Raw genomic sequence first — 60,184 nt, 5'->3', positions numbered from 1 at the left:
CCTAGGTCAGCATTTCCAACAGGCAAGAGCTGCCCATTTAGAGGGAGTCTACAGGTAGCAGTCAGGACAACCCCATCATATTGGATTCACTCATTTTCTTTAATTGCCCGATTCTGTAGGCATATGAGTTTGCAACCTCTAGTCTAAATATCCCTTTTTTTTTTTTGTAAATTTTATTTATTTATTTTTGGCTGCGTTGGGTCGTCGTTGCTGCGCACGGGCTTTCTCTAGTTGCGGTGAGCGGGGGCTACTCTTCGTTGAGGTGTAGGCTTCTCATTGCGGTGGCTTCTCTTGTAGCGGAGCACGGGCTCTAGGTGCGCGGGCTTCAGTAGCTGTGGCACGTGGGCTCAGTAGTTGTGGCTCGCGGGCTCTAGAGCGCAGGCTCAGTAGTTGTGGCGCACGGGCTTAGTTGCTCCGCGGCATGTGGGATCTTCCTGGACCAGGGCTTGAACCGTGTCCCCTGCATTGGCAGGCGGATTCTCAACCACTGCGCCACGAGGGAAGTCCCAATATCCCTTTTTTAAAGGTGAGAAAACTGAGGCCCAGGGAGGTCAAGTGATTTGCTTAAGGTCACATAGCAAATTAGCCACAAAGCCAAGACTAGAACCCAAGACCAGAGCTCTTCCCACTTGGACCCTGTTCAACACCCCCGCCAGAGTCTATTCTGACTGTGCTGCACTGGTCATTAATTTTTTTTTTTAATTTACCCATGCATCTAGACACTGTGGATACCATGGTGAACAACTCTTGTGTCACTACTGAAGAATCAATGAAAGGGAATAAAGCAGGAGGAATTAAGGTAGAGATCAGGAGGAAATTCCTGGCTCTTCAAATGATGAGAACTGGCAATAGGCCACCCTGAAGTCTCCTTTGCTTGAGACATACCTCATCTGCTTGGTCTGAGGAATAAGAACATCTTGTGAGTCCCTGCAAGGGCTCTAGAGGAATCAGTTCTTCTATGTTCTCAAAAGAGCTCTCACGGGATTCGGACATCCCCAGTGTGGCTTGAGCCTGCAGTGTTCCCAGGCTTTTGCCCTCCGTCCCTGCTCAGGTGAGGCATTACTGAGTCACTTGTGAGTCTGAGTTTCAGGCAGTGGGATGTACGTTTGAGCCCAGAGGCCGTGATTCACAACTACAGGGAATCAGGGAATTTCCCTCTCTGGCTCCCAGGCAACTCTTACCTGGTGAGGAGGGGTCTTTTTCACCACCCTGTGGCTTTAGCCTCTGCAATATCAAACATATGATGATAAAGCCATGTGACCCAAATCCCACTCTTTTCTTGGCAGAGTAGAGGGCATGGCAACTGGAACCTTTTCCAATGGCTCGGTACAGTGGAGAGTGTTCTTGGAACCAGTGACAGCAAATAATCTCAGAGACTGGGCTGCACGTCAGTGGAGCTGCTGAAGAAGGGGTAAGGACTTCAAGCTAAACAATCCAATTCTGTGCTCTCTCAGAGGAACTCAGACCCCAGCCAGCCTCTGGAAGGCAATTCTGGAACCCATCAGGTCTACCCCAAGTCCTTTCTGCGCCCTGGTTTATCTCTGGCTCCATCAAGTGTTTCAAGGTACTGGGGCTACAGATGGGCCTAACACATTGCCTGAACAACAACCTAAATTGTAGTGCACATTGGTGTTGCCCCTTCCTCTGTCCCCTTACCCTCCATAGACTGCATCCCAGAATGCAATCCAAATCCTAGGCAGCTTTCTTTATTCCAAACTTGGATCTGTATAAGAGGAGGAGGGGGATAAAGAAGGCTCAGTAACTCCCTTGGAAGTACACTGCCCACCTGGGGCCCTCCCTCCAAATTTCTTCCTTTCAGTGCCAATCTAACAGTCCACTTCCATCTGCCCTGGCAAAGAAAGTTGTCACTGGACCTGCAGATAAAAGAGCCAAACAAGAAATTACAAGTACCATGACCGTGAGGGTTCATAGTCCTGATTTCAAATATGTTTCCCTGTTGGGACAGAGCAGTGTCCTGATTTTGACTTTGGTCAGCACCAAACTACCTATCCTGTGATTATCTATGGCTATGAAATTAGATCGTGGATATGAACGCTCTCTGAAATTGGACAAGTGCTGTGTGGATGGGAGGGCTTCTCACTGCTATTATCTGCTTTTTGTTTCCTCCTGTAAATCATTCTCTCCAGACCTCAGTCAAGTCCTTGAGGGCAGCAAGGCACAGGCCAGACAGGAACTCCTGTAAGTCAGGAGCTCCTGGCACAGGGCTAGGGGCAGGGTAATCTCCATGAGCAGCGGATAATGTGTTGACTTCAGAAAAATGAGTTATCTGGGCATACAGGATCATTGGGGGTCAGTGAGATGAAAAACTGGACTTCTTTTCAATAAGACTGATTGACCAATGTGTTTTATCTTGTCTCCCCCCCCAGGCCATTCCAGTAAAATGACAATGAAGGAATAAAAAAAATATATTAACCCATAGGGTTAAGAGAGGACAAAAGCACAGGCGGGGAGATAAGATGGATGAAAGGTTTCAACAAAAAATACTAGGAGATGAAATAGTACATTAACAAAAATAAGGAGTGGGGATGTCTGATATTTTGATTATAAAGCTTTCAGTACTATTTAATTTTTAAAACAGATATGTATAAAATTTAAGAAAAATATTATTATCAGTATTTTTTTTAAAGAAAGAAGAAAGAGCACCTGGGAATCAGGAGAAACCTGGGTGTCAGATCTTTCTTTGGTACTTGGTGACAGTAGAGCTTGTCACCGTCGCTGTCTGAGCCTGAGCCCCTTTATCTGAAGGAGCTGAACAAATCCCACAATCACCTTCTAGTTCTAACAATTCCTAGTTCTACAAGTAAATCATAGAGGCAGCGCTGACGTCCTCAGAAAAACAACCTGTGCTTTGGAATTAGTCAAAAGTTGTCTCAGAAAAAAAAAAAAAAAAGTTGTCTCAGATTTCCCCTCTTCCAGTTCCTAGCTGTGTGAGCTGGCTGGGCCTCAGTTTACTCAACTCATGCATGAGGATACTGCCTATTTCTCAGGACTGACAAAAGGATTAAATGAAATAAGTAAAGCAACAAATAAGTAAAGCAGCAAATGTATGTTTTCTCCACTGCTGAACCTCCCATATTTAGGCAAGGATCTGGCACAGTTCTGGGCACCAGGCATTGTTTAATTAACACCTGAAGAGTTCAGAAATGGGTTACTGTATATTTATTCTTGGGGCAGGGAGAACGTGAAGCACCTCATTTCGGTTGATTGTACTAGGGGCAAGGTCCAAGGGTGGATATCAGAGCCTAGTGAATAATTCCTTTGAGGAGAGGTAGCTAACTAAAGGGCAGACAAGGGAGGGCATGAATGAGAGGTTCTTTGACCAAGTGCCCTCCATCCCTCCACTGTGGGAACTTTCTCTTAACAGAGTCCACATACACAACCTCAACCTAGATTAGCCTCCTAGTCCATTACCTATCGTTCTGCAGAAAAGGTAAAGATGGTGTCCGCAGGGACTTCCTCTCTCTTGAGTGGCTCTGGACTGGCACACTGATTTTCCACACTATGGGCTGCCTTCCACACTAATTTCTCCATATTACTTAAAACTTTGGTTGTATAGCATTCAAACAGGTCATTTGATCTGGATGCTTCTCCTGGACACCTACAGCTCGACCCCCACTCCTCAGTTCCCACAGTCTGAATCCCAATTTGTCTGAGTTGAACTGAGGCCTACAAGGTGACTGAATGCCATGGAAGGTTAGCCCAATCCAGGAAGAAAGGGAAGATGTACATACAGATATAAGAGTGCAGTGTTGATCTCGTGTAACCCCTGACCACGAGAACATCCGAGTCAAGATCAAAAAGGATTTATATCTTTTCTAAGACAGACCCAAACCAGAGCCCTGGGTCCATCCCACATGAGACACAAGCATCATTCCTTCATTCATCCTTCAGTAAATATTTATTCAGCGCCCCTTATATGCCAGACAAAATCCCTGCCCTCATGAAACTTACTGCCTCCTATTCCTACAGAAGCCCTCTGTTTAAACCTTCACATGTGTATCCTTCTACTATTGTGGCCCCATCCTATCCCCTACCCTAATCTATCCTAAGCCCCTTTGTGAGCTCTGATGGGTTTACTCTTCTGGTCAAAAACATTCTGTGATTTCCCAATGTTTATTGAATCAAGAAACTTGATTCACTCATCCAACAAATGTTTATTGTGTATCTACTATGTGTCAGGCTCTGTTCTAGGTGCTGGGGATACAGCAGTGAGCAAGAGAAACAGATAAAAACTTCTGCTCTCATAGTGCTTATATTCTAGTGGGGGAGATAGACAATAACCAAGATAAACAAGTACGATAAGTAAAGCATGCTAGTTGGTGATGAGTTCTAAGAACAATAAGGCAACAGGTCAGGAAGTGGAGGGGGTGAGGGAGAAGTAAAATTTTAGATAGACTAACCAGCAAGAAGAAGACATCTAAATAAAGGTCTAAGAAAATGAAGGCGGGAACCCTGGGGATAGCAGAGGGAATATGGGTCCAGAAAGAGAGGCTGGCAAGTGCAAAGGCCCTGAGGTAATAGCACACTTTAAAGGATGAGCAGGGAGGTCAGAATGAGGCCCAGTGTCTAGCAGAGTGAGGAGAGAGGGGAGACGGCTGGGATGTGAGATCTGAGATCTAATAGCTGCAGCTTTTACTCTGATAGAGATAGGGGACCACTAGGGGTTTTGAGCAGAAAAGTGACATGGGGTGACTTGTTTTGCAGGATCACTCTGGCTGCTGTGTTTAAAATAAAGAGAAAGGAGAAAATGGCCAAGCAGGGAGATGAGTTGGAAGGCCCCTTGCTGGGCCTCTTCTGTTTGTCCAATCACATCTCTTACTATTCTGCTACCCTGCAGCCCTAACAGACTCTTCTTCCCTGAACACACTTTGCAGCTGCTGACCCATCATCCTTGATGAAGTGGTCTCCACTTCGAATAATAATAACAACTGGAATAATAGCTGCTACTTATCCAGTATCAATAATTCCATTCAATTTTTTAAAAAGTATCATCTAATTTCACTTACAGACATTATTTCATTTAATGTTTATATTTTGTCCCCACTTATTGGGAAAGCTAAGGCTTTTTACAAGTTGCCACCAATTGGAAGGTCCCTGGGCCCAACCATAAGATAAAGAACAATTGATTCCCCTTTGGTCTCAAGTGGACCATTTGCATCTTTGAGGGTCTCCAGACCATGTGACCCTCTGGGCATTTCCTCACAGGAAGCCTGCACAAAGGGAGAGGGAGATTTAAGATGACCCTTAAATGTCAATGTTAATTATCTGGATAGAAAAACAGAAGCAAAAGACATTTTAGGCAAAGAAAATAGCACTGCACAGGCTCAGAGGTACCACATGGGGTGGTCAGGAAACTGCAGTTTACTGGTGTGTAGCATTTATAGGGATGCATTAGGCAGGAAACAGATCCAGAAGGCCTTGAATGGAATGTCATATCAAAGAGCTAGACTTTCTCCTATTTACAGTGAGGGAACATTGAAGGGTTTTAGGTAAACAAACAAATAAACACAAATATTGTTTAAGTTTGAACAAGGTAAGAGGGTCTGGGAATGTTGGGGACTGTGTCTACCTGGAAAGCATGCATTTTCTTTTTAAAGGAAGCAGCCAGAGTTCTGGCTGATGGTTGCTGTACAGAAAGACAGGCCCAGTTTTGCCACTGGGAAATCTAGATTTTTATATAAAATCTTCCAATTTTTTATATGTTTGCAACAAGTTTTTTAAAAATTTTGATTATGTATACAATTTTAATTGTATATAAAACCCCCCATAGGAGCTGCCCTCTGGGGGCTTCTGCCTGGAGTATAATAAGTAAGTTCCAGGAGGACAGGGACTTTGTCTTATTTCCACTGTGTTCTCAGTGCTTGCCACAGAGCCTGGCACACAGTAGGTGTTCAAACATGTTTGCTAAATGTATATGTATGTGTTAGTTATTAGTATTTGTATTGTACGCTTGAGGAAACTGAGGCTCATGGAGGATAATAGACGACACGGGAGGTGGCCACACTCAGGTTCAAGTTCAAATCTCTGAACTTGGAAATAGACAAAATGTCTTGCAAGAGAGATGGATTAAGATAGACTTAGAGTAGGAGAGTAGAAACAGCTCTTCGTCAGACCCTTACACCACCCCCTATCCCCTATCCAGGATATGGGGACAGCTCAGATGTCCTGTGTGTGGCTCCACTTGATTTTAACCCCCCTGGGAAACTTCTGATCCCGTTCTCTGGGACTGTTTTCCCTCTCTTATCTTGTTCAGACCTAGGAATCAGAGATGAGGCAGCTCACTCACCACCTGTCCCTCCCCAGCACAGTGACATCTGTAAAACGTTGAGTTGCTAGCAGTAGCAGTTTCTTCTGGGTCTTTCAAATCCAAACAAGGACCCACCAGATCTTGCTGGCCAGGATCCTGGACGACTAAATCCCTAGGGGTACCGGGTAGCTACAAGGCTTTTTCTGATCTAGTTCACTCTTTTACAAACATTATTAGCAGAGCTGCTCATGGCTGCTGCATACATAGAAGTGAAAGGAGGTGGGCTGTACAGTAGAAACTAACACAACATTGTGAAGCAACTATACTCCAATAAAAATTAATTTTAAAAAAAGAAAGAAATGAAAGGAGGTGGGAAAACAATAGAGCCAGTGAAGCAGGATTTGGGGAAATAGAATATCAGTGTTTGAGGCTTCTAAAATCAGAGTCAGGATTTCTGCTAAGATCTACTCCTTCCTTCCTTCCCTTCTTTCTTCCTCTCTTCCTCCCTTCATCAAATCAGACAGTACTTGAGTCAGTCAAGAAACATTTGTTGTTCAGTGTTCAACAGACTCCCATAATTGGCAGGTAATGATTTGAATGATGCCCATGAACTGTGTCACATTTTATTCATATATTCATACACTTTCAATTTATTAAGAAAGGATATGGAGAGAAGGAAACACTAGCATGTTTTGCCAACTATTACAATTCGCAGGGGAAAGCTGTTGTTGTTCCTCTACACAATTCTGAGAGTAATTTACCAATTTCTGGACTCTTTCCAGAATCTTGTATTTGAAGGCACAGTCACGGCTCAGTGCTCTGCTTTCTGTACCTGAACCCCATGCACCGCATTGCTGGCCAGTCATTTCATCTTGCACACATTCATTTTCCTTAAATGGATTTATTTTCAAGTCCATCGGGGGATTTTTCTTAAATTTAATCTTTAAAAGAGTCTTATCCAAGGTAAATGGATGAATTACCAGCTGGTAAATGGTGAATAGGAAGCTGGCCAGGCCCGATCTGCCTGGCTCCATGTCCTTTGCATTAGGTCATGGAGGGGAACCCAAGCTTTGGAATGTTAATCTTGCCCACAGGCCTGAGTAATATCCCAGGATGTGAATGTGCATGACCCTCTATCTGTCCTGCGTGCGTGAGGAAGGCAAGATGCTCTGTCCTTGACCCTGACTGACTGAACCCAGGGGCTGGATCTGGAGGTTTAGGGGCCTGGGAACCTCTCTCTAAGTGCTTCAGTGTCTGGAGGCCCCAAGAGTTTCACTGTTTCAGAGAAGGCATGGCCACCTCCCAGTTGCTATTCTGCACTGTGGCAAGTGCCAGCTTGTCTTCCCTTCCCGCCCAGCCTGGGAAACCGGAGGCATTTCTAGCTCAGGCCCAGACCCGTCCTGGTGGCCTGGATTCCACCGCCTAGGCAGAAAGCTCATCTCAGCCCAGGGACCATTTCTCCCTGGGTTTTGTCACAGAGGAATTTCTGTTCCAGTGGTTCAGGGCAATGGGGGTGGGTGGGTGGCCACGGGCTTCTTCTCCCTTAAGCTCCAGAGTGGTGGGGTGGATATCAGTGTGTAGAGAAGGAAAGAGGGGAGGGAAGGGAAGCTTGAGATATTCCATCCCTGAGGTTGTTTCATCCCCAAATCCAAGGCAAATAAGGGAGTTCGGAAGGCTGGACTGTCTGCCCAGCAGCCCAGTCCTGAGTCCCTGAAAGGAGGACTTTCTCACATTCCTACAGGAGGGTGGGAAAGAGGCTGGGTCTGGGCAGGTCTGGAGAGTACCTGTTCCCTGTGGCTTTGGGGGAACACGCCCCGACTTGCTGAGCTCTCAGGTAGGAGTCTCTGGGTAGGAAGCCCAGCCTCCGATTGCGCAGGGGCTGTGTGTGTGTGTGTGTGTGTGTGTGTGTGTGTGTGTGTGTGTTGAGCGTCCTGTACTTATCTGGCAACCCCAATATAGGGGGCAGGACTCAGTTGAATTGGACTGAGGCTGACACTCCAACACCCTGCCTCTCCAATTTCAGGGAGGCAAGGGCCAGTTTCTGGACACGTAACCCTGCCTTGACCTGCTCCCCACCCTGAAGCAAGAGAATTCCTTGGGCATTGCCTGTCCCACACAGCTAGGGCCCCTCGGACTTCAGACTTCAGTTCTGAAACTCCAGAGACTTTCATGTCAACCGGTAATGCTCCACCCTGGAGTCCCTTTGAAGATGAAAAGCTCTCCTGAGAACTGAAGTGCTCTGTTATTGTAATTAACATAATTAACAGCACTTTTGCTCATAGCCCTGTAGGAAACTGGGGGACTTTGCTTTCTGTAAGAAATACCTACCTCACTCTCCCAGGAGAAGGCCAACCTCTTCTAATCCAATACGAGGGTAGATGTCCCCGCCAGCCCCAGTCCCTGCTCCCACCTACCCTGACTTAGCCTTGTCTTTTTACTTATTCAGATGGTTTTTCACTACAACAAGGCACCCGGCTCTCCAGGCACAGTAGCCACCCTCTCCTGGGAGATGTCTGTGCCTTCTTGATGAATGGTAAAGCCTGAAGTAAAGCCTTTTGGTAAATGGTAAAAAGCCTTCCGTCCGGCCTACCCTAGATCTGGAATGGACAGAAGGGGTGCCAGCTGCTGCCATCTCACTTCTCAACCCAAACGCCCTGACCACTAGGAGCAAACTCTTCCTTAACGCCAGGAATCAGGTTGTTGTTATGTAGAGTGGCCGTATGGGAGGTATATAAGCATTTCCTTCTGAAGGTAGCTGGTCACACAATGGTAACCAGGGCAGCTAGAGGTCATGCCCAGAGGCCTTGTCCAGAGTCTGTTGTCTTAATTATTTATTTCTAGGAGTGCATATCCTTCTGCTTTCCCCAAGGTGGTGATCAACTCTTGCACAGGAAGAGCCAGAGCATTCCATTCCCTAAAGATGTAGCATAGAGGAGATACTCAGCATTAGAATTGGGTTGTGAAAAATTGATGTTTGTGATAGACCAAAGAAGCATGTCTGCCTCTCTCTGGATTCCCAGGGCTCTTAGCAGCTCTCTCTGGGTTTCCCGGCATACCTACCATAGGATTTTTTTTTTTTTTTTTTTTTTTTTTGCGGGACGCGGGCCGCTCACGGGCCCAGCCGCTCCGCGGCATGTGGGATCCTCCCAGACCGGGGCGCGAACCCGTGTCCCCTGCATCGGCAGGCGGACTCCCAACCACTGCGCCACCAGGGCAGTCCTCCTACTATATGATTTTTATCTGGCCTGTTATGTGATTGTAAAAACTTACAGAAGTGTTCTATGTTGTTACTATTGGCAGTGCACGGCCCCTGCCCAAACTGGCTGAAGGTTCAAGAATTTTAGACAGTTGACTCTGATGACAGCAAATTAGCTAAAGGTTATAAAATTTCCCTGTCACCCCAAATCTGTCTTCAACACCTGGGTATTTGTCCTACCCTAGACTCTCTTAGGAAATCACAAGAAAGAAAATTAGAGTCCTGGACCTCAGTAGAATGTGCTCTCAGGTCTTTATAGCCTGTTCCTCTCCCCACACACACTCACTCACACACACACACACACACACACACACACACACACTCATCTGCAAGTGGCAGAGCCAACTCCTCCCCACCCTTCCTATTTCATTCAGTTTAATTTAATAGGAACTTATGCTTAGACAGCAAATTATGCTCAACAATAATGGCTCATATTGAGCTTTGTAGATCTAGTCTCTTTGAGATTCAGAGTCACCAGAACATGTCAGATGAACTAGAGGGGCCCTGACAAGGGTCAATGACAGACAGTTGTGACAAGGCCACTGAAATGACCCTCACCATAAGACAGTAGTGACCTAGGGCCTGGAGCCCATCGTAGGGGTGAGTTGGCTCTGGGAACGGCACGAGGCTGATGCTGAAGTCTCCTTCCAACCCACCTGCCTTGACACTATGGGTGTGCCAAGGGAAATGGCCATGTACTCATCAGGTGAAGAACCTGGACCCTAAAGAGCTATACCACTGAGAGCTAGTGGCATGCCTGAGACTGAGTACAACAGATTGGGGGGAGCTGGGCGAGGGCACAGGGAGGGCTGAGGAGAATGTCTGCTCTTGCCCCCTGGAGCACAGCCAGGCTTCAGCAGTGACTGCTGATGAATGTAACCAGGACTGACCCTTTGGACTGGGTCAGCATCATTGAGAGACTTGGCCAAACCAGAGGGAAGACTGAACTCCTTGCTAATATTCTCATGGAGAAACTTGGTGTGTTAGTCCATTTGGGCTGCTATAACAAAATACCATAGACTGGGTGGCTTATAAACAACAGATATTTATTTCTCACAGTTATGGAGGATGGGAAGTCCAAGATTTGGTGCCTGGTTAAGACCAACTTCTAAGTTCTTAGAAGGCCATCTTCTTGCTGTGTCCTCCCATGGTGGAAGAGACGAGGTTGCTCTCTGGAGTCCTTTTCACAAGGGCACTAATCCCATTCCTGAGGGCTCTACCCTCATGACCGAATCACTTTCCAGAGGCCCCAGCTCCTGCTACCATCACATTGGGGGTTAGGATTTCGACATATGAATTTGGCAATGGGGCGCAGGGACACAAATATTCAGTCCATTGTACTCAGTGTCGTTGGGATTCCTACTTTAAAAGAGACTTGGTCCCTTTAGTTAAAGGCTGAAGTACAGGGACAACTTTGAAGAGCAGTTATTCTTCAAATAATATATACCCTTCGTAGGAAATAAACCTTAACTATCTTTTCTAAGAGAAAAGGCTAGTGTTTTCTTCATTTTTGAATCAGGGCTACACAATTGTCTAATTTTATTTTCTTTTAATGATTCTTCATGGTCTTTTTGTTTTGGGAAGAACAAACACTGGTTCCTGGGTATATTCCTGGCTGGTTGAAGAGAGTGTCCTCCTTGGATCCCAGCTGACAATGCTCAACACTTACCCATGCTGCCCTCATCTCTTTTCCTGCCTTGTCCCAGATACATTCACTGTCATCCACCCCAGCCATCAAAGGGACTACAGTTACAGTTACTTTAGGATTGGAGGACACAATGATCCAAACATTCATCTGGCTCCAAAATCCCCTCTTCAGGCAGAGCTGGAGGAGCTCTAAGTCTGCAGAATGAAGGTAGTCCGCCTTCAACACTGACTTACAAGCAGCTTTGCAATCTGCCTTTGTGGAATTTTCAGTGCAAGAATTTATGGTAAACTCATGAAGGACATCTTTAGTTGCAAACTTTATTTCTAAAATTTTTAGTTCTAGCCAGAATAAATGCACAGAGAGGAAAACAAGGAGAAATAAAAACCACAAGAAGATGCTAGAACTCTTCTTCATGAGAAATGTATGGTTGTTCAATATGGGAAAGGCTGACATTCTTGGGGCTTCACTATCTGAACAAGAAAAGCTGCCCCCAAAATGGAAGGTAAATCAGCGCCCAAGGAAAAAGATTAAGATCACTGAAGCCTCCCACACCAGATGTAACAGGCTGGGCAGTTAAGCCTGTGATGGGAGAACCACAGTGGGGAGTGATTTGCTAACAGTCAAAAGTGGGAGAACATAGCAGCTGCTGTCGATTTGGGCTAAGAGGCAATTATAGATTCAATTTCATTCAAGGTGGTAATTCTTAACTTCATTTTTTTAAATGTAGGACCGTAGTCTATATCCCGAGGATTTTTTCCCCACTTCTTTTCTCCTGAAGAAAAGCATTCTCATAAACTGTCATGTAGGTTAACTGGTGGTGCTCAGAAGAGTCATGAATTTTATGGGCAAAATGGCTGTAAAAGGTGAATGAGAAAAAAAAAAAAAAGCATCACATTTAAGTCAGGCCATCGCAGGCTGGATTAATCACTCCTCCTCTGTTCTCTGGGTGCATGGCTCATACTTTCATTCAGGAATTTATCATGTTGTGATGTCATGGACAATCATCAGCTTCTAGGGCTGCTCCTTCCCTCAGGACTCTGAGCTCCCTGAGGCCAGGGCCTCTGTTTTATTCTTTCTCATAAACTCCCTTACCACTCAGTATATGCCCAGTGTACAGTAATGCACAATCAGTGATTACTGAACAAGTACCCTCCAGGTCCTATACTAGTTCCAGTGGCATATATGAAGTGTAAACTCATTTTGTACTTACTATGTGACGGAGATTTGAATCCAGATCCAACTGAGTCCAATACCCTCGGTCTTAACCCCTTTGTAAGCCTGCCTTTCCTGAGACGGAGTGATCAGTTAATGGGAGACGACATCAGCTTTCCTGCTCCCCAAATGGCTGCTCCTTCTCCATCACCTTGCTGGTTCTCCCTCACCCCCCCAGCCCCTGAAATTTACAAGGCCTCAGGGTTCAGTTCTCAGGCTCCTTCTCTGTATTTACAGGTCCTGATCTCATTCAGTCTCATTCATATGCTGACCACTCCCATTTGGGGCATCCTGGCATCCTGGACTCTCCCCTGAATCCCAGATGTGCATGCATCTTTGACTACCCCCTGGACCTCTTCACTTAGATGTCTAACAGAAACCTCAAATTTAATGTGTGATTTGAATAATATTCACATTCTTTTTTTTTTGATATACCAAAGTAATAAATGCTGTTTATGACTTCTTTAAGTTTACATAGTGCTCCAACATATTAATACCCTATGAGCTTCAAAAAACCAAATACGTTTACAGTAGTATTATCAGTCACCAAAATGACAGGGAAGGAAACTTTACCTTGTGAGAACGCACAAACGTTCTCATTAAGGCAATATTGACCCAGACGATCATTTAGTATCTGTCAAGATGGATATAAGGGTCTCTGAGCCACAGGAACAGAGGGACAACAGAAGCAGTTAAAAGCGATGGGGAGGAGGGCCCACTAGCTTGGCCCATATGATCCCCTCATGTTGTATCCATGCCCCCCACAGGAACTAGCATGGATGGCATGGATTTCACAAAGTGAATTCACTACAGTCTCAACTGAGAATAATTCTATCAGGAGAGACTTGAAATACTAGTTTCAAGAAATGTTGAGAAGTGGGAGGAAGCCTTTGGTAAAAACATGAAAAAGTCTCCAAGGTCTTTCGCAGGTGGGCAGCATCAACAGTGAATCGGCTGCTCCAGGAAGGCGTCAGAAAGGAAGATTTAATGTCCTTGTCACCCATACAGACATCACCATGATTTGGCTAAAGTCCAAATCAGTTCACATAACCCCCTTGCTTGAAATCCTTTAAGGGCTCCTCACCTTACATGGGATTGGGCCTCAATGCCCCGGCAAGGCATGCAAAGCCTTTAGTGGGCTGACTCCTCACCTGTCCGTCTCTCCAGCCTCTCTACTCCCACCCACGCACCTCAGCAACAGGGACCACAGACAGTTCTCCAAACACATCTTTCCACCTTGCTCATGCTATACCCTCTCCCTGGAACCTTCTTTCCCAGGAAACCCTGACTCAGTGCATCCTCTGTGCAACTTCCCATGACCTTTCCTCTCTCCTCCACAGCAAGAGGAGCTTCTTTACCTTCTAGGTTCCTAAAACCCTGTGTAGACACCCTTCTAATCTAGCCCATGACAACATAATTATTTGTTAATTGCTTTGTCTCCCCAACTAGACTATGAGGGCTTCAAGGGGAAAGCCTGAGGTCTGAGCTTTTAAAATCCTTAATGCCTAACATTATGACAGGAACACGGTAACTGTTTAGAAAATGTTTGATAAATGAATGAAGGTTTGCCTGCTAAGCCTCTGCCAGAAAAATGTGAAAAACAGAATGTAGTTACACCAACATTCCACTACTGGGAGGGATGTAAAACTTTATCCCCTCTAGTGTAGCATTTTAGCCTTGTTCTCAGTCAGATGAATATAATCTGATAAAATATTTCAGTTTTAGGCTAGGCCTAATATAAATCAACCTCTGATAAGCTTGAGGAAACATAATTATTACAGGTCACTCTATGCCAGGCTCTGGGTTTGACAATGGGTAGTTCTTCCGGGTACAGATGAATAGAAAGGGTAGGCACTATATATAATAGTGTTTTACATTTTCAAGTTATGTAGAGTGCATTGAAATGCATTACAAAGCTTTTCTCTTTTCAGACATCTCGTTATCTAAAATATGCTCCACCTAGAAAGCTCATTGCTCCTTACACAATAAACGCCGTGGAATCCGATGACTACCCAGCTTTCTAATTTCCTGTTGCCCTATATCCCTCATATCCTGTCTTGAACACACACACATGCTGTTCACGAAGTCAGCTGAAACAACTCATACAGCCTAAAATCTAGAATCTAGATTAATCTCAAGTTCAATACCGATGTTCAATGAACGTGACAGACTGACAAACGCTCAAAGGCAGCAGATGACCCTCCCCCCCGGCCCCCAACCCCCAGCAGCCCCCAAACCCCGACCGAGCTGCTTCCTTAGCACCCAGCATCTATCAGTTTAGCATTTATCACAGTGTATCGTAATAGTCCGCATACTTATCCATACCCGGATGAGGCTGAGAGCTCCTTGAAGAGGCTGGAATGGATCTTATTCTCTCCCCCAGCCTCAGCTGCTAGCACAGCACCTGGCACATGGTGTTTAGTACATTTTTTTTTAATGAATAAACAAGCTCATTTCATTATACGGGTAGCGAGAGACTGATTTCTGCCAGCACTCTCAGGAAGAGGCTGGATGGCTTTGGGGTGTATACAGACATGTATGCATACATGTGGTGGAGGAGACTGTCTGATTTGAGGCATCTAGGAGGAGACAGATGTGTGGGTGCACACACACCTTCCCCAGAATCTTCCCAAATCAGCAGCTGAGGTGTCGGAGCTTTCATCATTAGACAGTCATACTTTTGCATTATTTATAGCTCCCTGTCAACATATCTTGAACACATGTGCCCTTGTTATCACTTATATTATCACATAAATTTCAAAACTCAGACTTCCCCAGCATCTGATCTGTATCCTCAAATTGCGCTCCTTCCCCACCTTCCCATTCCTGCTCTCTTGAGAATCTCAGATAGACTCCTGTTTACTTCCTGTGGTTTGTGTTAGGGCGTAGTTTGTCTTTTCAAATACATCACCATATGTCAAATAAGCTCTTTCAAATCATGTACACCATAATATTTGCAAGGGATTAAAACACATCAATTTGTATAATTCCATGAGTTCATAATGATACTAAACAATTAAAAAAAAAACTTGATTGGTCAACATTAGAAGATCTAGTGAATTGACTCCTTGTGTTGAAAATTAGTAAATGAAGGGCGAGAATCAAGCATTTCTTCTGCTTTTCTTATACAAACAGTACCACTGGGTAAGCAAAATTTAGGAGAAGGAAAAGCTTTGCTTTCATAGAAATAGTCCAGCAAGTAAGTGAAGAAGAAATGATAGAATTAGAATATCACCTCATGATAGAATTAGAATGTGACCTCTAATGAATTAACAAATTTAGACATTGACTACCAATGACTGCTAACATCACAAAATGAAAGGCAACCAGATGGTATACGCCTCCTGATGGAAGTATAAAATATCAGCTATAATGAAATCTGATCAAAGTTCTAAATCCCACAATGTATTCACGAGAAACACAGAGAACAGCAGAACATGTTCAACTAACAGTGTAAAAAAAAAAAAAAGACGACATTTATGAGACAATCAGAAATCTGAATAATGACTGGTTATACGGTGATATTAAATAATTGTTATCACCTTTTTTTTTAGGTGAAATAGTGCCATTGTAGCTATGTTAAAGAAAGAACCCCTATCTTTTAGATATTTAAAAAAATATATTTACAGATAAAATAATACAATATCTGGGATTTGCTTCAAAAATAATATGGGGGTGGGAGTTAGGGGTAGTGGGTGGGCATATATATGAAATGCAAGATGGCCTTGCATTGAAGCCGAGGGATGGGAACATGGGAGTGTATTATACTGTTTTGTCTACTTTTGTATATACTTGATATTTCCAAAGAAAAAGTTTTTAATAAAGAAAAACTAACACTTTTCTGAATATTCTGACCATCTTCTCCTAAGGGACAGCCACCCCCCTCCCACCCTTTGAGATCGTTATCCTAGGGAGTCTCCCCAAATTGAAAATACCCAAGTAACATTAATTCAGCAGCCTCTCTTTACAAACTAGTATAAAAGATTATTTCCTGGACTGTTTTTACCCCTGAAAATACTGAGTCCCTGAGGGCAAAGATCAAAGAAAACCCTGCAGGGGGGAAAAGGAAGGGCTGAGTGTGGGAAGAAGAAAGGGAAGAACAAATTTTGCCTTTATTACAATTTTCCCAGGGCCTTCACTAGTTGGCACATGCATCTTCTTTGTGTGGGTTTTACTGAGAACTTTCACTGGAGGCATGAAAAACATGTTTAAATTCCGAACTCTCAGGTTAAAATATCACAAAGCATCCCCTTTTATGTTGTCAAAGGCTAATATAAATATTTTCAGAAGCGGGCTCAGTGAGCCAATGATGAGACCACTTGGGTGCAGCTAGGGCACAGTTCTGTCTGAACCTGGGAACAGTCTAGACCTGTCTATAGGACTACAATGACATGGAAACCAGGAGAGAGTAAAGAGTTACATCAAGTGCTCAAGAGTATAGCTTTTTATAGCAGATCTCTGGAAGAACACCAAGAAACTGGTTGCCTCTGGGGAGGGAAGCTGGGGCACTTGGAATAGGGTGGGAGGAGAAAAAAACATTGTATGACTTTATTGTCATAGCCAGGTTATACTGTGGTTAGTGCCTTAGTATGTATGACGACATTTGCAAACAGCCTTTTGTTTATGTAAGTGACTGTACTTTTTATCTTGAAATTAGACAGAAGACAGATGTCTATCTGTTTATGGGTTCCTTGGCTGGGCCATCTGCTGGCACTACCTGCTGTTTGCATATTTTCTTGATACTCCCTTCCCCTCGCCTCCCTACCCCACCCTAACCTCCCAGAATCTAATTAGGAGTAGATGGTCCCCAGAACCACAAAAATAGGATTTTAGTAGTTCTAGTGCGACTTCTATAGGTGTGACATGGTATTGGACAAAGCTCAAATTCTCTCACAGACGCTCCTCTAATAGCAGAGCCAGTGAACACTGTCTTTGATGGCTCCTATTTTACCTTAAAATATTCAGGTGAATTCTGTGGTTTATGATTGACATTGTAAGTTACTATTAGAAAAAAAGTGTCTCTGTGTTTATCCTGTGGTTTTTAAGTATCCCTGCACACTCTGCCTGTCTCTAGAGTATTAAGTTCAGTTGTGTTGTTTTTTCCTCTTTGTTTATTGAGATTATTATTTACTTGCATTAAAATGTACCAATTTTAAAGGTACAGTTTGATTAATTTGGGTAATTGTATACAAGGTGTAACCACCACCACGATCCAGATATAGAAAAGTTACTTACCCTTTAAAAGTCTTCCATCCCAATTTGCCCCAATTCAGTTTTGAGACACTTTATTGAGTTTTACTGCTTTTCTCTAACATCGACTCTCCGGGTGATTTAGGAAAGTCACTTTACCTCTCTGGATGTGTTTTTGCTTTTATAACATGAAACATGCCAGAACAGACTTGTTACCAGGGGCCCTTGCAATACTTTCAGAAAATGAGGGGGTAGGGTAAGGGCGGGAATCTCAGCCGTGCGTCCCCATTCTTCACATAGCACATGCATGTGGCAGATCTTAGTGGGAAAAGCCTGTGGTCCCATCAGAGAGAATTAGGTTTCCATTTCCTCTCTTGCTAGTGTGTATGTAACCTTTTGTAAGCATCAGCTTTCTCATCTCCAATACCAGGCTTATTAACAAGGCCTATTTGTTTACTGTTGTGAGGATGAATTGAGATGCGCCGGCAGCCTTAAATGTTAGTTGGTATTTGTATTATGGCATAATATAAAGGCACTGCATTCAACCATCTCAGTTACTACACGTTTATGCAGCCTGCTTCTCACAACCAAAACAGACGCACAAAGTATACCCACCCATTTACCCACCTGGGGAAGCCTGAAGCCGGCTTACCTGCCTGCCTTCCAGGGCTCAGAGAAAAGCTGCGCACGCGTGCATGTGCTTCCAAAGAGCCTCGCTAGGGGGCGGAATGGGAAACAGGAAGTTCTAACGCCTGTCGTACAAGCGGGACGTAAAGCGAGTCTGCTTTATGGCACCCTGCTTCCGCCGTAAAGCGCCGTCGGCAATCCCGCGTGAGTGGGTTGACGAGACTACTTCCAGGTGAAAAACGCGATTTTTGGAGTTTGGCTGATTTGACGTCTTCCCCATGGGCAAACGCGGGAGCCGCAGCCGGAGCCAGCTGCTCAACTCCCTAACTAAAAAGCAGAAGAAGCATCTGAGGGATTTCGGCGAGGAGCATCCTTTCTATGACAGGTATGGAGAGGCAAGGCTGGGACCGGCGCTGCCGGCGTCCTTTCCCGATGAGAGGCCGCGTGTTCCCGCGTTTGGTCCGCCGGTGCCCCGGGGATAGTGACAGGGCAGCTCCCACCGCGTCCCACGCTGCCCCGGCGCCGGCCTAGCTCGCCCGCGGATTCTGGCGGCTTCCCGCCTGAGATGGGGTTCTTCACCGGTCTTTCTACCTTTTGTTGAGCCGGTAGCTTTATGCTATACGGTACGCCTTCTGTGTGGCGACTGGGCAGAGATTTTATAAGCTTGTTTTCGTTTTATATGTTTTTAAAGAATTGCTTGGGGGCTTCCCTGGTGGCGCAGTGGTTAAGAGTCCGCCTGTCAACGCAGGGGACAGGGGTTCGAGCCCTGGGCCGGGAAGATCCCACATGCCGCGGAGTAACTAAGCCCGTGCGCCACAACTATTGAGCCTGCACTCTAGAGCCCGCGAGCCACAACTGCTGAGCCAGTGTGCTGCAACTACTGATGCCCGCGACCCTAGAGCCCCTGCTCCGCAGCACGAGAAGCCACCGCAATGAGAAGCCCGCGCACCGCAACAAAGAGTAACCCCCGCTCGCCGCAGCTAGAGAAAGCCCGGGCGCAGCAACGAAGACCAATAGCAGTCAAAAATAAATAAATTAAATAAGTTAAAAAAAAAAAAAGAACTGCTTGGGACCCTCGACATCACCGATCTATTCAATGGCAATGAGGAAACTAATATTTGGGTACTTGTGGGTTCCTCTATAAGTGTCCAGACTCTCAGTTATGATCTTAGCGCTCATCCCACAACTTTGGGCTGCTTTATCAACAGTTAGAGGGGTAGTCTACTTAAGAAATTGCTAGAAAAGGTGAACCCCGAGGGCTTTTATTTGCCAAAATTTCCCATCTTTTGGATGAGAGCCAGTTACTGTGTGACTGTAGTATTTGTCATGTGGTCTTGTTAGACTTTTTCATTTGTCTATTATTATCTATTTGGCATATTCTTACAAAACCTGTCCAAATGCATATGGAGTTTTTACTTGACAATAGATATATTTATAACGGTATAGTCTGCCATGTTCATTTAAAGTTGTATCATTAGACTTTTCCTAATTGCTACATACTAGTAGTTAAAGTTTAACATTACCTGTTTCTTCTCAGGGTTTCCAGAAAGGAAGCAAAACCACAGACTTGTCAACTGGTAATGCTTTATACCTTCTTTATGATAGTTGATTCTGGGCTGTTACTTTTAAGATTATATATAGGAATAAAGTTTGGCTACATTTCCACTCTTTTTGATTTTAGATGTAAGCTATATTTTAGTAATATTGCTTAGTTTTAAGTGCAGATGTCTGTTAAAATGCCATTGTGATAACTAATATAGTACAGAGTATGAAACTGTCCTGAGAGATTAGCCTGTTAGAACCTGTTAAGGAGGCTTACCAGAGGGCTCTTGGTGAATCCTAAGAGGGAATGTCTTGTTTGCTTAACATAAAATAGAGTGCAAAATCATCAAAGGTCTTATTTCATTAGCACAGACTCAAAAATAAACTACACTTTTTTGTCGTTAAGTTTTCCTGTTGCTCCTTTACAGGTGCCAAATGTCTGACACATAGGTTAAATCGCCTTATAACCTAAAGCTCCATGTTTTTAGTCTGCTGTCTTCCCATGTGGAGCATTAGCAGTTCAAAGAAGAGGAAGAGCTTTTAGAATCATAGCTAGATTAGTTGTTTTAAACAAATTTGGTGCTAGGTTTGGTTGAATAGATAGGATTGCATATTTGCAGAAAAGCTAGTTTTTATTTAGAAAAGTCTGAACTTGGTTCCACTGTGGGCCTGATGATAGTCGTGGGGTAGCAACAAGAACAATATAATTTTTGTTTTTAAAATCCCCGTTTTCCTTTTAGTCAGAGAGTTTAGATACTTCAAGTTCTGAAAGTGAAGCAGAGAGTGAACCAGAACAAGTTTCTGGTTACAGCAGACTACTTGCCACATTAAAGGATGTTTCCAAGGAAGATGAGGAGGAGGAAGAGGAAGAAGACAGTGTTATAGATGAGACAGAAATGAATCTTGAAGATGGCGATAGTGACATCAGTGTGGAGGAAGAGACGGCAGTAGAGTCTACTGACATACAGAAGAGTAAGTGTCTTTGATGTGGGTTTATCATCTTTGCAGGGACCACAGACAGATTGCCCCAGGGGCATGGTGTCTTGTACTGTATGAGCTGGGTGAAAGCACATGGATTCAAAGCAGAGATTCTTAACATTGTTGGGCTCTGTGATATCTTCAAGAATCTGATGAAAACACAGGACCCTCTAAAAATGCAGAAATGACATTTTTGCTTATGATTTCCAGGATTTCATCAATCCTAGTTAAAATTCCCCTGATTGAGAGGAAAGGGAACATAATTCTGTTTTTGTAATGGTCTCAATTTATGAAAGAGATTATTGTTCCTCCCTTAGAGGAACCAAGTTTAATGGAAGATAGACATAAAATATACAGAGCTTTTCAAGCATCAAATTTGAATGGAACCAATAAATATAAGGTGTTAAAGAGATGCAAAGTGGTCACATGCTGCCAGGGTAAATGAGGGGAGGCTTCAGAGAAGAGCTGGGATTGAAAGCTTAAAGGAACTCTGTCTCACTCAGACATCTAGGTGACAATTTTTAAAATTATTAACTTATTTATTTTTGGCTGCATTGGGTCTTTGTTGCAGTGCGCCGGCTTCTCACTGTGGTGGCTTCTCTTGTTGTGGAGCATGGGCTCTAGGCACGTGGGCTTCAGTAGTTGTGGCATGCGGGCTCAGTAGTTGTGGCTCGCGGGCTCTAGAGCGCAGGCTCTGTAGTTGTGTCACACAGGCTTAGTTGCTCCGCGGCATGTGGGATCTTCCCAGACTAGGGCTCGAACCCATGTCCCCTGCATTGGCAGGCGACCAGGGAAGTCCCCATAGGTGACTTTTTAATTTAACTTTAAAATCAACTTTATTGAGGTATGAATTACATTCAACAAGGTGTACCCATTTTAAGTATGTAATTCGATAAGTTTTGACAGATGTGTATATCTATATTGTCACTGCCGAAGTCAAGATACAGAACACTTCCAATACCTACAAAAAGTTTCTTCTTGTCCTTCTACAGTCAGTTTCCCAGGCCTGGCATCAGGCAACCACTGACATGCTTGCTTTCACTCTGTATTAGTTTTTCCTATTCTAGAAATTCACATGAATGGAAGCATACAATAAGTACCCTTTTGCGTGCGGCTTCTTTGGCTCCTCATGTTGTTGTGACTCATCCGTGAAGTTCATGTTAGTAATTCATTTCTTTTTATTACTGGAATAGTAGTCCATTGTCTGAATATATCTGGGTAACTTTTTATATCCTATTATCTTAATGCCTATTTGCCTTGCTGTATTTTTTTCTATACTTTAAGGTGTCACACACCATTCTTAGTATTTTAATTCATCACTTGTACTGGGATTAAAAAATCGTTGCCTCAGACTTAGGGATTTTTTTGTATAATTTTGTTGGTTTTCCAGTTTTCTTTCATGTTTTGCGTTTTTAAAAATGAAAAGTTTGGTTTTTTTATTATAAAAGTAATATATATTTACTGTAAAAATTTAAGAGGGTAATATAGTTAACGTATATCTCCTCCACCCTGATATGAACACCTTTAACATTTTATAGAACCTTCCAGACTACTTTTTTATGGATATATGAATGAATACAAGTATATACATATATTTGTGTGTATGTGCATAATGGTCTCATACATTTCTGTAACTTTTTTTCTTTAATAATATAACGTGTGTAACTGTGGGTTCACATTAGCTTAATCACATAGTATTCCATTGTAAATAATATGTGGTAATTTAATTAGTACCCCATCGATAGAAATGACGAAATCATTTTTTTCTAGTTATTTGTTATAATCAACGCTGATTTGAACATCTTTACATGTACCAGGTCAGCAGTCAAGCTCAATTTTGAAACTTATGTCTTCTACCTGAATTTGCTTAAAAGTAAATGATAGCCTAAGGAATTAAATTTCATTTGTCAACAGAAGTGTAATTATATTTATGAGTAGTAAATAATTTCACAAAATGTTTATCAAAACTGCAGATGCGGCCTTACCTGCTGACCCTAAGGGAAAAGATGGGCACGGGCCACCTGGCACATCAGAGGAGTCCCCAGAGGAGTTTACAGATGCAAAACATGAGTCACTCTTCAGCCTAGAAACCAATTTTCTCGAAGAGGAAAGAGGAGGCCACTGTTCTCTGAAAGCATCACAAGGTCAGAGCACAGCGCATGTTGTTTGAATTCAGCTGGTGCTTAGTATGGGTGGTTGTGGTCTAATACCTGTTAAATCTCCTGTTATTGGAATGAGCAGCAATAGAAACAGATAGTTTAGCAGCTAGATGTAGAGCTGGAAAGAAATGCTTCTCCAAGATCTTTTGTGTTTTTCAGGGTTAGGCAGTGTTGGGAGTGGGCGCGGCTGTTCAGGAGAACAAACAGTTGAAGAATGATAGCAGGGAAGGCCAGTTCTCCAAAGCTCACGATCCACAGCTGGGGTCAGGGGAAGACTTCTGATTTTTTTCCCCAAGCAGGGAAGGGAGAGAAAGAGGAGAAAAGTACTTTGCATTTTTCTCTCTGTCCTTCACTTGCTCTTCCTTATTGGAGCAGTAATTTTCCAGATTTGTGAGACCCGGCAGTGGTTAATCTGATTGGTCCTTATTACCAGGAAGCACCTCAGAAGCCAGAAAGCTCTACCCTGTCTCCCCAGTCTCTCTCTTTATTTTTGGCTGCATTGGGTCTTTGTGGCAGTGCGTGGGCTTCTCACTGCGGTGGCTTCTCTTGTTGTGGAGCACAGGCTCTAGGCACGCAGCAGTTGTGACACGCGGGCTCAGTAGGTGTGGCTCGCGGACTCTAGAGCACAGGCTCTGTAGTTGTGGCGCTTGGGCTTAGTTGCTTAGTTGCAGCTAAGTTGCTTAGTTGCACGTGGGATCTTCCCAGACTAGGGCTCGAACCCGTGTCCCCTGCATTGGCAGGCAGATTCTTAACCACTGTGCCACTGGGGAACACCCCATAGGCAACTTTTTAATTTAACGTTAAAATCAACTTTATTGAGGTATGAATTACATTCAACAAGGTGTACCCATTTTAAGTATGTAATTCAGTAAGTCTTGACAAATGTGTATATCTGTATTGTCACTGTCAAAGTCAAGATACAGCACACTCTGGGCCATGCCTCTGTCGCCATGACTGTCACTTAGACAAGCCTGTGGTAGGCCGAGGCCAGGCTCTGCTGTCTCTCAGGTCCTGTGTCTTATTCTATGCCTGGGTGGGCAAGTCAGGCTGGTCTCATTCCGTGTCCTGACTGCCTTTTTTGGTCCCAGTGCCATTCTTCAACCAGCTGTGTCATTGAAGTTGAAATTTAATCCTCATTTGGTTCTGTTAGCTATTCTGGACAAGAGGAAGAAGTAGCAGGTAGAATTTGGGCACAAACCGCATTCTGAACTCAAAAAAACTTAAAACAAAAACCCCTGGAGGAAACATTAGGAGGCTTGACTATCCTAAAGTTTCTCTGGTTGTTTGGTCTGTACTGATATATTATCACCTAGAATTCTTATTTCCTATTGTTTGCCTTTATCTTAGGTCTTAATATAAGGTGCACTGCATTTGAAGTTTTACTACCTGGGTCCTTGAATGGGTCATTTAACTTTGCTTCTTACGTGAGTGGGACTGGAAGAGAAGATTGGGTGGCCAGCGCAGAGCACTGACCCTGAGCAATGACCCTACCATTTTGATCATTTGTTCACCTCAGCTGAGTGTTGAGCATTTATATTTGTCTTCCAGTGCAGGTTAAATCAGACATGGAACCTGCCCTCAGGGATCTTGCAGTCTAGTTAGGTGAGGTAGGACATGCACATACATGTGTTGGTGTGGATAACTGAGGGCAGGGTGGGGCACTTGAGAGAAAGTGATGACTGTCTGTAGGGGACCAGAGATGGCTTCTTTGGAGCCAGAACTGTGCCTGACACAGTAGGCTCCTGGGAAATAGTTATTTATTGTGAGTCAGGGAGTAACATTCAACTGATACTATTTGGATATATAGATATGCGGTGAAGGAGAGGATAGAATTTTCAGTTAAAGGAAGGAAAGCCACAGTGGCAGAAGAATTTGAGAGCCATGTAATTAAAAAATTACATTAGAGAGGTAGGTTAGAGGTGTATGTTGAATTTCAGACTGAGAAGTTTCTTCAGATGTTTTTGAGCTGGGGAATAATGTGATTAAAGAAATGCTTTAGGGAGATGAACCTGTCAGAAACTTTTAAGCTCTGGACTGGGATAAATGATGGGGAAAGTTGATGGGGAAAAAGATGAGTTAACATCATGAAGAACAGGATGTCATTCACGGGGGAAGACTGAAAAATCCCTGTCATTTGCTCTAAGTGTTCTAATATTCTTTATTTCTGAATTAGATCCATTTGCACAACATGTAAACAAAGAACTGAAAGAAAAAGAAATCCAGGCTGTTGCCACAAATCCCAAAACTACCCACCAGCTAAAAGTAAGCATTGTTCCATCATCACAGTCACAAATGGAGAAAAGCAGTGGTCTTGAGTTTTAGTGGTCTCCCTGAATGTATGATACACAATGGGGGATATGTATCCCCCATTCCTAACCCTTGGTAACCACTAATCTGTCTCCATTTCTATAATTTTGTTATTTCAAAAGCGTTATATAAATAAAATCGTACAGGTTGGCTTTTTTCACGCAGCATAATTCCCTGGAGATTCATCCCAGTTGTTGGCATATATCAGTAGTTAATTCTGTTTTATTGCAGAGGTCATCCTTTCTTTATTGCTAAGATCAGCAGTTTTGTTACAGTGCAAAAATTCCCAAACTGGTATTCCACAAAATATTATTCTTTACGATTCTAATATATGTCTCCAAAAAAAAAAAAAGAATCCAAAACAACAACAAAAACCTTGTTCCACGACCAAGTAAATTTGGGAAACTCTGGGTCAAATGAAGTGGAACAGAGTCCTTGTTACAGGACTCAGCAGAACCTTTAGTGTCTGATCTGCATGTGACTCTCCCTGAGGGGGATTAGGTTTTGTGGTGTTTACCGAAGTTATTTGACCGTCGGGCCCGCTTTTTTTGTGTCTAGAGTAAAATTTGACTTCCTACCGTGTGGTCCACAGGACAGTTTGTGACCCAATGATCTAGTGAAGAGCTCACAAGGTTTCTAAAGTCAGAAACCTTGGGCTCTAACCTTTAGCTCTGTTCTCCCCTGTTTGTCTGAATCCTATAACCTCTGAATCTCAGCATTTCCTAAACTGCAAGAAGAGCATTATAGTGTTTACCTTGTAAGGTTGTTGTGAGGATAAAGTGAGAGGACCTGTAAGTTGTGAAAGGCCTTGGTAAATTATAAAGCACTATATGAATGTAAGGTACTATAATTCATTTCTAACTTAGTTCTTGATCATTTCTCCCACAGTGGCCCATCCTGGGCCAGCTTGTCTTTTCATCCAGGTTTCAACAGTTGGAAACCTTTAAACCCCCAAAGGACATTGACTTAAAGTCACTTCATCTCCAGAAGCCTCTGGAATCCACCTGGATCAAGACCAACAGCCAGTTCCTCTCTGGTCCCTCAAATTCAAGTAGCCCCTTCACACCCCTCCAGAAAGAGCTCTTCTTAATTATGAATTCTTACCGGGACCTGTTCTACCCAGAAAGGACTGCCCTGAAGAATGGGGAAGAGATCCGCCACGTGTACTGCCTGCATGTGATAAATCACGTCCTCAAAGCCAATGCCCAGGTGCTTGCCAACAACAGCAGATGCCGAAGCCAGAAACTTGGGGTGGGTGATGATGATGACTTCAGGGACCAAGGGCTAACGAGGCCCAAGGTGAGTGGCGGCAGCAGACCTTTGCCCTCAAGGAGGCTGTAAGGCACTAACATATGGGTCCTGGCACCTAGCAGGTTCTTAGATGTTTTAATGATTGGAGTAATGAATGAGTCAAAGAATGAGCGTATTAGATGGGCCAGGTAATGTCAGAGCAGTGCTGCAGACAGCTCAGTGGACTGTCTCTAACAGCAGATCTAACTGGAAACTTGAGTAGGCGGTACCTCCATGATAATTCTCTCCTTAAAGATAAACCCTGATCCTACATAAGTAACACTCCACTATAAATCTCTTCTTTGTGATTGTCAGAGCTGGATGGGACCTTAAGGAGCCTTTTATTCAGTCCCTACATATTACACCTGTGGACAGAGACCCAGATTCGTAGAGGACCTTGCTAAAGAGAACCAGGGAAAAAGTAGCAGAGACAGGACTAGAACCAAGGATTCTCTTCACTAAGCCACAGAAATATGTAAACCTTGGAAAACAAAATCCCTATTTTTGCATTGTATCATTATTGCTGCTTAAAGTGATGATTACATTTATGTGAGCTCATAAGCCTAAGCTCCAGTGGTTTGGGGGCTTACATCTTTTAATTCTGTCTACATTTTTCATGATGTCCTGGAGCTAGATACTGTGCCTCCCATACCCCCTTAACCCCTTAGCCTTTGTGTCTGTATTGAAGAAGCCTCATCTTCTTAGATTCTTCTCATTGAGCTTAATAGGATTTTAGGATTTTAATACTGATATGGCTCTTAGAGATTTCTTAGTCCAACCCTCTTGTTTGATAGTTGGGGAAACCAAAGCCTAGACACTTACTTAGTGTGACAGCCGGGACAGTAACTTGGCCCTCTTCAAAACTGATCCATCATCCCTGCACTGTACCAAACTGAATCACTACACCCCTCTGGCTGTGCTGGTTGCCTTTCTGGGAAACTGCCTCAGAATCTTGAACATCAGGATAATAAGATTATCTGTTTCCATTTAGAATTGCAAAATAGAATATGAGGTAGATTACCCATGAATCACATTCAGAATTTGGTGAATTGCCAGATCTGACTGGGGTTATATCCATTGATTGTATTGTTTACACAAGGGTAGTTAGAAGTTAATCATTTGTTAAGCATCTTCTGGTTTTTTTCCTCAACAGTTAAAATTAAGCACTTTTGGAAATGTTTGGAAAACTGAATCCTATATTTCCCATTGAAATATGATCTTATTTCAGAAATCCTTTATCATCATTTCTGAAAAGTGTACTAGGAAATGTACTGGAAAAGTAATGATGCTTTAGTCCTCTCCTTACTAGCTTTATTCTCTACTTAATACATCCAATTCATTTGTTCAGCATATTCCTTGGGTCTTACGGATCAAAATACTGAACTAAGTTCTGTGGGAGACAGAAATGAGTAACATTTCTTGTCCTCAAAGAGCTTTGTGTGTTTATGCCCTTGGGTTTTTGCTAATGGACACCTTTGTTAATGGCAAATACCTCAAAAGGTATTTCAACGTTCTGCTTAAGAATTGCCCCCCAAGGAGCCATGAGATTGAAGTCCATAGGACATGGTGCTGTGGGTCGGAAAGATGCTCAGCCTTCAGTACTGAGCCAGGTCCTGTGTAAAGGGGGTGACACGGATGTGGTCCTTGGCCAGGGACTGCGGAACAGAGGGCTCCTTGGGTCCTCAGCAGGCTCACCTCGAGCTGTCCTTCCTTCCCCTCGCCCCTCCAAGGCTGCCCATCACTCCCTCCACAGGTGCTGATAGTGGTACCATTCCGGGAAGCTGCTTTGCGGGTGGTACAGCTCTTCATCAGTCTTCTTGAGGGCGACAGCAAGAAGAAAATAATTGTAAGCAACAAAAAGAGGTTTAATGGAGAGTATGGCTCAGATCCCGAGGAGAGACCACCCAACCTGAAGAGGCCTGAGGATTATGAAGCTGTATTTGTCGGCAACATCGATGACCACTTCAGGACTGGTAATTCCTCCTTGTCAAAACTGAGACCCTGAGGGACCTGAGGTGTGAGGTGCACATAGCTGGAAGCTAGAAGCCTGGAATTAAGCATTCTTTCAGAGGGTCACTGACTCAGCCTCCTAGCAGAACCAGGATGCATTTGAGACGTCTCGTCTGCCAGGGGAGAGTCTTGCCTTGGCTAATGGGGTGCATACTTGGCTAATGGGATGGAGTGTCTGTGAAGGCATGTATGAAAGGCACATGCATGTTTATAACAAATGTCTCAGCATGCCTATAGCTGGTAGCTCACAGTCAATGCTACAGGGGTTCTTGGGGGAGTTGGAGGTGATGGGGCTGGGTAGGTCAGTCTGGGGAAGATGAGTAAACTAGAGCATCTGTACGTAATGGACTTTCCTCCTTCCTGCCATGTGGAGTGCCCACACCTGAATTATCTCCACTCTGGACTTACTGACTCCCACCCAGCTTTGCACATTTTTGCTTGTCTCATTCAGCTCCCATGTACTTGGTTGGTTGTACATTGAAAAAGTTCCTGGAAAATATTTATTAGTCACATATGCCCATTTACCAATTATTAAGCATTTACTATGTGCCAGGCACTGTTAAGAAGCTGGAGATATGGAATTAAAAGTTACTGTTAAGGAAGTCCAGCCTTAAGACAAATCAGACAGTATGGGATGAGACGTGTTATGGTTAGAGGATAGTGGGTGTTCTGTTTAAAGTATTTAAAGCAAATATCCTTACTCAAAATGGGCACAGGACTGTTAGGGAAGGCCTTCTGTTGGAGGTACCCTCCATACTAAGTTGAAACCTAAGTAGGATTTAGCCAGGTACAAGTGGGGTGAAGAGAGTGGAAGAAAAAGTTTCAGACAGGAAACTGCATGTGTGGAGGCATCAGGGTGGATAAACCGGCATGACCTAAGATTCAGAGGCTTTAGCATGGCTGGAGTGTGCAGTGCAAGGGGATGCGAGCTTACGGTTAGTTTTAAACATATGCAGGTGGCCAACAAGCAGCTGATAAATCAGTCTTCTGATTAATTGATATATAATTGATGTATTAGTTTCAGGTGTACAACATAGTGATTCAATGTCTATATACCTTACAAACTTATCACAACAATAAGTATAGTTACATTTGTCACCATACAAAGTTAATGCAGTATTATTGACTATATTCCCCATGGCATACATTGGATCCCTGTGACCTGTTCACTTTATAACTGGAAGTTTTATACCTCCTGATCTCCCCTATCCATTTTGCCCACCCTCCAACCCCACCCTCCCTTCTGGCAACCATCAGTCTGTTCTCTGTGTCTATCAGTCTGGTTTTTTGTTTGTTTTGTTTTTTAGATTCCACATCTAAGTGAAATCACATGCTATTGATATTTGTCTTTGTCTGACTTATTTCACTTACTGTAATACCCTCAAGGTCCATCCTTGTTGTCGCAGATGGCAAGATTTCATTCATTTATGGCTGAGTAATATTCCGGGGTGTGTGTGTGTGTGTGTGTGTGTGTGTGTGTGTGTGTGTGTGTGTGTGTGTGTGTGTGTGTGTGTGTGTGTACACACCACATCTTTATCCATTCATCATCTGTGGACACTTAGGCTGCTTCCATATTCCATATCTTGGCTATTATAAATGTTGCAGTGAACGTAGGAGTGCATATATCTTTTTGAATTAGTGGTTTTTTTCCTTTGGGTAAACACCCAGAAGTTGAATTGCTCAATTGTATGGTGGTTCTATTTTTAATTTTTGAAGAACATCCATACTGTTTTCCATAGTGGCTGCACCAATTTACATTTCCACTAACAATGCACAAGGGTTCCCTTTTCTCCACATCTTTGCCAGCATTTGTTATTTCTTGTCTTTTTGATAAGACCTATTCTGACAGGTTTGAGGTGATATCTCATTGTGGTTTTTTTTCTCTCTCTGCTTTGGTTAATAGCAACTTATAATACATGGTGGCTGTAAGAATTTATAACTCCAAAATCACAGCCGGTCATTTTATATTATTTCATTTTGATCACAGCACTTACTAGCCCCCTGATACATTCTTCTTCTTTTTTTTTAATTGGAGTAGGTATAGTTGATTTACAATGTTGTGCTAATTTCTGCTGTACGGCAGTGACTCAGTTATACACATATATACATCCTTTTTTATATTCTTTTGCATTATGGCATATCCCAGGAGACTGGATATAGTTCCCTGTGCTATACAGTAGGACCTTGTTGTTTATCCATTCTAAATGTAATAGTTTGTATCAACTAACCCCAGACTCCCAGTCCATCCCTCCCCTCTACCCCTGACCTTGGCAACCACAGGTCTGGGAGTCTGTTTCTGTTTTGTAGATAGGTTCATTTGTGCCATATTTTAGATTTCATATATAAGTGATATCATATGGTATTTGTCTTTCTCTTTCTGACTGACTCCTCTTAGTATGATAATCTGTAGTTGCATCCATGTTGCTGCCAAATGGCATTATTTTGTTCTTTTTTATGGCTGAGTAGTATTCCATTGTATATATGTATCACATCTTTATCCATTCATCTGTCAATGGACATTTAGGTTGTTTCCATATCTTGGCTATTGTGAATAGTGCTGCTATGAACATAGGGGTGCATGTATCTTTTTGAATTATAGTTTTGTCCAGGTATATGCCCAGGAGTGGGATTGCTGGATCATATGGTAATTCTATTTTTAGTTGTCCAAGGAACCTCCATACTGTTTTCCATAGTAACTGCACCAACTTACATTCCCACCAACAGTGTAGGAGGGTTCCCTTCTCTCCACACCCTCTCCAGCATTTGTTATTTGTAGACTTTTTAATGATGGCCATTCTGACCAGTGTGAGATGGTACCTCATTGTAGTTTTGATTTCTCACTGTGATTTTGATTTGCATTTCCCTGATGATTAGTGATGTTGAGCATCTCTACATTTGACTGTTGGCTATCAGTATGACTTCTTTGGAAAAATGTCTATTCAGGTCCTCTGCTATTTTTTAATTGGATTGTTTGGGGTTTTTTGATAATGAGTTACATGAGTTCTTTATATATTTTGGATCTTAACCCCTTACTAGATTTGCAAATATCCTCTCCCATTCAGTAGATTGCCTTTTTGTTTCATTGATGGTTTCCATCGCTGTGCACAAGCTTTTTAGTTTGATGTAGTCCCATTTGTTTATTTTTGGTTTCATTGCCCTTGCCTGTGGAGTCAGATCCAAAAAAATATCGTTAAGACTGTTGGCAGGGAAGTTACTGCCTATGTTTTCTTCTAGGAGTTTTGTGATTTTCAGGTCTTATGTTCAAGTCTTTAATCCATTTTGAGTTGATTTTTGTAGATGGTGTAAGCTAGTGTTCCAGTTTCATTCTTTTGCATGTAGCTGTCTAGTTTTCCCAGCACTATTTGTTGGTGAGACTGTCTTTTCCGCATTGTATATTCTTGCCTCCTTTGTCATAGATTAATTGACCATATAAATAATGGATTTATTTCTGGGCTCTCTATTCTGTTCTGTTGATCTGTGTCTGTTTTTGTGCTATTACCATACAATTTTGATTACTGTGGACTTGTAGTGTAGTTTAAAATCAGGGAGTGTTATACCTTCAGCTTTGTTCTTCTTTCTCATAATCAGTTTGGCTATTCAGGGTCCTTTGCAGCTCTGTACAAATTTTAGGATTATTCTAGTTTTATGAAAAATGTAATGGGTATTTTGTTAAGGATTGCATTAAATCTGTAGATTTCTTTGGGTAGTATGGATATTTATTTTTGAATTTTTGAATTTTATTTTTTTATACAGCAGGTTCTTGTTAGTTGTCCATTTAATACATATTAGTGTATACATGTCAATCCCAATCTCCCAATTCATCACACCCCCACCCCCACCACCACTTTCCCCCCTTGGTGTCCAGACTTGTTGCTGACTTTAGAGGAAAAATTTTCAGCTTGTCATTTTTGAGTATTATGTTAGCTGTGGATTGGTCATATATGGCCTTTACTATGCTGAGGGATGTTCTCTCTACACCCATTTTGTTGAAAGTTTTTAACATAAATGGATATTGAATTTCGTCAAATGCTTTTTCTGAATCTATTGCGATGATCATATGATTTTTATACATTGTTAACATAGTGTATCATGTTCGCTGATTTATGGATATTGAAACATCCTTGTATCACTGGAATAAATCCCACTTGAACATGGTGTATGATCTTTTTAATGTATTGTTGAATTTGGCTTGCTAATAATTTGTTGAGGACTTTTGCATCTATGTTCATCAGGGATATTGGCCTGTAATTTTCTTCTTTGTAATGTCTTTATCTGGCCTTTGTTTCAGGGTAATGCTAGCCTCATAAAATAAGTTTGGAAACATTTCTTCCCGTTTAATTTTTTGAAATAATTTGAGGATAGATATTAACTCTTTAAATATTTGGTAGAAATCACCTGTGATGCCCTGGACTTTTGTTTGTTGGGAGTTTTTGATTACTGATTCAATTGCATTACTAGTAATTGATCTATTCACATTTTCTTTTTCTTCATGATTCAGTTTTAGAAGATTGTGTGTTTCTAGGAATTTATGTATTTCTTCTAGGTTATCTGAATTGTTGGTGTATAATTGTTCATAGTAGTCTCTTATGATACTTCGTATTTCTGTAGTGTCAGTTATAACTTCTCTTTCATTTCTGATTTTATTTGTGCCCCTTCTCTTTTTTGCTTATTGAGTCTGGCTAAAGGTTTGTTAATTTTGTTTATCTTTTCACAGAACCAGCTCTTAGTTTCATTGATCTTTTTCTTTTTGTCTCCATTTCATTTATTCAGTATTTCTCATTTGACTTTTATTATTTCCTTCCTTCTTTGTTGGAAGTTTTTTCCTTTCAGCATATTTGAACATATTACGTCATTTCCTTCTGGACCACAAAGTTTCTGATGAAAAATCAGCTGATATTCTTATGGGGAATCCCTTGTCTGTAATTAGTTGTTTTTCTCTTGCTGCCTAAGATTCCCTCTTTACCTTTGACTTTTGATATTTTAATTATAATGTGTCTTGGCATGAATCTCCTTGGGTTCATTTTGTTTGGGACTCTTTGTGCTTGCTGGACCTGAATGTCTGTTTCCTTCACCAGGTTAGGGACATTTTTAGCCATTATTTCTTCAGATAAGTTTTCTGCCCCTTTCTTTCTCTCTGTCCTCCTTCTGGGACCCCTATAATGTGGATGTTAGTGCCTCTTTCTCTCTCTTCTTCTGCGACCCCTTAACACCGATGACAGTACACTTGATGTTGTCCCACAGTTCTTCCCTTAAACTGTCTTCATATTTTAAAAATATTTTTACTCTTTGCTGTTCTGTTGGGGTGATTTCTACTACCTTGTCTTCCAGGTCACTGATCTGTTCTTTCCTACCATCTAGTCTGCTGTTGATTCCCTCTAGTGTATTTTTCAGTTCAATTATTACTATCTTCAGCTGTATGAGTTCTGTTTAGAGCTTTCTTATATTTTCTATCTCATTTTTTTTTTTTTTTTTGGTGGTACGCAGGCCTCTCACTGTTGTGGCCTTGCCCGTTGCGGAGCACAGGCTCCGGACGCACAGGCTCAGTGTCCATGGCTCACGGACCCAGCCGCTCTGCGGCATGTGGGATCTTCCCGGACTGGGGCACGAACTCGTGTCCCCTGCATTGGCAGGCGGATTCTCAACCACTGCGCCACCAGGGAAGCCCTATCTCTTTCTTGAGTTTCTCACTGTGTTCGTTTATTCATCTCCCAAGTTTGCATCTTGGGAGATGCAAACTTGAGCATCTTTATGACTATGACTTTGAATTCTTTATCAGATAAATCACTTACATCTGTTTCATTAAATATTTTTTCTGGGGTTTTATCTTGTTCCTTCATTTGGAACATGTTCCTCTGCTTCCTCATTTTGCTTGACTCTCTGTGTTTGTTTCTGTGTATTATGCAAAACAGTTATTGCCCCCTGTCTTGAAGGAGTGGCCCTGTGTGGGAGATGAACTATATTTTTAACTTTTTCCTAGTTCTTGGTTGTCTTATAAACTCTCTCTCTCTGTTTGTTTCACTCCCATGGAGTCTAGAAATGCAGTCCCACCCCCATCTGCCTGAGCCTGGTGCTCAAGGAGTGTCCCCTGTGTGGGCTGCGTGCGATTGTTGCCTCAGGTCATGTCCTGTGAGTGGCATGAGATGGGGTAGGCATGGCTGCTCGTTGTCCATGTTTGTCAGTGCTGCACACAAGCAGTGCAGGGCAGTGGGGTAGGGGGTACTCACCCACCACCACTGTTAGCAACTTAGAGTGAGAGTGCAAAAAACGGCACCCACCAGTGCCATCAAGGCAGAGGGAATTTGTAAAAGTGGCATCTGCCAGCATTCTGTCCCCAGAGAGAGTCCCAGCCAACTTCTGCCCCTCTGGTAGGTGCTTTAAGATTAGCGAGTGAATCTCCTTCACATATGATCTGGGCTCTTTACAAACTGCTACTTGTTGCTTAGGAAAGAGATGTGGGCAGGAAAATATAAATTTTTGTGATGATAATGTTAAAGCTATAATTAGTGATTATATTTATCCAAAGCTTTATGTAGAATGAAAGAGAACTTGTGGGTGAATCCAGGGCTTTGTAGAAGAGCTCTTTGAATATGGAAAAATAGATAAGGACCAGGTCAGTAATAGGAGAGGTAAGTGTTAAAGTCATGAAAACCACCGGTAAGGAAAAGAACATTTCAAGGAGGGTGTGCTTATGTATTCGTGACAAGAAACACTAAAGTGCCATTGAATTGGTAACTGAAAGCTGTTGGTGACCTTAGCAAGAGTCATTTCAATGGTGTCCTGAGACTCAGAGGCAGATTGCAGTGCATTAAGGAGTGGGAGATTTTAAATTTTCTGGAAGGTTTGTCAGTGAAGGAAAAGAAGAGGGTGGGAGCTAGAAGGGACCATAGATGCAAAAGAGGGATGATGATGATGATGATGATTTTAATAATTAAAGCAGTTTGAGCACAATTATATTCAAAGGGGAAGATGTGGAAGGTACAAGGGGAGGCTGCAGTTTGAGAGGGTGGAAGCTAATGGCTTGGTGGTGACCCATGAACTGTTGTGTGCTTGGCTGTTTTGTGTATAGGAGTGGCAATACTGCAGAGAAGCATCCGACTTTATGCCCCCTTCTATTCGTCAGACATCCTCATTGCCTCCCCTCTGGGCTTGAGGACCATCATTGGTGGAGAAGGAGAGAAGAAGAGAGATTTTGACTTTCTGTCTTCTATTGAGCTTCTCATCATTGATCAAGCTGACATTTACCTGATGCAGAACTGGGAGCATGTCTTGGTAATACTGGTCATTAATACTTAGAGACAAGAAGCTCAGTGATTTGAGTCTGAAATGGTTATTTAAGTCCAGATTAAAACTCAGCTTGGGGGGCTTCCCTGGTGGCACAGTGGTTGAGAGTCTGCCTGCTAATGCAGGGGACACGGGTTCGAGCCCTGGTCTGGGAGGATCCCACATGCCACAGAGCATCTAGGCCCGTGAGCCACAGCTACTGAGCCTGCGTGTCTGGAGCCTGTGCTCTGCAACAAGAGAGGCCACGACAGTGAGAGGCCCAGCACCGCGATGAAGAGTGGCCCCTGCTCACCGCAACTAGAGAAAGCCCTCGCATAGAAACGAAGACCCAGCACAGCAAAAATAAATAAATTAATTAATAAACTCCTACTCCCAACATCTAAAAAACAAACAAACAAAAAAAACAAACTCAGCTTGGAAATGGAAATATTCCACGTTTTCCAATTTGAAAGTGGGAAATGTTGTCCCCTCTTCTACCCACAAGTTGGTCAGTAAAGTATCCAGAAAGATAAAAATTCTTGTCAACATTTTCAAATCTCCAGAAAAGATTTCTTCCCCTTAAAAGTTGCTTCTAGTAATAGACCAGTTTAGTGTGGTTGGTTGGTTGCTTGAAATTCCTCCTCACCAGGAATGTTTTTATCTAAAATAGTTCCTCCTATTTATGCTCGTTCTCTTTTGTTTGGTCTTCAGTGGAGATGGGAAAACATTGCTCATGATTTCTTAATTTGTGATGTTTTACAGAGAAATGTAAGGTGTTTTTGTCCCCCTACTGTAATTTGTGCTGTAATTTTTTTTCTCCCTCTCAACATACTCTGCAATGTTTTGGGGTTTAGGATTGTGCTTTGGAACAATCCTCATCACAGAACTATAGGTTTTTTTTTATAAGGCATGTGAGAATTTACCTTTTCTACAACCCCAGGACTTGGAGTAAGTTTGGGACAAATAAAGGGGAGTACTTATTTATAAAGTAGGGAATAAACTTAGAGTACTTGTGACCCTTCAATATACGTTACAAGGTCAAAATATGATTAAAATAGAAAAGGCATGTCGATGGTTGAGTCATCTTTATTTTGAGCAAAAGGCACATGTAGTCACTCAGGGAATTGTCTAACGTTTTGGGAACCAAGTCATGGAAGGACAGCAGCTCTGTTTTCTGTGTCATTTCCCTTCTTGTCCAAGTCTGGAACTGAGTTGCTTATAGAGTGACCAGAGTGGCATTTCAGAATTTCTTTTAAAAGAAATATTCTGTATAGGTACCATCTTCATCCTTTTTGAAAGATCCACGAGGTGGCCAGTTTGAGCTTTTCTTCTTGTTCACTTGACTGTGGGCAAGTCACTCACCCATCTGAGCCTGTTTTCTTGTTGTAATTTGGGAGATGATAGTATGTACTTCATGGGGTTAAATAAGATGATGGGCTTATAGAAAGGTTAGCAATGCCCAACAGGTAAGTGTTCAATAAGTATTAATGGAGTATTATTTCTGCTCAAAGCATTTGATGAACCACATGAACCTACTGCCCTTGGACTCACATGGGGTGGACTTTTCTCGAGTGCGCATGTGGAGCCTCAATAATTGGTCCAAGTACTATCGTCAGACGCTGCTGTTTGGGGCCCTGCAGGATGCCCAGATCAACTCTGTGTTCAACAAGTACTGCATCAATGTGCAAGGCCAGGTGGGTTCTCTCCTTCTTTCTCTGAATTTTCATGAAGTATTGTATATTGTTTGGGTCATGAGGCAGAAGGAGAAGATAGCATTTGGTCAACAATGGGGATAGCTCACTTCCTAATGTTCTCACTCCTGGCAGGTGGCTGTGAGGAACGTCCCGATGACAGGCTCCATCAGTCATGTCCTGGTGCAGCTCCCACATGTCTTCCAGAGGATAGAAGCTGAAAACCTAGCTTCAGTGATTGATGCCAGGTACCCTTCCCTGTCCCATTGGACCTGTGGGGGTCACAGAGAGGGATTTTACTTGGGCATTCAAGTTTAGAATTGTATTCCATGTTGGCTTTATTAGTTACCATTTATGAAATGAAATGAGATAATTGAATCCAATCATGCCATTGACAGAGGAGGACACTGAAGGCCAGAGAAATGGTGTCTTGTCCTAGTTCCGATAGTGGCAGGGTTAGTAAATCAGGGGTACTTTCCCCTAGACTGTGGCATTTTTAAATTACATTAATTTTTTAATGCCGCATGTCAACAACTTAATTCTAAGCCCTTCAGGGCAAGAACTGTTTTTCTAATTCTCTATGTAATTTTCCCCTGTCTTCTCATTGTGTTTAGTCAGGGGACGCATGGTAGCAGAATGGTGCTTAACACATGGTAGGTGTTCAGTAATTATTTGTTGCCTGACTTATTGACAACTGAATGAATGAATGATAACAGTTATGTACTTCCTAGAATAATTCTCTGGGATGTACCAGCATCACATCTATTCTTTATGATGAATAGTGTTAGCACTTACTTTTTAATGCGCTTAACAAGTTTTATCCTTACATAATCTCTTTGCAATGAGGTAGGCCAAATTGGCCTCTTAGGGGAGGTGGAAGAAGATTGTGACTTGCCCAGGGTCATGCAGTTGGCATTGACACTATGGCTCACCTCTAGACCACTGACTTTGCCCTTTGCCTTTCCAAATCAGGTTTAACTTTTTCGTCAACAAGATTTTGCCTCAGTATCGTGATGCAGTCATGTCTCACACGCTTATCTATGTCCCCTCCTACTTTGACTTTGTGCGTCTCCGAAATTACTTCAAGAAGGAGGAACTGAACTTCACTCATATCTGCGAGTACACCCGGAAGTCTGGTGTCTCCAGGGCCAGACACTTCTTCCTTCAAGGAGAGAAGCAGTTCCTGCTCCTCACAGAGCGCTTCCATTTCTACAAAAGGTAAAGTAGGGCCAGGTTTCAAGTGTCCTCTCTGGAGGGCCTGCTTCCAAGTGCATGGTGGGCTTTGCTGTGTTATAAGGTCCTCCCTTGCTTCACCTCCTGCAGACAAGCCAGAGTTTGGGGGGCTGGACAGACTTTTCTTGATTGGTTGGTTGGTTTTCTTCCAAAATGGGCATTGTTGGAAAAGGTGGTAGAAACGAATGAGTGACTGCAGCATAACCTGTATATAGATCTGGAGTGGGTCCATACTTAGGGTACCTCCTGTAGTTGTGGGTATACCCCTCAAGAAAGCCATTACAGAGTTGAGCAGCTCTCGACAGGGACAACTCAACTGAATACAGAAAGGGAGGAACCTGTTGTAGAAGCACAGATGAAACATTGGGGACTGTGTGGTCTGTGGAGATGGAAGTTGAGTACAGTGTCAGTGTTCAGAAAGTTCTCATTTGTCCTGAGGCAGTGCACACACACTTCTGCACCAAGGAGAACCAGGACTAAGGGGCTCCTTGAAGTTTATGAGAAGCAAAAGGTGAGGGGCTTAGAGTTGAATATTTAAGGGCTTCAGGGTTTGCTTAGCTTCCCCACCATGTGACTTTGACACAATCAGTTGGATTGGCCTTTTTTTTCTTTTTCTTTTTTTAAATTCTAATTAGAGTGTTAGTAATATTGAGCCTTCTGTTACTATTTGGGATAGTTGCAGCCCTTTGTGCCCCCAGAGTTTGGTTATTTTATTGTTTTGCTGATTCTCTCTGCTGCCAAATCTAAAAGCCCCGTTCAAGCTCTTACCTAGAGAGACTGGAAATTGCATCCTATAACCTTTTGTTTCCTGATTCACAATAATGTCCAGTGAGTTTAAGTTCTGACTTTACTGTTTCATTAATTCTCGATCATAAGCTAATGAGGGGACCGTTTCCTCAGAATCCCTAATATCTAAGCCTGAACTCTTCTAGGCTTTGGAATATATTAGATGATGCACCTTGGCATTGCATTGCCTTTTAGTTTATGCTGATGTTAGGATGGTGTTCCTCCGAAATGTTCTCCTTACCAGGATGGGGAGGGAGGGATCCAGCAGCCTGCCGGAGCGAAGCAGGCTGGCGTGACATGACTTCTTTGGGTACTCTGCTGCCTAGATGATCTGCTAGTGGAGAGTTGAGGAATGACTACATTTGTGTTTGCTGGGCTTCATTCTTGGCTACCCAGACAAGGCTGTTTGGCCCAAGAGTGTTAACAGATGCCTTCTTGCTGGCCTCATTATTTGCTTTGTTCCAGTGAGTTGCTGTTTTCATTCATGTTGGAAATGGTATTTTGGGGGAGTTTGCACTCAGCAGGTCTAAAGAGCCCTTAGTTTTCCAAAAGCTTGATACATCAAAGCAAGTCCTTTAAATGAAGTGGATGGATTGGAAAACATCCCAGCGTGATTGTCTGTAGCAAGTGTGAACTAAGCTGGGATGAGGACTGCTCTCAAGTAGCAGCTTTTCAAGGAGAGGGCATAATGTCAAAGGAGCCCTTTCTCTTAAGTAGGCAGGACAGTCTCCTGTCTTACACTGTTCATTTATTGACCAAACTGTTTTGTCCCCAAAGTCACTATAAAGGCAAACCTAGGGGCTTCCCTGGTGGCGCAGTGGTTGCGCGTCCACCTGCCGATGCAGGGGAACCGGGTTCGCGCCCCGGTCTGGGAGGATCCCACATGCCGCGGAGCGGCTGGGCCCGTGAGCCATGGCCGCTGAGCCTGCGCGTCCGGAGCCTGTGCTCCGCAATGGGAGAGGCCACAGCGGAGGGAGGCCCGCATATCACAAAAAAAAAAAAAAAAAAAAAGACAAACCTAACACGTGCCATTTACTTTATACCCTGGACCAGGTTAGTGGGTGTTTAAGTTGAATGGAGATAATCTGCAACTGCCAATTATCTCAAGGTTCCCAGCAGTAGATTTTTTTGCTTGAGAGGTCACCAAGGTGATGATGGGTATTTTGATCTGCAATGTCTTTGTGATTTGATTTTTTCATTTGACCTTGGGAAAAGTACATGTATTTTAAACTTTAGTATCCAGCTTTAAAATTCTGTATTTATATTCTCTATGGAAGTAGGCAGTGTTAGACATATTGCAGTTCGTTTGTGAGCTAGCAAAAAACTTTCAACCTGAGGATTTGTTTTCTTTGGGGAGATGAAACCAGTAGAATCTTAGGATGGGATGGGCATTTGGTCATGATGGCCCTCCTGAGGGGAGGACAGTTCACAGTTCTTTCTCTGAGCATTATCAGTGGCTTAGCACAGGAAGGAGGATTCTTAAGCAGGGGGCAATCATAAACTCTGGAGGTAGGATTTCTGGAGGTGGGAAACGCTAGTGGGGTGTTTCTGAGTGCTCCCTGCCCCAGGGAGAACCCCAGTTGTAGAAGTAACAGACCTAGTCTTTACAGACTGTATGCAGGAGCCAGCTTTGCAAGTCAGTTGTGGTGCCTCATTTATCTTTAACAGTTGTCAGGTAACATAGACATCTGGAATGTCCTTAGTTTTAGGTCCTGTCACAGTGTTATGCCATTTTGTAGGGGTCACTGAAGATCCAAAGCACATACAGGAGAGGAGGAAGGCAGGGGAAGAGGTGCAGAAGATCATGGGAATTGGTATTAACTGCCCCTCTGAAGAGGTTCTGGTCACGTTCTCTTATTTCCAAGAGATGCCTGGTCTCTACTGTGGACGAATTGGTACTAAGAGAGATTTTCTTGGTTTTTAAATATTATACCTATTGGAATTGGTTTTGTTGTTTTATTTTGCTTTAAAAATACTCTCATAATAAGAGTATTACACAATTATTGTAGAGAACCTAGAAAATCTAGGTTAAAAAAATGGGATCACCTATAATCTTACTGATGTAAATACCCATTTTGGTGTATTTATTTCCTGTCTTTTTAATGTAAAAAACATGTGCACATGCACACACACACAGACACAGGCATTTTAAAAAGGATACCAAAATTGGGATCACAGTGTACACATTGGGATTTTTTTCTTTTATCTTGAATGTTTTATGTGCTTATTGAAAAAAAGCTTAAATAAGTTAGCATTTTGGTATATATTTGTATGTTATGGATGTATTTTTAAGTTAATATATATATAGTTCTACTATATCCTGCCCCCGCTCCAACTTTTTATTTGGGAAGATTTCATTTCGAAAGACATTGTAAGACTATCCTAGTGAACATCTCTAGCTCCTTGCACTTAGACTCCACCAGCTGTTAGCATTTTGCCACATTCTCATGTACCCACATTCTCTGTCTCTCCTTCTCTCTTTCCATTCACATCTCTTATTTTTTCTTCCTGAACCATTTGAGAGCAAATTACGGGAGGCTTCATGACACTTAACTCCTAAATCTTTCAGTCTATAGAGCCTAAAAACAACATTCTTTTATCTAACCACAACACCATTAACATACCACTTGACATTACTGCAGTAATACCATCTAATATTTAGTCTGTATGCAAATTTTCCTAGTTGTTCCCAAAATGACTATTACAGCTGTTTCTCACCCCCCACCCCAATCCAGGATTTAGTTAAGAATCCTACATTGCATTTGCTTGACATGTTTCTTTAGTCTGTTTTAGCAGTTCTCAAGCAGGAGCAGTTTTGCTCCCCAAGGGATATTTGGAAATATCTGGAGACATTTTTGGTTGGCACAGTTGGAGGGTTATTCTAGTGGTCTAGTGGTTCAAGCGGGTCAAGGCCTGGGTGCTGCTAGATGTTCTACGGTGCACAGAACAGCCCTTACAACAAAGAATTACCTGGCTTAAAATGGCAGTAGTGCCAGGGTTAAGAAACCCTGATCTAGAATCATTCTCTTCCTTTGTTCCTTGTTGTGATACTGATATTTTTTGAAGAGTCCAGTCCAATTTCCTGTAGAACGTCCCACATCTGGATATGTCTGTTTTCTTATTATTTAGATCAGTGTTCCCAAACTTTGCTACATATTAGAATCCCCTTGGGGAGCTTTTAAAAATCTGAATGCCCTGGTCATACCCCAGTATCAGTTAAATCATGGTGTTTGGGGATGGGGACCAATTACAGGTATTTTTAAAAAACATAGGTGGTTCAGTGAGCGTCAGAGTTCGGGGACCAAAGATTTAAACATTATTTTAGGAAGAATTCTACATAGAGGATATTGTGTACTTCCCCCTGCATCTCCTCAAGAGGCCCAGGGTGTCAGTTTATCCCACTTTTGGTGATACTAAATGTAATCACTTGGTCAAGGTAGGTCTGCTAAATCTTTACATTGTAAAAATACCTTTTCTGTGTAATTATAAGTAATCTTTAAGATGTGTATAGCATCCTTTTTAATGGTTGTGTAGTGTTACATTGTATCGGTATATAATTAACCCAGTTTCCTTTTAATGGGCATATTGATTTGTTGTTTTCTGTTATTATGTACAGTAATGCCAAGAGCATCTGTATGCGTAGTTGATGGCATAGTTGCCTAGGCATTTCCTTAGGATAAATTTGGAAAGGAAAACTTATTTGTTCAAAAGCTCTACCCAGTTTAAAATTTGCTGTGTGTTGCCACTCCCATCTTCTCCCCTCCCCGCTAAAATACACACTCACAATAATTTATTCTCCATTAGCCTATTTCTGTAAAACCCTACTTTCTTCCGGTGACTTGATAGTCAAAATGATACCTCATGGTTTTAATGTCTTTTTCTTGCTTTTCTGTGTTTTTTGTAATTGTCAGTTGAATGTAGAGCCTGAGTAAGTAGTTGGCCTGGGCACACCTCTTCTGTCAGGCCACTAGTGTGGCAGTTGTGAATCTAGTTAGGATTTGGTTGTTACCATAGTTAACCTTCTGTTTACCACAGACTGCCAGTCCCTCCAGCAGACGGTGGCCCACTGTGGGGCCCGGTGCTGGAGGGCCTCGTCTCAGTGTCCTGCTCCCCTCTCAGCTTTCACCATGCCCTGCACCCCTGTGCCGAGGGAGAGCCTCTCCCCACGCTCCTGCCCCTACCCCAGCAGCAGGCCGCTCCTGCTCGCTCCTCCCCTCAAGGCTTGAAGTGGGGCAGGTGTTCTCCTCCTGGTCCAGCTCAGATGCAGGCACGTTCTGTCCATCCTGGGCTTTGGAGCTGGCGCTTTCTCAGGGTTCCTGCACCACCCTCCATGGTGGCCAGCCTCTGCCTTGTTCTACGAGGGGTCTTGGTGGGAAAGAGTTCCCTGCTTCTCTGCGGTGGTGGCAAACATCTGCTTACATCAGTGCAGGATCTTGGGCTGAAGAGGCTTCATGCCCTTTCCCCAGGACAGACTGCTCTTTTTACTGGATGTAAGTCCTGTGGTGGGGAGGGATGAGGTGAGGGGTTAATGCCCCTTCCTTAGGGCAGACAGTTTTGCTGCTTCTGACTCCACCCCGGCAGTTGACCTTTGCCCCTCTCATTGGCTTCAGGCTTTAGCTTCATATACAACATGGCTCTGGGAAGAGAGTGAGTTTTCATGTCTGCACCACCATCAGGGTCTCTCAGGTCTTCTGCCTTGCCTCCAGTCTCTCCGGGGCTCCCAGTGGAGACCTATGGAAAAGACCTCATGACTGTGAAGTAAAGGAGTGTCCGGGAACCCCAGGGATTCTGAACTGTCGTGCAAGCCCATAATTGCCCTTTATGAACTTGTTAAAAGTGTAGCTTTTTTCTTCCTACCCACTTTCTTAGCAGCTGCCCTCATCCCCACTGTGCTCTGCCAAAGGTGAAGTGGTTCATATGTCCTGTCTTTCTTCAGACAGTCTTGTCACTCTTTGGAATTCAGTCAGTGATGGGCTGAAGCTGGCTCTTAAGGTATGGTTGCACATCTCTTCCCAGTTCCAAGTTCAGCAACATGACACTGGTAGCTTGAAAAGGAGTAATTACACCACAGAAATTGGCAAATGCTTCAGATCAGCACCTGTCCTCCCCCACTGGGAATCCGTTGTTAAACACACACCAGGGCACCGTTGAATCAGTTCACTTGGTTGCCCTGTGACATCAGCTGTCTGTGCTCAGGAAAAGGAACCCTGTTGTAGATTATCATTTTCTTGTTAGCATGGGAGCAGTATTCTCTTGAGTTTTCTACATACTAAGCAGAAATGGAACTCCATGTTTGTTTTTGTTTGTTTTGATAACTACTGAGACAGAACTGTGTTTTTCAACATCATTAGCCATTAAAATTCCTTTATGGAAAGAGGATGTGGAAAGATGAACCAAGTAATGGACTGCAGTTATATTTTGGAAGAGGAGGGTCTCCAGAGACATCAGGATGAGCCAAGGGATAAAAAGACAAGGAAAACTTATCGTCCATGAATAAAATAAAATTCCCGAGGGAGTCTGACATCAGCCCTGTATGAGGGTCTAACAGGAAAAATCAGAACCTTGTCAACGTATAAAATCTTTGGTCATGGAGCCCAAGAGGGAATGATTGATCTCAACCCGCACCGTAAGGCGAGTCCCTAGGGTCTGCACCCCCCCAACCCACCATGCAGCCCTGTGCAGCAGGGAAAGAAGCGAGGAAGCTGTTGAAATTAATTGCCTTCCCATAATGCCTAATGGGTCCTCGGGCAGGATTTTGTAAATGGGTGAACTTGGGACATCTGCCATGGAGTTAACGTGTCTTCAGAATGACAAGAAAAGACTAATGGGAGTGCATTTACAGTTTATGCAGTTTATTTTATGTACTGGGTCTGGTCTGACCTCATCTCCATTATAGAACACTGTTTTGCCTGATTATAATAAGGATAATGTTAAATTGGAAATGCCTGCTTTTCAAATTTTCTGCAACAGATTTCTAATCCTTGTCTACTATTCTTCCCCACCCTACCTCAGTCTGTTCAGATTAGGCTCAAGAAGTGCAAATTCATTTTATCATTATCTTAAGCCAAACATTAGGAATTCAAATACACTGTCACAAAAAATGAGCCCCTCCAGCTCAAATTAGAGTAACTTTTGGTCTGTGTGTTATTTGTGCCATGGTCTTTCTCCTTGCATAAAAGAGCGAGAGTGACTGTGTCCCTGTAAAACTCTTCGGTAATTTTTCCATAAAATTTCTCATGTAGACATAGCCTCTCTCCTTCTAACAGATACACAATAAAAGGCATCAGGAACCTGATTTTCTACGAACTGCCCACATATCCCCACTTCTACAGTGAAGTCTGTAACATGCTGCAAGCCACCACCAGAGGAGAGGAAGCTGCCTGGACCTGCACTGTCCTCTACTCCAAGTACGATGCCCAGAGGTTGGCTGCTGTGGTCGGGGTGGAGCGAGCTGCGCAGATGCTGCAGTCCAAGAAGAACGTCCACCTCTTCATTACTGGAGAGAGATGAGAATTGGTTGGACAGGAAATAGTGTTTGGTGTGATATATCATGCTTGATTCTGTGTCACTTGGACCTGATTCTGATCACTTACACAAAGAAGGGCTGCAGCAAGGAAGGAGCACCAGGCAGGTTCTTATCAGATTCTTCTTTCTTTTCAGATCATATATACCTGAAAAGTTCAGTGTAAACCAGATTTTGGTAAAACCCATCTTTCAGAGGTCAGGTGAGAGCTCATGGGACTCTGAGAAGTTGATAGAAGGAATCTTCTACTTGTGAATTTTTTTGTACGCCATAAATTCTTTTGTTGTGATTTCACCTCTAATTTATTACACTTGGTAAATTCTTTCAGATTTGCCTGTTTCTATTTGACACCTTCTTAAAGTGAGGCATGCATTTCTTTGCTTGTGAGAACTGGTTATGAGAAATTGGAATACTTCTTGCTGTTGAATATCATCGCAGTTTTGGATTGCACAGGTTTTGCAAAACTGTTATTTTTCCCCAGCCAAACTTTTTTAAACCTTAAATATTCTATTTTAATTCAACCTAGAAGAGCACATTCGTTCACTGATCTTTTTTTAACTCCTAAATGTTTTAGTGAAAATATATACTTAAAAATCACATTATATAAAATAACATTAATTTCTACTTTATTTTAAGAAATAATTTTGTGAAATTCTTGATGTCGCAAATTCATTTTCAACATCACTGTCTTCATTGCTATAGTCATTTTTTAAGTCATATAACATAAAAAGGAAAAGAAGTTACACTTTTAAAAACATTTTTAGGGAGTTCCCTGGCGGTCCAGTGGTTTGGGCTCGGCTCTTTCACTGCCGAGGCCCAGTTTCAGTTCCTGGTCAGGGAAAAAAGATCCTGCAAGCTGCGCAGCGCAGTCAAAAAAAAAAAAAAAATTGAACTATTCTCAGACAGAAAAATTACAAATTCAGAACCTGAATCATCTGAAAATAAATTGCCAGGTTGCTGGGCCTGTCACTCCTAAAAATCACTCCTGAATTTAGTATGTATTTCATGTAAACAAGGACATTTTTCTATGTAACCTCAAAACAACCGTCAAATCAGGAAATTGCCACTAATCCTTGGGCCCCATTCAGATTTTGCCAAATATCCCAATAATAACCTTTATAGCAAAAGGATGCAGTTCAGAATTACTGCGTTGAGTTGTCATGTCTCTGTAGTGGCCTTTATTCTGAATGGTACCTCAGCTTTTTCTCGGCTTTCTTGACCTTGACACTTTTATTTTTTTAATTTTTAAAAATTTAAAAATTTTTTTAACATCTTTATTGGAGTATAATTGCTTTACAGTGGTGTGTTAGTTTCTGTTTTATAACAAAGTGAATCAGCTATACATATACATATATCCCCGTATCTCCTCCCTCTTGCGTCTCCCTCTCTCCCAACCTCCCTATCCCACCCCTCTAGGTGGTCACAAAGCACGGAGCTGATCTCCCTGTGCTATGCGGCTGCTTCCCACTAGCTATCTGTCTTACACTTGGTAGTATATTATAAATCCATGGCGCTCTCTCACTTCGTCCCAGCTTACCCTTCCCCCTCCCCGTGTCCTCAAGTCCATTCTCTACATCTGCATCTACCTAGCCTGCCCCTAGGTTCTTCAGAACCTTTTTTTTTTTTTTTAAGATTCCGTATGTATGCGTTAGCATACGGTATTTGTTTTTCTCTTTCTGACTTACTTCACTCTGTATGACGGACTCTAGGTCCATCCACCTCACCACAAATAACTCAATTTCATTTCTTTTTATGGCTGAGTAATAGACTTTGACGCTTTAGAAGATTACAGGCCAGTTATTTTGGATGGTGTTTCCTGTCAGATTAGGTTAGGTTAGATTTAGTTTATGCATCTTTGGCAGGAGCAGCATAGAAGCGATGCTGCGTCTTCCTCGCTGCATCTCTGCAGGCGGTGCCTGATTTCCACCTGTCCCGTCATTATGACACTAACTGACCACTTGTTTAAGGTGGTGCTTGCCAGACTTTTTCACTATAGAATCACTCATTTCCCCTTTATTAATTTATATCAATATTACAAGTATGGATTCTTCATTTTTTATTCAGTGGGTTGTAATTGGTTATTATTGTTATTCCTTTAGATGCTTAAATGGTCTCAGATATGGCCAGCAGGAACACCTTCAAGCTGGCTCCTGTGTCTTCTTGACACGTCCCCCTTTTACTTGGGCATTTCTTTCTTTTCTGACACTATAAGACATTCCAAGTTTGTCTTGTACTTTCCCTATTCCAGCCCTGCTTTCTTTAGTGGAAAATTATCTTAAAGCGAAGATTTGAGTGCTATTGTGGAGCCACTGGTCCCAGGCCATCTCAGTGGTCAGAGTTTGGGAATATCTGCCTGTGTGTATATGTATACACATAACCTATGTGCCCATGACATCTAAATTTATTTCTGTATCCATATATTGAAAACGATGAATTTACACCATACCTCCAACTTCAGGCTGACAACAGAGTTCCTTTTGTTTTCTCCCTTTCCAAACTTGTAACTCCCTTCTCAGATAGTGAGACATGTGGCTCCCATCAGGCTCAGTGGAACAACCCATATTGGTACAGATTTTCTTCCTCTTGGACATGCTTAAAATTGCTCATCAAAAAAAAAAAAAAAAGTGAAATCACTTTTGGGGTACTTTTCCTGCTAGATATTTAAATAGGCATTTTTATTTCTCTCTCAACATGGAGGGTAGAACTATTCATTCCATATATAGATGGTTCCCTAAAGTTTTGCAAACTTAACGGCTTAAGCCAGCCAGACTCATGCTACAAAGAACATTTTTTTAATATATATTTTTAAAATGGAGTATAATTGATTTACAATGTTGCATTAGTTTCAGGTGTACAGCAGAGCAAATCAGTTATACATATACATGTATCCACTCTACAAAGAACTGTTTTATCCATAGAGTGCCCTGTGGTTATTGGCATCTTTGTGCTGTGTTTACCATAGAGCCCGTGTATGATGAGAAAAGAAACGAGTTATTTGCCTAGTTCAGAGATATGAGGAAGAAGGGACTCTGATTACCCCCATCTTCTCTTTCCATATTCTTTTCCGTGTGAATTGTAGCTAATTCACGGCTTTCATTATCACTATTCACAAGACTCTCAAATCTCCATCTTCTCTGGACCTCCACTCACATGTGAGCCTGGACTTCAAGTCTATGATATAGCCCCAGAAATACATACTTTTTTAAGCATCCCTACTGATTTTAATGCTAGCTTATAGCCAGCTAACTGCTTCTCGCCTACAGAGAACACTGAGGGTTTCAAGTGCGAACCAAGCAGTATTGCTTATGTCCCAGGCTTACCTGGGAAAGAAGGTAAGCCTTGGCAGTGGCCCTGGCTCCTGAGTTGATTGCAAAGAGTTGACTTTTTGGAGTGGTTTCATTAAAAGCATGCCTTAACATCAGGTCTCTCACTCACACAAAATAAGGGAGAGAAGAGGGTCTACTGGACCATGGATAATAACACCTGAGCTGGAATTATACACAATCTTGATATTTCTTAGCAAGGCTCATCTTCAGCAAGCAAGTACCTATATAGTGCTGGTAGAAGATAGTCAAAGGAATGGTCCCAGTCCTGGGAAGAGGTAGAATTTTAAGGTAGGAAAAGGAACTTAACCAGAAAGTAAGAGTTTTAAACTTTTTTTTTTCTTCCCATAGTAATAACAGCTTAGCACTTTTCTCTTTGAGGGGAAAAAAGCTTTGAGTCATGAATGCTTTCTGCAGCTGGCTGCACCATATGCAGTATTCAAAAGACAAGAACTAGCTAATCATAGAGAACCAGCGGCAGCTTAACAGCCCTCTGCTGGCTTCCAAAGGGCTTATAATTGAGCGCAGATGGTCCTGGCAGGATGGGTATGAATCCCTGCTGACTCCTCACATCCCAGAGGGCCAAGGGGGGCTCATGAACTCTCCCAGCTCTGATTGTGCCCTCGTGGGGGCCACTGAGGAAGGAGGGGAGGCAGGTGGTGCGAGAGCCTGCTGGCTGCCTTCTGCCCCGCCTTCCCTTGGCTGCGTGAACAGATCTTCAGGCTGCAGAGTGTAGCTTTGATGAGTCTAGGGTCTCAAGATTACAGAAGTCCTGGGGTAAGGGAACAGCGTTGGGGGTTCTTTATAATCATTGGAAGAGCCTCATTGTGCAACCTGCAGGTGGCTGCAGGGTGCCAGAGCCTCGCGGAGGAGGGATGTGGGCATGCACAGACTGCTCCTTTCAGGGAGCGTCCTCCTGGGGGTGGGGCCCTCACAGCTGGCCCGCCCTCTCCTTCCCATCTCTTTCCCAGCTTCTCTCTTGAAAGGAGTTATGGTAGTCATCCTTGCACCATTCAAAAAAAAGCTTTTCTGGCTTTTCTAGCTAAACAGAATTCTAAACAAATTTCAGTCTCATTCAAAAAAACTTTTCTAGCTAAGTAGAATTCTAAACAAATTTCAGTCTGCTTTTAATACCAGAGTCAGTGAATTGGGAGTCGATACACAGATAATCCAAAATTCATGTAGTCTGGAGGGGGAAAGAGAGAAGACAGCTCCTTCTCCTTTCCTTGGGGCCTAGCCATCCCTCCCACGTGAATCTACCACGTCTAGCTGACAGCACAAGGTGCATTTCTTTCTAAAGACTTGTATTTCTTCCTCTTATACCATATGCTCCAGCCAGAGCTGCAATAAAATTCTATGTATTTTATGTCCTGTTTCTGAGCTGAACACGCGTTCCTATCCCCTCATCGTTTGCCTTGTTTCTGTGAGGACCCTCCTTTCTTCAGATGTGGGAAGGAGTTCCCTCTGCATTGCTTGCATTTCAGTATAATTCCTGGATTTACCTTTCACCTCTGGCCACGTTGCCATCATTCCTGTGGGAGGTGAGAGCATGAGAAAGAACGGAGGTCTGGGCCTCAATCAAACGGGCTGGCTGTCTCAATAGTTATAGAGTCCTATGCGCCAAAGGAGTCAGGGCTGAGATTGGATTGCTACAAGGCTTGCTCACCCTGCACAGAGAAATCTGCACCTGGTGGGCAGCTCCACCTAGGTGTCACCCTCACTGCTGGGAGGAACACCCGCACTTGCTTGTCCTCCTGGCTCCCACAGTGGGCGGGGCATGGCGCAGTCCCGGCCAACTTGTCATGGTCTTCAGGCTTGGGCCTCTGCAGCTGGCTGGGACCGGTGGGAGCTGTAGCCTCGGCTGACACAGGGAAAGAAGGCAGTCTTTGCTGCTTGGCTGATTTGGAAGCTGTGCCGAATTCCTGCCCATCTGTTCTCCCAACTGAGCCAAGGCCAAAGCTGTCTAGCTCTTGCCAACCCAGGGAATGACATGGAGCCCTGTGTCCTGCAGCCCTCATTCTCACTGCCCTCTGCAGCCCCTCTCATCTGTCAGTTTGACTCCCCACAGAGATGGCCCTGGGCTCACAGCTGCTGTTTGCCCACAGATGTTCATGGGTTTCTGCCTTTTATGTTCTCCATCATTTTTCAAAACCGGCCCCGAGTTGGGTGCTGGCACCGACATTACCACCAACCCACTGTGGCTCTGTGCAGGTCCTCCTGGCCACCTCTCAGCTTTCTCATCTTTATAAAGTAGGGTACAATCTCCACTATCCTGACAGAGGGACATGAGAGAAAGAAGAGACTGCTGTTGTTTGCCCTGTACTCGCCTCCTACTTCCCTAGTAAGAGGACCCTGGATTTTATTGGCTGACAAAGTGCCCAGTCCCCCTTGCGGTAGGGTGTGGCCAGGGAAAAGAGCACTAACCTTGGGGCAGACTCTTAGGAGAGCTCTTTGAAACTGGTAGGAACACCACTTTTTCCTCTTGTTCTTCCCTTTTTCCTGCCTGCAACACAGAAGTGATGGTTGAAGATCTAAAGGACAGAACTCTGTGCACAGAAGATGGTGGAGCCAAAAGACAGAAGGAGCCTGCCTCTCAGATCATATCCTGAAGCTGCCGTCCCAGCTCTGCATGGTCTCTCTTCACACGTTTCTGTGAAAACCTAAATCCCTCATTTGTTTCAGCCACGGAGGCCACCAGGCTGTATTGTTGGCCTCAGGCTGTATTGCCAAGTCCTAACGGCTACAGAGGACAAAAATGGGATCACAAGTCCTGAAGTCCAAAGGCTCTGCCTATCCTTTCTTCTTTCTTCTTGTCTCTGCAGGAACCAGCATAGAGATTGTGCTTCAAGGTTGACGCCTGGCCATTTGGTGACAGTGCGGAGTGAGCGCTAAGACGTGTCTGGCTTTGTGCCATCACTTCCGTCATCTCCAATCCAACTGGATCTATAAGAATGAGGGAGGACATATGTCTTCTCATAGGGTTTATGGAAACTGATGGTAGCAGAAAAATAACTGGCAAGAAAACAGACTTCAGTTCTCTGAAAGTTGGTGACCACCTGGTTTTCATTTCTTCAGGTGTATTTCAAAGCAAAATTAGGAAATGAGTCCGGATCCCCAGTTTGGTAGCAACTTAGAGGTCTTGTGGTCCAGTCTGCCGCTTGACCTCTGAGTCGCCTATAGGTTGTCTCTGAGAGGCAGTCACCAGCCTTGTCTGAAGGCTTTCAAGGATGAGCTACTCACTTGTGGCTTTTCGATCAGCTCTGCTCACTATACAGTGTGAAACTTCCATCCATCAGTCCTCTCCGTGTCTGAAGTGCCACAGTACAGGTCCTTCTCTTCCACTTGTTAACTCCCAGTGATTTGAAGAAATCCACCATGTCCTCCACGAGACTTCGTTTTTCCAGGTCATTCATCCTTAGATCCTTCAATGAATTTTTTTTTTCTGAAAAGTTAATCTTTACTTTTGGTCTTCTTATTAGAAAACAACCCCTACTCATTCAGCAGACAAGTCACACAGTGGAAAACAATAAAAAATCAGAAATATACCTACTTGGTGATAATGGTTATTAACATCTTGGTATGTTTCCTCCCAGATTTCTTTCTGCATTAATAATAATAATAGTCCAGAGTTTATATAGAGACACTTCCATTATAAGGTGGTTTTGTCAGTAATCTGTTTAGCACAGTGCCTGGCACATTACACTACAAGGTAACATTTTTGGAAGCACTTATGTGCCAGAAACTCTTCTAAACTCTTTATGTGTATTAAATCAGTTAATCCTCACATGCACATCTGAAGTAGGCACCATCACTTTCCCTATTCTATAAGGGAATGGGAGGCTTACAGATGTGAAGGAACTTGCTTAGTAACAGCTAGGGAATATTACTCAACCATAAAAAGAAACGAAATGGAGTTATTTGTAGTGAGGTGGATGGACCTAGAGTCTGTCATACAGAGTGAAGTAAGTCAGAAAGAGAAAAACAAATACCGTATGCTAACACATATATATGGAATCTTTAAAAAAAAATGGTTCTCAAGAACCTAGGGGCAGGACAGGAATAAAGATGCAGATGTAGAGAATGGACTTGAACATGGGGAGGGGGAAGGGTAAGATGGAATGAAGTGAGAGTGTGGCATGGACATATATACACTACCAAATGTAAAATAGATAGCTAGTGGGAAGCAGCTGCATAGCACAGGGAGATCAGCTCAGTGCGTTGTGACCACCTAGAGGGGTGGGAAGGAGAAGCAAGAGGGAGGGGATATGGGGATATATGTATACATACAGCTAACTCACTTTGTCATACAGCAGAAACTAACACACCATTGTAAAGCAATTATACTCCAATAAAGATGTTAAGAAAGAAACAGGACTGTCATACAGAGTGAAGTAAGTCAGACAGAGAAAAACAAATATATATTAACACATATGTGGAATCTAGAAAAATGGTATAGATGATCTCATTTGCAAAGCAGAAATAGAGACACGGATGTGGAGAACAAATATATGGTTACCAAGGGAGAAGGGGTGGTGGTGGGATGAATTGGGAGATTGGGATTGACATATACACACTATTTTTTTTGAATACTTTTTTTAAAACATCTTTACTGGAGTATAATTGCTTTACAATGGTGTGTTAGTTTCTGCTTTATAACAGTGAATCAGCTATACATATACATATGTCCTCATATCCCCTCCCTCTTGCATCTCCCTCCCACCCTCCCTATCCCACCCCTCTAGGTGGTCACAAAGCACCACGCTGATCTCCCTGTGCTATGCGGCTGCTTCCCACTAGCTATCTATTTTACATTTGGTAGTGTATATATGTCCATGCCACTCTCTCACTTCGTCCCAGCTTACCCTTCCCCCTCCCCATGTCCTCAAGTCCATTCTCTACGTCTGTGTCTTTATTCCTGTCCTGCCCCTAGGTTCTTCAGAACCATTTTTAAAACATTTTTTTCTAGATTCCATATATATGTGTTAGCATACGGTATTTGTTTTTCTCTTTCTGATTGACTTCACTCTGTATGACAGTCTCTAGGTCCATCCACCTCACTACAAATAACTCCATTTCGTTTCTTTTTATGGCTGAGTAATATTCCATGGACATTTATACACTATTAATACTATGTATAAAATAGATAATTAATGAGAACATACTGTATAGCACAAGGAACTCTACTCAATGCTGTGTGGTGACCTAAATGGGAAGAAAATCCAGAAAAGGAGATATATGTATATGTATAGCTGATTCACTTTGCTGTACAGCAGATGCTAACACAACATTGTAAAGCAACTATAAGCCAATAAAAATTCATTAAAAAAAAATAACAGCTAGGGTTTGAACCCAGGTAGTATGATTCCCCCAAACCCACATTGTTTTTCACTAGTTGATGCTTCTCTAAAACAAAAACAAAAAAGCACTCAATAGATTGTAGCTATTATTATTACTACCCCTTTAACAGGAGAGATCTGAAACTGTTGGACTCTTAAAAAGACAGAGGATTATAATACTTTCTTGGTGGTGGTAGCGTTGTTATAAACAAACACTAATTAAGTTGTTTTGTATGCCATCCTTCTGGATTGTATGACATTCTAAAGGGCAATCTAGGCTTCTGAGAAGCTTAATGCCTCATATAGCAGATGATTATTGAAGGCATATTTTTAACCTGCTCTGTTTATCCTTGGTCCATCGAGCTTTACCCAGAGAAATTAAATTCTTAATATCAGGCCAAATAAAAATGAAGAAGATACCTTTTCTTGAAACATGTACCTACACGGAAAAGCAGCATAACAGTGTTTAAAATCATGGACACTGAAGCAAGGCTGCCTGGGTTCAAATCTTTGCTTTGCTACTATCTAGTGATGTTTATGAAATTCCTTAAACTCTCTGTTTCTCAGTAGCCACATCTGTAAAATGGGCTTATGGTAATAGTAATACCCGTCTCTAGAGTTGTTATAATAATTAAGTTACTTAATCCATGCAGGGCACTTAGAACTGCTTGGCACATAGTCACTGCTCAGTCAGTCTGAACTAGCATTACATACAGACCTTCCGTCCCACAGTACAAAGCTAAAAGAAAACAAAGGAAAGTCCTGGGGCATCAACTTCTGTTTTGGGTTATTCTTGCCTATAAGTCTTATTCTTTTTAAGTGAGTGAAAAAGAAATTTTGAGAGAGAGGGCTTCAGAAAATAGCTGTGGGGATTTTACTCAGCAAATTCCAGGGCTTAAGGACGAGGAAGTGTGACATTTTAATGAGTTATAAACACCAGGTGGTGCTGTAAACAAGTTCAGTAACAGGCCCTTCACCTCCCCTCTGGCTGCCTCTGGGCTGCCACTGCCCTGTGCCCTCTTGAGCTGAAGAGACCCAGAAACCCAAGCCTCTTTTTCTCTTCTTCTTCTTTTTGAAACAATTCCAACACATAGGAAATATGAAAATTCAAAGACAGGTACAAAAACTTGTGGTATAACTTAATTGTTTATAAGTTAACACCTTTTAAAAATGATTCCACAAATAACATGTTTATTTCAGGAAACAGTTTGTATAGAGCAGTGTACATTATGTTTTAAGAAATGGAAAATCACTACTAGGTGCAATCCATAATTAAACTCACAGATAACTGTTAAAAATTAACATTTTAAACACAAACCCCAAATTATAATAACTTGATGAATAACTTCCTTTGGAAATACAACCAAATTTGTATGTATGAGGCCCAAGTCAAATGGTCCCCTGCTTCCCCTTCACCAAGCTCTGGCTACACCTTTTGTGCAGAGAAAAGATTGGGTGCATGACTTGGAATCCTGGTTGCTTGTCTGAACCTTCATTATAGGGGGCGTCAGTTTTCCTCATAGAGGAAACTGCTGGGTACTTTCCTAGCCTCTTATCCACCCACCTCTTCCAGGCCTGGCTTGTCACTCACTACCTTCTTGAGACTGTCTGTTTCCATACCTGCCCCAGAGCAGATGCCCTCCTAACACTTCCTCCCTCTTTGGTCCTCTTCTTGGGAACAGTATTTCCCAGACCAAAAGATAGCAGGAGGCCATGGGGAAAGAAAAGTAAGTTAATATTTACTGAACATCTACTATGGGCCAGGAACTGTCCTGGGTGCTTTATCTGCATCATCTCATAACAACCATAAACCTAGTATCTGTCACCATTTTTTTCATGTGGCGGAAACATGCTTGGAGAAATTAGATATCTTAGTCTTCCAAAGTTAAACAGCTAGTTAGTGGCCAATGCTGCATGTTTTTTCTGTCAGCCCCATGTGATTGAGAAGGAGGTCAGGACTAGCGGCTCAGATGGAGATGAATCTGCAGGGGATTCTCTCTTTCAGTCTGTGGCCACGTCTGGTCCATTTTATTAAGCACAGCAGCTCTTAGGCATGAACTCTTCTCTCTGACTCCCTTCCCCCGGCTTTACTTAGATCAGGCCTTCGTTAGCCTCTTCCTGTGGTACAGTCCAGACTTTGGAACCTGCTAGCTTAGGCTTCAATCCCAGCTTTACCTTTTACTGGGCGTGTGACCTTTGTCAAGTTGCTTGCCTTTGTCTTACCTCAGTTTCCTTGTTTGTAAGATGGAGATAATGACATCTTTCTTAGGGAGTAGAATTGTGAGGTTGAAATGAAACCACATAAGTACTTGTAGATCTCATCAAATCCCGTTCTCTCCCTTTTCCTTGGACTGCCTACTGATTCATCCATGCTACAAATATGTACTGTGCACCCACCATGTGCCAGGAATTCTTTTAGGCACTTAGGATAGACCTGCTTCCTACACTTGGAGAATTAGAGTGCATGGGGGAGACAGAAAATAAACAACTAGAGCTAGATAAAAATATAATTTCAGATGGTGCTAAATGCTGGAAGAAAATAGAACAAGGTCAATGGATAGAGATCTTTGGCTATCCTGTTTCCTCTGCACAGAATGCTCTGTCACCACTGTGGAACTCTTACCTTTCAAGACCCCCTTCACATGATCCCCTCCGTAAAATCATCACGGCTCACTATCAAATTTAATCGTGGCCTCTCTAGACTTTCCCATTGGCTGTCCAAATCTATCTGTGGGACTGAGGACAACCGCTCTGTCTTACTCCTTGTTGCACTTTCCAAACCGCTGTCCACCCTCAAGAAAAGCTCCTTGGACATACTGCAGAGGAGAGCTGACCCTATCACCCCGAGAAACTACCTGATGTGCCAGTTTGCGAGTGGCAAATCCTCACGTGGAGAGAGAGAAAAAGAAAGGGAGCAGACATCCTGGAACCTCTACAGGGGTCAAAGGAACAACCTACCAAACAAATGACAGAATGAAACATCCGCACTGTGTGTATGGGTGGGGGTGTGGGGGTGTCTGCCTTAGAGGCAGGGATGAAGCCTGACAGGAGGGGGAAACCTACATTTTCTAGGAGGAGGGACACTGGTTCTCTTTTCTCTAAAAAGCCCAAGAAGGCTTCCTGTAGGAAGCGGGCTTTCTGGGAGCTACTGGAATGAAGGCCCTGTACATTAAGGACCCTGGGGAGCTATGAGTCCTCCTGACCCTCACTGACCCCCTCAGCCACCTGGGTCACCCATGCTCCAGCACCACGGTGGCAGATTCATCCTTTTTCATTAGGTACTCAGAGTCTGAGCACAGCTTCCCCCTGGGGTCCTAATCATTTCCTAGAAAGTGGCCACCCTGCACCCTGGAAATGGAGGTTTTGCCATTTTTCCTTTCCACCTCCAGATACATGGGGTGACGAGGTGTGTTTGACAGGAGGAATGGATGTATCTACAACACCTGTCACAGAGTTCTTCCCGCTGGGTGTGGGCAGGGAGGTGTCCTGGTTTTGTTCTATCTGTTATGAAACCTCAGGCAAAGACAAAATCAAGCTGTGCTGACTCAGCTCGCCTGGTCAGAAAAGCAGCTTTTGGGGCTCTTGAGCACAGAAAGGAACGTAACCCAGCAGCCATCGTTTGCAGGATTGCTTGATTCCCGCCCCCCCCAGGAATCTGAGTTTAGAGGAAATACCAGCCGAGTCCTGGGCTTGCTCCCTCCACGACAGAATTCCCCCCGTACCGCCCCTGAGATCCGGCTCGCGAGAGAGGAAACTGGCAGTTTCCTTAAACTGCATCAAAACAAAGCAGTTTTGGTGACTTACCCAGATACTAATTTATGCTCTGTTTTCATTGCTGTAGATGTTCTTGCCAATTCCCACCAAGCAGTTAGCATTCCTTTGTGTTTCTCTGCCTCGGGGAGCATTGGGGGGAAGGTGAAGCAGCATTTTTTTAGGCCAAGAGAACTTTGTTGGCTGGTCCCGGAGGTAGAGGACGTCGAGGCTGGGCTTGGAGGAAAAGAGGCAGACGCAGCCAAAGGAAGAGAGTATTGAGGGCTTCTTCCAGACGGGGAAGGGTATTGCGAAGACCCCTGTGCCCAAGCCTGCTCCAAAAGCAATGCAACCGCCCTGTTTCAGAGATCACACAAGTCTGGAAAGTGAGCAGGTCAAAAGAGGCCGGAGTGACTGAAGACCAGTTCAGAAGGCCTTTCCTCGGTGCTGTAGACTGTAAGATTCTGTAAGACCTTTGCACAGATCTGGAAAGGGGAGGCCCAGCTGTGACTGAGATTGAATTTCTAGGCAACTCAGAAGGATGAGGTTCAGTACAGATTCAATCTGTTTTGAAGAAATAAAATGAAATCTGATATTGTTTATAATTCTAAATTTTATGGAGCAGGGAATTCCCTGGCGGTCCAGTGGTTAGGACTCTGTGTTCTCACTGCCAAGGGCCTGGGTTTGATCCCTGGGGATCGGGGAACTAAGATCCCACAGGCCACGTGGCATGGCCAAAAATATAAAAAAATAAAATAAATTTTATGGAGTAGAATGTATACTTGAATCAAAATATTAGTATAGCACCCCATACACTCTTCCTATGAGTGAACAATAGGGAAGAACTGGGAAGCAAAACCCCAAATGGGACTCAAGTAGCCTTAGTCTCAACCTTCTGAAAAAAGTCAGGGTGGGGAGGAATTAGGACCGAGGTGGAGGAGAAAGGTGAGCCACAGACCTTCTGGAATGGGGAGGTTTTAGTTTGCTAGGGCTGCCATAACAAAATGTCACAGACGGGGTGGCTTAAACAACAGATATTTATTTTCAATTCTGGAAGCTCAACATCCAAGATCAAGGTGTCTGCAGAGTTGATTTCTTCTGAGGCCTCTCTCTTTGGTTTGTAGGTGACTGTTTTTTCTCTGTGTCTTCGTATGGTCCCTCTGTGTCTGTCTGTGTCCTAATCTCTTCTTCTTTTTTTTATACATCTTTATTAGAGTATAACTGCTTTACAGTGGTGTGTTAGTTTCTGCTGCATAACAAAGTGAATCAGCTATATGTGTACATATATCCCCCATCTCCTCCCTCTTGCATCTCCCTCCTTCCCACCCTCCCTACCCCACCCCTCTAGGTGGTCACAAAGCACCCAGCTGATCTCCCTATGCTATGCGGCTGCTTCCCACTAGCTATTGATTTTACGTTTGGTAGTGTATATATGTCAGTGCCACTCTCTTACTACATGCCAGCCTCCCCCTTCCCCCCTGTGTCCTCAAATCTGTTCTCTAAACTGCATCTTTATTCCTGCCCTGCCACTAGGGTTCATCAGTACCATTTTTCTAGATTCCATATGTATGTGTTAGCATACGGTATTTGTTTTTCTCTTTCTGACTTACTTCACTCTGTATGACAGTCTCTAGGTCCATCCACCTCACTACAAATAACTCAATTTCATTTTTTTATGGCTGAGTAATATTCCATTGTATATATGTGCCGCATCTTCCTTATCCATTCATCTGTCGTTGGACACTTAGGTTGCTTCCATGTCCTGGCTATTGTAAATAGTACTGCGGTCCACATT

The 60,184-nt window shown here is 43.0% G+C and overlaps 1 protein-coding gene across 6 annotated transcripts; it reads left to right on the top strand.

Annotated features, from left to right (window-relative positions):
• Positions 1-18,385: 18,385 nt before the first annotated feature.
• UTP25 (UTP25 small subunit processome component) lies at positions 18,386-46,315 on the top strand. Of its 6 annotated transcripts, none has more exons than XM_055084101.1 (13): positions 18,386-18,586; positions 19,739-19,778; positions 20,484-20,715; positions 22,695-22,865; positions 25,054-25,142; positions 26,076-26,486; positions 28,231-28,450; positions 35,608-35,756; positions 37,259-37,441; positions 37,574-37,686; positions 38,053-38,091; positions 38,411-38,656; positions 45,724-46,315. In XM_055084101.1, the coding sequence occupies exons 1-13, from the start codon at positions 18,480-18,482 to the stop codon at positions 45,965-45,967; spliced, it is 2,244 nt and encodes a 747-aa protein (XP_054940076.1). In that variant the 5' UTR covers positions 18,386-18,479; the 3' UTR covers positions 45,968-46,315. The 6 variants fall into 6 exon arrangements, with proteins under 6 accessions (XP_054940076.1, XP_007110243.1, XP_007110244.1 ...); XM_007110181.3 differs by having other exon boundaries at positions 35,554-35,756; XM_007110182.3 differs by lacking the exon at positions 38,053-38,091 and having other exon boundaries at positions 35,554-35,756.
• The last annotated feature ends 13,869 nt before the right edge of the window (positions 46,316-60,184 follow it).

The sequence above is a fragment of the Physeter macrocephalus genome, chromosome 4 (assembly GCF_002837175.3).
Source record: "Physeter macrocephalus isolate SW-GA chromosome 4, ASM283717v5, whole genome shotgun sequence".
NCBI classification, from domain to species: Eukaryota; Metazoa; Chordata; class Mammalia; order Artiodactyla; family Physeteridae; genus Physeter; species Physeter macrocephalus.
Note: the sequence above shows the minus strand (reverse complement) of the source record. Positions and strands in the feature narration are given on the sequence as shown.

What these genes read in the sequence shown, in the direction of transcription:
- UTP25 (XM_007110181.3), top strand. Translation starts at nt 18,480, where the DNA reads ATGGGCAAACGCGGGAGCCGCAGCCGGAGCCAGCTGCTCAACTCCCTA. An exon ending in GAGCATCCTTTCTATGACAG is followed by an intron (nt 18,587 to 19,738) that starts GTATGGAGAGGC and finishes GTTTCTTCTCAG; the next exon opens with GGTTTCCAGAAAGGAAGCAA. An exon ending in GTCTACTGACATACAGAAGA is followed by an intron (nt 20,716 to 22,694) that starts GTAAGTGTCTTT and finishes TCAAAACTGCAG; the next exon opens with ATGCGGCCTTACCTGCTGAC.